This window comes from Eurypyga helias, unplaced genomic scaffold (genome assembly GCF_000690775.1).
Source record: "Eurypyga helias isolate BGI_N326 unplaced genomic scaffold, ASM69077v1 scaffold27309, whole genome shotgun sequence".
In the NCBI taxonomy this organism is placed as follows: domain Eukaryota; kingdom Metazoa; phylum Chordata; class Aves; order Eurypygiformes; family Eurypygidae; genus Eurypyga; species Eurypyga helias.
Window position 1 is genome coordinate 1 of NW_010271923.1, and position 57,389 is coordinate 57,389.

The window sequence follows — 57,389 nt, forward strand, 5'->3', positions numbered from 1 at the left end:
CGGGAGCTGCCGCCAGCGCCTGGGCAGCTCCCAGCGGCAGCACGCCAGCGAAGCGAGCTTGGAAACCCCTGCTCCAAAACGTTCTGATGGCAACATGTGCAATGGGAGCTGCAGCAGACACACGTCACTCCGTACCGCTCCAAAGAAAGTGGAATCTATGTAAAAAGCATGACTGCAGCTCTGCTGATTTCATGATCTGGAGCATGCCATACGCCAACAAAACTGAAGTCGAGGGACACAGTCCCGAAGCATAAATCATACTGTAAAAGCAGCAGAGAAAGAAAGCCCACCCTGCCATTCCCAGGTCTTCAGTTAATTTCCTCCCCTCTTTTCCCCCTTTCACACCCAGTAGGTATTTTTGACCTCTCTCTGTGTTAAAAGACCTTGTAACAATGTGCTTCATATTAACGGATGAAGCAGAATTTTGTGCTGCCATCTGGTCGCAAACAGCACGTTTGTTAACCAGCTGGGTACCCAGCCCGCAGCTTCTTCCCCAGGAGAAACACGGGCATGCAGACAGGAAGTATTTTAGCCGATAACGACGACTTGGACAAAATTTCAAGGGAGTAATTTCCAATGTTCTTACTCCACCGCTGCCTTACCAAATGGATTATTATTCCCAATGTAGAAAGCATTTTGAGAAACAGCACTAATTATTTTAAAGTCATTCCACAGCCAACTCTTTCTGTTCTTGTCCCGGGTGCTTGAGCTGCCACCCAGCACTGGGGAAAGGTGCTGTTCTCACTCTGACAGTCTATAAACTGTCACTACTCAGAGAGGAGTCAAAACAAGCATTTTTAATTTAACTGTGTGATCCCCAGAGCATCACATCGGTACTAAGGGCTAGAGCATGGCAGGGGTAAGACCTCACACGACTTTTAGCCCAAAACAGACACTGTAGGATGACAAAAAGTAGAGGAAGCTAGGAGAATGAAAGCAAGAGCTGAAAGCAACTTCACATTTCATTTCACTGGAACATTCCATTAATCTCTTTTCCCTTTCCACATCAAGAATTCGACAGCTAACAGACTTCAAATTGAAAAGGGCTAACATAGACAAAATGCATTGTATATTAAACAATGTGTCCTGTTAAGAATGTGCTGCCTTTTTTTAAAATACAGGCTTTCTGCTTTGAAAACCGAGTCGATACTTTCTGGAAGTGGCCAGTTTAAGAATGCAAACTACAATGCCTGTTCATCAGAGAGCATCAAAATAAAAAGTTATGCACTGTGCTAAGCACACCAAAAATGCAGAAACATGGCAGGAGAGCAGGTATACTGGAATATGAGCATATGAAGGAATGCTTTACTACTAAGAAAGCAGCTACAGATTTGTGTACAGCGGCTGCCATACAAATTCAATATTAAGCAGTCACCACCCTTTTTGTCTGAATGTCACTTGCTTCTCAGTGCAAAGTGACATTCATTTCTCAGGGACTGTGAGGTGTTTACTTCTGGCAAACAGCAGCTTTGGGAATGAGCACAGTATGTAACCACAGTAGAAAATTTTAGAGATACACACAGACACACACAAAGTATACTACATTTTCCACTGAACCCAAAAGTAAACACCACTAAATATTTATGAACCAAAATATGATTAAATGATTGGTTAACTCCTAAAGGGGGCTTTATTATTTAAGCATATTCCTTTGAATAAGAGTTTTTATATTAAATACTTCGCAAGAAAGCAAAAACGAGGGATAAAGGACCTGACCAAAACCCCCTCCCCCACCCCAAATAAAAGCCATTTTTGAAATGCAGATCACTTAAGCACTATTCTATTTTACATCCTGATTAAAAGTCTTTAAGAAATCACTTAAACCTCGATGCGAAAGACCTAGGAGCGAAGTATTAATAGTGGCTCCTCACCTTGAGGTGTCAGTTCTGCCACTGGCTTCGCCTTCACTTGGATCCCTCAAAACAAAGTTAAGGTTGAGATTCAATGATAAAGGTGAAAAATAAAAGTTAAGAAAACCTACATCTAGAACAATGTTAAATAGATACTGAACAAAAAAGAAAAAAAAAGTCAGTATAAAAATGTCAAGCCTAATACTGTTTAATAGTATTTTTTCCACAGCTGTAATTTTAATTTCCCTTTATGATACCGTAACTTCTTTCAGCTCTGACATGTCATTGTTTACCGTTTTTTTTTTAAACTGATTGTAAAATTAACACGTTGTTCTCAACCTACTGCAGACAGAGCAACGGCCACACGTAACTCAGCAAGCACAGAGGAGCTGTCGATCAAGGTGGTCCAGGGGTCCTCTGCACCCTTCTGGGCCAGGCCTTCAGACCTCCGTCCTGAAAGCACTTAGGTACGTGCCCACGCTTAAGCACACTCCAGTCATTAAAGGTAAGACGTGCCTAAGAGTTTGAGACACCAAATATTTGGAGCCCAGTTCCCAAAGTTTCCTTCAGCATCTGCTTAACTTCCAGCAAATCAGCTGTTACACTGACTTCGGTAAAATTACCGGTGAGCTGGAGGTTAAGCATCTCTCCTTTTTATCTGGTTGAATTAGAGCTGTGCTTTACCAAGGAACTGTGTTGCATTATGCCTTTTTAGTCTGAACCAACTTGAAAAAACATCCATCGATTGTATAAGCCACCTAGGTACATTCCTAGTGCTGCTGTACAAATGTTTTAGCACCTAGTTTCAATTAGCTGATTAATACCTTCAAAACACAAATACTTTAGTAACTAACAGCAGAGAAGTAACTTTAGACATAAACCATCGACACAAAATACTTCAATGCCCTGTTCATTCTCATTATCCATTTATTTTATATACTTACCAGAAAAGGCATTTACCTTTGCCAAAAGACAGTAAAAGTCTTTCATGACACCTTCTAATCAAAGTATGCTTTACACCATTATTTCCTGAACAGTACAGAAGTTAAAAGGCATGCAGTTATGTGATCCAACTGAAAGAACAGCAACCCCCCTCACCCCAAACCTCCACCCACTAAAAAAAACTCAAACAATACAAAGTTTGAAAAAAATTAAACACACAACACCACACCAACAAAAAACCCACCAGCAACAAAATGAACAAAAACCCTACAAGGCCCTTGCTATAGGAAAATGTACTTTTAGCAGTATAAAATATCATAGGAAACTGTATAAAAACATTAATGTAATGATCATTAAAAAGTACTATTTACAGTATGTTAATTCTAAATACACAGTTTACAAGATTATGTTAATACTGTAGCTTAACATTATGAAAATATTAATTCTTTGATCAGTCTCTTAAAAAAAAAATTCAGGATGCCATTCCTTGCAAGTAACAATAAGCTGTAATAAAAAATTCCAGCCTGCCCTCCTGAAACGGGTTAGTTACTTAACAGATAATACCTTTCTTCCCATTTGGAAATCTACACTGAAAACACAGTTGACTAACTTTGCTGTAACTTTTTTTCTCTCTTTTTAAAACCAGAGGACAAACTCTGTCCCCCAACCATGTGAGTGCTGGGATACCAATAATGGAGGATCATAGTGCTGTATCTTCAGGTTTCTGAAAAAAGAGAATCTTTCGCATACTGGGGTTTTTAGGTTATCACAGGAGGTATTACTTCGACACACTGATGTACTATCAGCTCAGCAGGTTAAATCAATTTTATGAGGAACATGACTGCATTTCTAGCTTTCTCTCTTTTTTCCCCTTGTATTAATACCTTATGCAATTAATGATATTTTACTTACAAATTTGCAACTACTAGCTTAATCTAGCCTTATTTTTTTTTTTTTTTTTTTTACACACAAATTAGAGAAGTTGGTACATAATAGCATGATTTTGCAAAGAAAACAGCGGTTTCCAAGGTATAATTCTGTTGTAAATCTGACAATGACGCAGTATGGACACAGCCGTAAGTACGCTGTAGAATCAGGGGTAAACCCCTGTTAGAAAGAGGCAAACTGAAAATTAGGTCCCCTTTTGGAAAAGCTATTGTGACTGCTACGTCAACAGCCACTTGATGTTAAACAGTGTGTTTGAAAAATCTTTCCCAGCCACTCTCCTCGCAGCATTACTACTGTTAGCACCATCACAGGCATGAATCCAGGTCCAGGACGTGTGAGATTTCTTCTTTCAGAATCCTGAACTTACACCTGAAGAAGGTGGTAACATGACACGAGAGGCTGCGGGACACTGAAATATTAGTAATTCCGCACCTCTGCCCACTTCTAAGCTTCTCATTTATTCACGGATTTTAGAATTCCTTGAAAAAATTTGTAAATACCTGTTCCCTCTAAGCACAGCAGTAGCATATTTGCATAAATGCAGCCCTTGCAACAAACTGTACCCAGTTAAAGAAGTAAAATATTGTTAACATTCAATAATAACAACTCACTTTTAAGTCACTCTTTTCAGTAATTAATTTGATTTTAGCTTAACTGTAGCACCTTTGTATTTCAGCTGCAAAGCACGAGCAAACTTTTAAGTACCGTTCTCTTGCTCCGTGGAGATAAAAGAAGGAATAGCTGTCAAACATAACTGTTACAATACACACAGAGAAGTAAAACAAGGTAGGTTCTGAAGGAACACACAAAACAAGCAGCATTCTAACTACATTCACATTTACTTCAGACAAACTGGAAATTCTCGATGACTTCACAATTACGGCCCTGATTATAGGCTGGGCTGCTTTTTTTGTTTTGTTTTCTCTTAAAAATCGAGGTACTAACCTGCGAACAAACTTGGAAGTTATCTTGCTTATTATACCAGTTGATGTCCCTCTTCTAGCATGTGCAAAAGCACCGGTTTCATGTGATGGTGAGGCGGGCGGTCCATTGTAAGTGGCATTACGCCGCTCCCTGAGCTGCTCACCATGGAAAGTGCTTCGACTTGAACTCCCCCGAGGAAAGCGGGTTCGGTCTGGAGTGGTAGTGCTAATACTATGAGCAGACGGGGAAGCAGCAGGCACTCTTTGAGTTGCACTGCTGGGAAAACAGAAGCATAAATAAAGAGAAAGACTATGCTAGAAACCTCCTACATGACAACCATTTCTCAAAGATACGAAAAAATCTCCGCTCTTGACTCTTTCTTTTTTTAAAAGACCTGAATCTGCTACTGATTTGTTTTTACAATTCATACTTAGAAATATTCAAGAGAGATTTTCATTGTAAAATCAAATTATGCCAGGTATTAAGAGCAGTTAAAAGTATACACAGCTAATAGGCCAAAGGAAAAAGGTAGGAAAGTCTGTAGTACAATCTGAAAGCATTCCCAGCCCTTTTCTGGAATAACATGTTCATCAAAACCTTAACAGGTAGCAATCTTCTGGCTCAAAGAAGTTTATAATGCGATTTGGGCAGTTAATAGCAAGAGCAACTGTATGATGGTGCTTTTAGCCAGAAATGGGTCTAGCAACCTACAAAGCCAAGAGGTTCACACGTCAGTACTTCATTTGAATTTACAGTGGCCAGTGTTGTACGGTCCTGTCAAAATTAGTTACCTTTTGAACTACTTAAGTTTTCCAGAAGCCTCCAGAGGGAGGCAGTCAAGGAACTTCTTAGCCGTACGCAAACATGCGACGAACAAAATCGGGCTTAAACCATCTGTAATACCCACACTACCCGAGTAAGCTGCTGTTTCGAAACAGAATGCAACGCGGCAGCTCCGAACAGACTGCAAACACACTGAAGTCTATCAAAACCTCCACAACATCATTTTTAAAGCGCAGAGCATTAAAGAAATCATCATCAATTACCTTGGTCGGTAAGCCTCGGTGCCATCTTTGATGGTTGGCAGCGTAACTTTGATAGGGTGACCGGAGGCAGACATGGACTTCTGATGTCGAGGCCGTGTCGATATAGCAGACGCGACTGCAGAGCCTGCGGAAGTTGTGCTACTCGCAGACATCTCTGTTAGGCTTTTACCAGGGCAGCAGGGATGGAGAAATGGAAAGGGAAAAGGAAGGTTAGCATAAAAACCCCTAGAAAACAGGGAGAATAACAAGTGGGGTTTTGCTTCTCAAACATAGCAAGTGCTGTTAATAACCAGAAGAGTGAGTGACCAGGCTGCCTCAGTCAGCCGAAGAATACAGAATTCTGAGAAATTTATGTTCATCCATAAATCAGATCACCATGTATGTTAAATTAGGCCTTTTCGTTCCTCCCAAGAGTAAAGCTTACAAACACATTATTCAAAGTGATGAAGAGAGACTATAAAGATTACATGGAAACACTAAAAAACACTGGAAGAGACATTCACAAAAGACTTAATCAATAGACTCCTTCTGTGATGTGGAAAAACTCCCTTATTTTCAGTTTAACCTCAAACACCCAAAACTTGAAACACTGGGAACTGCTGTCACATCACTTGGAAGCGACTGTGTTTTGTACTTCCTCCCTGGACTATCCCAGCTCTGGCTAGGCTGGGCCCACCCTTTTAAACACAGTTCTTCCTAGCAGCACTTTTATTTCTGCTTCGCCGAGGTGGCAAGGAAGAGACAAAAGTAGCGGCCAACATATTGCACGATTAATTTTTAAAACAGAAGTCAAACGACTTAAGCCAAACTACAGCTTTGCCTCTACAAGCATAAACAAAACTGCATTAATAATGCATTAGGAACAACAGTCCCAAAGCTAAATATCTGTAGCAGAGGTAGAGATTTCAGATGAACAATCCAATGACACAAGATGTTCAGCTACACCAAACCCAAATTCAACAGCACCACAATGTTTTGTTGGAAAGGCAAATATACAGCTGAAGAAGATTCTTCCCCTTCATTTTTCAGAATATGCTCAAAGAGCTGAGCATTTTCACTGCACGCATGGAAGGAACAGAAATTGGCTGTCTTTTTAGTAGCACAGAAAAAACCCAAACTGTAAAATGAAAAAAAAAATTGAAATAAAATCCCTTCTCATTATAATGTTTCTGATATTAAATCTATTGAAAGAAAAACTTTATCAATCTTCTTGAGATCAGAAAAATAATTTTAGTCTATATTTTAACCCTAACTCTAAACCCCATATGTTGTATTTCTTCTTTAAAGAAGAACTTTTTCAAGTATTTTAAACTAGACAAAAAAAATTTGGAAATACACTTTTGAAAGGACCCACTCTAATGCTTTGAAATTCATTAAATATTGAAAATTAGTTTTCTGCTAAGTACCTCCTTCAAGCTCTTTAAACAGCTGTACTTTACAGTTGCATAGCTCATCACTTTGCTCCAGATTAACAGCTCTATACTTTTCTTATTTCCAAAGTTAAATGCATCATTACAAAATTCAAACACTGAAACAGGAAACAAAACCAAATTAGCTTACTATATAATGTAGTTCATGCTAGGGATTCTTTTGGTCATTTTACCAAATCTGTTTTACTTATATAGCTTTAAAAAAATCAGAATAAAATCTCTTCCTTTAAACAAGCAAAAAGAAGCCAAACAAAAAAATCAGTTTTCATTACTCTCCATTTAAGCCAACGTTTTATTTTTCAGTCAGGTACAGGGGTTAACTAACATGAAGGATGAACGACATATTTTAAAAACCAGTATTTGTGGCAGTGTTGAATACAACAGTATTTAACAAAACATACTAAACTGGGTGTAATTACCAACCCACAGAGAGATATAAATTGGTTACCATCACTACTAAAACATTATTTAGGCTGAAAAATGGTATCAAAAAGGACTGACAAGTCTTACCAATTTCAACTTTTTGAGTGATTACTAGGAGAAATGGAAAAGGATCAGGCTACACTGTTAGGGCAATCTGAAGGTCTCCCCAGCAGAACTGCTTACTTAGCTGTGAGCACAGTTATGCTGTGTTGGAAGACAACCCTTGGTAATAAATGTGATCCCATGAAAAGAGGCAAAGGCAGACCTACACATTTAGTTATAAATTTCGTCGCAAACAGAGAAGCAGTGGTGGAAGACGAGATGAAGAGATACAGTCAGACTTTCACACCATGCTTCATAATGGTATTGATGAATTGCACAGCCTGCTGCTTCTGTGTCTCAGTTCTTCTACCCAAATTAATAAGCAAGAAAACCTGAATACCTGTTGTCCTTCCCATTCTGTATTGCAGAATAGCGATCTGAAGAACGTTCACAAACGTAGGTGTTCCTCCTTGTCATTCCACTACCAGAAAATACATTATTCTACAAGAAAATTAAGACTAAAATTACATTAAATACTTTCTTCTGCTGTATATTATGTTCTGCAAGAATCTAAGCACTGGGAACAAATAAAAATTGAACTTCAGCCATTTATGTACTAGGTTAATCTGTTGACACAAATCATTGCTATCATGAGCTGTTTTCTTCCAGTAGCTCATTCAGCATCCCATTACTGTACCTCTGAGAGAACGCCGAAAGAAAATGTAGAGGAATTTAAATTTTGCTGACACTTGCTTTACCAAGTATTATTATCCAATTCCCACATACAGTCTTATTTGTTTCTGGGATTAAAGGAACAAACTGGAATCCCAGAGAACCCATCAGTCTGGCTGGTTGAAAGGCTTCCCTGTGCAGATTAAGTTGCCAGTGAGAGTTTCAGCCGTACAGTTTGTTGCCCCCAGCCAAGAGTTTTCAGAAGAAAAATGAAAAGACTATTGATCTGTGACAGTCACCCCAGAAATGATGATGCAGATAACATGGCAAATAGGTCTTGTAGCAACAAATTCTGGTGGGACTTTCTTTTTACTAATTTCAGTTTGCACACACTTCATAAAATAGCTACAAATATTCTCCTCCTCCCCCTGCCATGCAGAGATTAGCTGCTGAAGACTTACTACTGGTAAATGACAAAATTCTCAGTTTTTAATACAGTACACACTGAATTTCGGGTAGGAGGGGTTTGCAAAATGCTCACGTTACACACCGATGCACGCTGGCAAAAGATTTCAAATACACTAAACTTGGGTGCTGCAGGACACCGTGAATGCTGCAAGAGTTACTGTGCGTGGAAGTCTCCCTCACCTACAGCTTTCTGGCAGTAGTATCGCCCCGCTGAGACGGCCAGATTAATGGCTTCAAAGTCAAGTTGTAAGGAAGATTAACAACTGCAGTAACTGGTTTGGAAATCACACTCTTGTAAGTTAGACTAAGAGGACTGAGGGTGATAAATGTGTTTTGGTTTGTTTGTTTGTTTTTTAAATCCCGCCTTCCCTAACATCATGTTACCCTCGGAGTTACACAGAAGCATTCTAAAATTATCCACATGAAGTGAGCCTTGTTTATTTTAGCAGTTTGAGTTTTAAAAAACAAATTCACTTTTTCCCCCTGTGCAAGCTGCTCAGCATTAACTACTGCTGGAGTATCAGACACCACTACTCCTTAATCGTGCCCATCACAAAGCCTTTCACAACGCCCCCAAAATAGCAACAGAGCTAAAAATGTACAAATACTGAAGTTGCCATTAGCAAGTAAATCAATTTCTCATTCTTCATAGCAGAGATACTCCATTTAATTAGTTCTCACGAAGCAGAGAAATGCTTTTGACATATCAGCTTGTACCACACGACTGTAATCTGCTTTGGGGCAACAGTCTGGGGCAAACTCAGATATGAAATCTAATCTTGGAAGACTCAAAAAACCTGTGATCCACAAAGCCATAATTTCAGCGTCTCGTTGGGGGAGTAAAAACCCCTTCTATTTAAAAATTGAAAAAAATGGTCAAAGCACCCTGAGCTGTATTGCAGACACAGCCTGCAGAACACGGAGAGTTAAACGAACTTCAGCATTTATTCTGTTTGACCGGAATTCTAGCAGAAATGCGTATCATCTTCCCAGAATATCCAAGATGGGAGCCAGCATAGAGAATCCCTAAGGACAATGAGAATTCCTAATACTAAAAGATGGCCAGAACTTCTGCATTCAATACACGTCTCTAAATAGTGAAAAGTATACTTGAACCTTAAGTTATGATTCATGTGGGGGTTTTTTCCCCACATGAACTCTTGCTCCCAAGTAGTCCTTTAAACTCTATGCAAATGCATAAGATGCTAGCAGTTTACAAGATCAGGAATGATATCATAACAGAAGAACTAGCAAATTAATCAGGTCTTAATACAAAACCCAGGTTTTAACTCATCAACAAGCACAGACCCACCAGGGAAGAATTGGGTTGCTCCCCCTCACCTCACCCCATTTCAAAATGAAATGGCTGCAGAAAGCTAAACAGACAAATTTACAGAGAAAATGTTCATGAGGGGCTTTACGTAGGATTATTCAGATGAAGTCTCTGCTTCAGGAAGGCCCTTGACTTCCTTGTAAATACGCAAGCATCAGAAACCAGAAAAAGAGCACTCCATATTGGCTCTGTTCTTACGTTCCTTCCCGAAATAGCCACTATTTGTCTTGACAGATCTTCAGTTTGCCCAAGTGCAGACATTCTCATGCTTACTGTTATGTTAGTGTTAGAAAAAGTGAAGTTGGGGCGGGGAAGGGAAAGGTTTATTTTAAAAGACATCCACTGTAGCCTATTTCTGTCTGCCAGTAGAAGTTACCAGAAATAGCCTCAGTGGCTTGTTCAGTAATCATTATGTATACAGTAACCTTATGCTGCAGATTTTGTTTAAATTGGGAAAAATAAATATAACAAGCCAAAAAGCACTCACACTGGGAACTGTAGTTGATTTCTTTCTCTCTGGACCCACAAGTGGACTCGCAGCCATCTCTGCTTTGGATCCCACTGTAGTGCTGCTAAGTTTGCGTGAGACATCCTTGTCCCAGTCTTCTTTCTGTTCGCTTTCCACACTATTTGCCTGAGCCCTTTTCGTGTATGACACAGCAGGAGGAATTGAGGGACCAACTGCCAAATAAAAACAGTATTAATGAACACCTAAAAATAATCTCTGCATTTTTCTTGGCCAAAATAGTCTAAATATAATCTCCCGGGTCCAAAAAAAGCACCTGAAAAACTATGACTGCCAACTCAGCACGTAGAGCGACCTATTAAATTGAGCTTTGACAGCCTACGCTCTTCTTACCCGCTCTCTCTCTTCGTTACCAATTTGCAGTTCAGAATTAGTTCCCTTTTCACATCAACATGTAAAACCTAGAAAAGTATTTTCATTCTCATTTTAAACCCACACAATTTGTGCAATATTATGAAAAAAGGAATTAGAAGATACTATTTCAAATTATTTTCTGAAGTACTTTTTGCCATGTATCTTTTCCTCTGAACACTATGAAAGATCCTTTTCCCCTGAAACCCCTAGAACTCCCTTGTTTAAAAGCATATTCATACTTCAAAAAATTACAGTTCTTTCCCCTCATCATTCTTTAAAATGCTTTGGGGCTAATCCCCCATCAGCATAATTTTACATTCCCTTGAAATAAAATCATATCAGGGGATGATCTTCACTATATTGGTTATGTTTTTTTGGAAAAAACAGCACCACACGAACACAGAGGGAGGGTAGTAAAAAACAAACCAAAAAGGGGGAGTGAAATAGAAACAGCAATGTAAATTAGGTGGAGAAAAGGGCCAAACATTTTAGAAATATTTCTGATAATTTGATAGTTCTCTGAGAACACCACCAACAAAAAAAATCACCTTCCATTTAATGTTTTCAATATGCACTTTTTGATGTAAACATTTTCACCCGAAAATGTTTCCTGAATACTTGGTAAAGATCACTGTTTCATGGAAACAATTTGGCCCCAACTCTAAATGTACTGATAAGCCTAATGGTTTGCTGCCTTTGAGTTTTCCCAGACCAATATTTTGCCATTTCTTCCTAAACAGGAAACATCCTCAAGCTCTTACTTTGCGAGTCAATCAAATAACAGGTCTAAAAATTTCAATCTGTAAATTACACCGACCCAGATTTACCACGGAAGCGTTCATACAAATAAAAGCATCACAGTGGAGCATGATGAGATACACAACAAATGCACAGAGTGGTGGACCTGCCAGGTTCACAAAACACTGCACATTCAGACTCAAATTGTGTATGTTACTTTACTTGTTGGAATGTCATCCCCACCATGATCACTGAACCGCCGCTGTTTCTGGTTAGTTGATATACTCCGTTGGACCTTCAGGTGAGCGGGAGACTGCACAGAACTGTTGTTGAGGTCACTGCTAGGACGAGACCTTTGACCCAAGTTGCTGCTGGACAAGGACTCACCTCCTTCAAACTACAAGAAAAAAAGAGTTTTTCAGAGCATAACCAAAATTCAACATTTCTGGTATTTTCATGGCATAATAAAGCGAAGAGTTCCAATCAAAGGCATTTTTTTAATGTTTAAGATTGTATCTAGAGTTTAGTTTTTTTCAAGATAAATTTTATCACTTCATCTGTGTTTAATGTTCTTTAAAATCATCCAGCTAAAGCTAAGAAGTTAATGAATGCTCAAAATAGAATTAGAAGAATCGTGACAGTAACAAAGCCTGTACTGTTTTAAAATCTAAAGCCAAAGAATGGCTCTCCCTGCCTTTTTTTTTTTTTTTTTTAAAGTGCTTAAAGAGCATTTACAGTTTCCCAACAATTTTAAAATGCATTGGATGGAGTAAGAAGGGCTAAAAAAGCATGTACTACTGATTCAAGGGTTCTTTATGGCCTTCAACGCACCTTTATAAAGGTATGTACTCAGCCACTGGTTTGTTGATACCTGAGAAGCATAAGAACAGTGGGAAAGACAAATGCCCTCTTCCAGGCAGTTTGAGTCAAAAATCATTTTAGATTCCCTCCATGCTCTGCCATCACAAGGGAATTCTGGTTCAGAGATGCTGTGGGAAAATGCACTCAAGGATGCACGTATCAGATCTACGTTATCGTAGAAATGAAGGAAGGCCAACCAAGCATCAGGAAAAATAGGCCTTCAAAAAGAAAGCCTTGGTCTTTGCGTGATTTCTTGAAAATCCCTGTGTTTACAATCCTAGTTGTAAAACAGCCAAAAGGTTTTCTATTACACATTTACTAATGACTGTGATGCAATTATTTATTAAATAATAACATATACTAAAATATAGCATGCAAGTGAGAAAGAATTACATTTCCGCATACGCAGGATGTCACATCTCAGTAGTTAGAAGAATAACTGCTCTAGTCAAATTAACTATTTCAGATTTTAACTGTAAACACGTGACAGGGAGAAGACTAAGCACTCAGAAGTCATTCCACTTCAGATTAACAGGTAACTTTTTAAAAAAAGCAACTCATCGTATTTACAAGCAAATGTGAAGATACTGTATTCAATCTATTTCTTCATATGGGAGCTAACAAGATATCCAAGATGACATGAAAAGGGAGAGACGTTAATAAGCTACCAATTAATAAATTATAAAAAAAACCCCAAACAAAACAGATGTTACAAAAAGGTTCATAAAAACACTGAAAACCAGAACATTCAACCCAACCAGATACAAAGGCCAAAATAGAAGAGGTAGATTAGGTCAAACTTACTTCAGGTGGTTTTCTACCTAGAAGCAGGTAAGTAGCCATGACTTCATCATACTTTTGGTTTACTAAAGATTCATGGATTTCTTCTCTTGAAAAGCCCATCGTGACCATGATGTCTAAAAGCAAAAAAGAGCTGGACACATTAGCAGAATACAGCCTTGGGTTTACTGACAACTTAAGGATAATAAAACAGAAACCCAACGTTCTAACAGCCAACCAGGATTCAACCCAACCATAATCCTCGCTGCTGTGCGAAATCAAGGCTACAGCTCCCCTCTTCCATTATTTTCTTCTTGAGAACTCACAACGATGTTATTCATCATAGTTCAACATAATTCAACGTTAAATGTTATTCAACAAACCAATAAAACACTGGCAAATAGAAACTGCAAAGAGCTACAGGGCCAACAGAGTATCTTTCTCTGACCACAGTGGATAAAAATTGTTACTCTCATAACCAAATCTGTTTCCTTCTGCCTGTTGAATTCTGTAATCGTATTTGTCTTCTGCTGCGCTTGTAGATTCATGTCAGCTCAGTGAAGTCACAACAGTAGTTACAAGGAGGGCATTGTGATAAAACCTCATTTAAATAAAAAGAAAACAGTTTAATTGTACCATGAGATTGTATCTCTAGTTCGATGCAAGAGTTTACTTTGACTTAGAAGATAAAATTGCCTGTGTACATCAGGTGCAGCATCCTTGTTACGGTCTTACCTATTCTCTTGGTGTCATTAAAGTCAGGTTCAGGCTCAGTGTACGGCTTCAGTTCTTCTTCTTCATGGCCAACATTCATCCACCGATCCTTCATAATTTGCTATGGAAAGAGGTGAGCTTTAGGTCACTATGCCATTTCCCATACCTGATTAAGCCTATGCTAGCTAGGCTGGGGAAAAAACAACTTAAAATTCATAATATGAATGCTGCTTTTCCCCTCCCACCTTTTCCTCTCGCATTTTAGGGTTTCTTTTTTTGTCTTTCACATCCTTTTGTTTGTTAGTTCATTCCCTCCTACTATTTCCCCCTTACAATACAACAACCCCCTCCCCAGCTAAAATATCAGAAAAACTATGGAAAGAAAAAACCCTGCACTTTCAACATACAAAAATCTTCATTTTGTACCCTTCACTTCCACTGCCTCTTAATCTCATCTTGCTGAGTGCGTGACACTCATGCCCTAATCTCAGTTAAGATCCCTAGATGTTACTACAGTACCAACTCTATCCCAGTGAATAACTCCTTCAAATCATAACAAAGGAAGTGCTCAGAAACCAAGTGATATTTTGAGAGCGTGCTGATGTTTCCGACAGTCATACGTCTCAAGACTGTGATGCCAACTGGTCATTTCTTCCTATGGACCTTCTCACTGCACTTGACCTAAATACCTTCACGGTCTGGCTGGAGGGAGAAATGCTGCTTAACTCCCTCCGTGCCGTGCAGGTATGTACTTTAAAAAGTTCTCCTGCATGCTTTGGAAAATTTCCTGCTGTGTGGCCTGGATCTTGCATATGCCTAGAAGACTGATCAGCTGGAATCCATAACCACCACCGCAATTTCTCCTTAAGGACACACTCATCTTTTTTAAAAACAGCTAAAACCATTTTCCCTCCTACAGCAACAGGCACACGTGCCTCTTTAGGGACAGATGCTAATACTGCTCACGGGATTGACAGAAGAGTGAAACACATGCCAGCATGTCAAGTTTCCCACAGGCTCCAAATATGCCTCGCAAACACCGAATGAAGTTATGTCTCACAAAGAGCAAAAGACTCAATTTTCCACCGATCTAACCGAACTCTTTGTACGCAGTGCAGCTGCCAAGTCACAGACCCAAATAGCTGCACCCTTACAGGAACAATACAGAACTTTGTACTTGGGCCAGTTAACATTTCGCTGACAATAAGACTTAAAAGATTTCTTCGAAGTTCTGCCACAGAACTGATTTTTTGGCTTGTAAGTGGGATAAAGGGGAAGGGATTGTAAACACGTATCACTGTATTGCATTTCTGGCACACAGAGCACGAGCCTGTTTGACAGCAGACTTTGGTTATGTATTTCTAGCCTTGCAGTAAACATGACAGGCTCCCCAAAGAGTACTATGCACTACCTGCAATTACAGTTTTTTCAAGATACTGTTAATTAAATCTAAAGTTCAAGCATGATGAGGTGTTTGGATAACAAGAATAACATTGCTTAAATCCCACCTCCATTTTTTGATCCTTCTTGAATTAATAGGCAAACCCAACAATTCTCACTTCAGTTTTTCATGTCTCTTCAGCAGATGCATCTATAGTTCAATACGATCTGCTCTGGGTTTCTATCTGTTAAACACCTAAACTTTTGCTAGCTTCTGACCTCATAGGAGTAGCGAGTTAGTGTACAACTCTTAAAACAGGCTCTTACAATCAAGCCTTTTGAAGTGACACAAATGATCCAATTCGAGGATATTACATCTGTGCAAGGTCAGCTGGGCTTCCAGCTGGTCAGACGGCAGCAGCCATGGTCAGGGTATTTAAATATCAGAGCCAGACTGAATTTCAGCCAACGACATATTATTGGTGAGGTTTCCTTCAATTTTCAGGAAAACTATCTAATAAAAATCTGGCCTGGCTCAAGAGCTGTCTGTCTCAAAATTATTTGCTTTACTGCTCTTTGCAAGCATAAATCTGGTCTGTGGGAATGTCATGTACTGTTGCTTTGCAAAGAAGTGAAGACTAGGGAGGGGAGGAGGAATTTGTTGAAATTCTGAGAGTTAAAAGAGAACCACATATTTTCCGACAATGCATTTTCCCCATCTCTTTCTGCCGAGATCTGCAAGATTCTCTTGCTTCTAAAACGTTTTCTCCCTGCTTCAACCACGAAAAAGTCTAGACAAACCATTTTAGTAAAAATGTGCTTGGTCCTTACCAGAAGAAGAGTGCTAGGCCTAACCCATACGCTGCTGATCCTGTGTCAGCTTTGATGCTACTGTCACTGACAAACATCCTATTAGGTCTGGGAGAAACAGGCATGGGAACCGAGCAGGCGTATGGCTGAGACTGAGCAAGTAATTAAAAGACAAAGCACAAACAAAAATCTGCCCCACCTAAGAGGACACTGTCTCTTTTTAGAAACTTTTAATGTATACATACTTTCATTTTAAATATGTATCTTTAGAAGTGCTCAGACAGTAGAAATAGTCATTTCTTTCTAAACCACGTACCACAGCTTTCTAATTCAACAAATGTACCATTTCAGGAACATTCCATTTTTAAAAAGTTTGCGATGTCTCTCCCCCTCATATTAGCTGTGATGTCTCTCCCCCTCAGATTAGCATATCAATGCCCATTATCATCAGTATTATGGTGCTGGCTCAAGACCCCCAGGCACACGTAACATTTATTCTCTCTCTTCCATACAATCTGACAACTGCGCCTATCCAGTTGGATAGTCTACTATCCAACACCTCTCTCCAGGGACAGGGAGGGATTTTAGAAGAACTGGATAACTACAATATCTAGAATGAAAGTGAAATTGGATCTGAAGAGAAACTGCGGAAAATCCAGAGGAAAGTTCAATAAAAGGAAAATCTGTTTTCCTAAGACTTAAACATGACAGGAAAAAAGCCACCTTTCACCACCTTCGAGCGACTACGTTCTTATCGCCACATCCTCTACACAGGAATAAATACAACATAATTAATGAGTATTAGTGAAGTAGAAGCACCTTTCACTATTCTCTTCAGCACAGATTTTATTCAAGTTAAAACTACTGGTAACAAGTCACAAACCAGCACCAGCTTGAAATAAGTTGCATGCAGCCAGAGCTTGGTAAATGCGTGCTTCCTTGGGCAGGTAGCATTCCCGCCAGGAAGTCATGCCACTACAAATAAAAAGCTGCTTAAATGGGATTTATTCTCTGGAACACCATCCACTACTGTACAAGTATGCACAGAAAGATGAAACAAAGGTCACTAGTGATTAACTCATGCAAATACTATTTTAAAACCAATTATCTTCTGCTCTACTTTCATCTCTATGGTAAGTACATGTTATTTTAAAAAGTCTCTCTTTGTTAAAGAATTTGCAAAATAGAACAGAGCAGCATTCAGAGTGAACTCTACACAAAATATTTGTTAAATATCAGCGCCAGAGCTATCCAGCAAGTACACGCCACTGCAGCAGAGTTGAACAAAAGAGTCCCTTAAAAACACTGAACCTTTCAGACGCCTCACAAATTATGCACAGATATTCTCTGCATCCCATGAAGATAAAACATAACTCAGTAGAAATCCTCAAAACAGATCTGAGCTGTGGGACACAGCAGGCGTTACTATATGTTAATTTTACAGCTATTCAGAAACTAAGCTACCAGAAGGGGAAAAAAGAAAGGGATGAACACAAACAACTACCAATGATTAACTTATCATTCGAAGAGTTCTTAGTGTTTGTCTGTGTTATGGCACTAAAACAAACAAAAAACCCCATGTAGTTTTCTAATACAGCTGTTCTTATATCTAAGGAGTCACGTTGGAAATAGTAAGTTAAGTCAAAAACGCTTATGGTAATGTCTGCTGCTGGTTTTGGTTTTTTTCTGAAAAAACTCCAAGCAGAAGACATTTACAATCTTGTCCTGCTCTCCCCACATTTTGAACTAGCTCCATGATGTGGCTGAAAGAAGTGGGAGCAGTTTGCACTTTGCAATGCTCTGAAAGTGTCAGTCTACATCGTAGTCAGCTGCGATTAAGGTTAGACTTCCATTCATGAACACTTTCTATTTTCAAGCTGCACTGTTTCTGGGACAATTCCTTTAAAAAAAAAAAAAAGAGCTTTTGGCCCTTAAAACAGGAAGAAAGTACCTACCATGAAAAATAAAGAAGTCTTAAGCAGTTACTGTATTTTATGCTTTCTTAGGGTAAAACCCCTTTTTTTCCAAGATGAATGAATAGTAGTACCTGAAGGGGGCCAACAAGGAAGCTGGAGGGGGCTTTTTACAGTGGAATTGAAGGTGGGAAGGTTTAGATCAGATATCAGGAAGAAACTCTTCCTGATATCCCACCTGGCAGGTGGGTTGAAACTAGATGGTTTCTAAGGACCCTTCCAACCTAAACCATTTTATGATTATAGGAAATTACTTACTTCCAAGCTGCCTCGTTTTATTGGATTCAGTACTAGCAGCTTCTTCAGTAGGTTTTCACAGTCTGTGGACATATAGAATGGAATGCGGTACTTCCCCCGCAGTACTCGCTCCCTCAGTTCCTTTAAAATAAAGTTTTAAAAGGTAAGGCTACTCATGACACAGAAGATTTAAGGAGAGTACAAGCCAAGCTTTCATATTGTAGCTGTACCTTTAGATTCTGACCATCAAATGGCAACGATCCGCTTACTAGCGTGTACAAAATGACCCCGAGGCTCCACACATCCACTTCAGGACCATCGTATTTCTTTCCTTGGAAAAGTTCAGGAGCGGCATAAGGTGGGCTTCCACAAAACGTGTCCAGTTTATTACCGACGGTAAATTCGTTACTGAAACCAAAGTCTGCAATTTTAATGTTCATGTCTGCATCAAGTAGAAGGTTTTCTGCCTAAGAGAAAAATAAAAGAGGAAAAGGGAAATTTATGTATCAGAATAAGATCAATATATTACAATGTAGCAGTCATCAATAAATGCAAAAAATTTTTTTTTTTCCCAAAATTTTTCACCATCTCTATCTTTCTTGCAGAACAGAAGGAACTAATATTCCTCCTGAATACATTACAAAGATTGAAAATTGACTATGTTTACTTAGGAAAATACAACTGTTAAAAGCAAGCAAACAGACCTGAAAGTCAGCTAGTGAGCTGTAAAGATTTTCTTTTCTGGAAGAAATAACTTAGCTTTACACTGTAGTATGTAGACATCTCAGAATAGCAGCTTCAGCTTTTGACAGGTCCATGCCAGCTTCTGATGTCAAGGAGTCTAGGTCTAATCTGGACACCATCTACCATTTTGGCATGGCAGGTGTTAGAAGGGATTTAAGAATTTAAAAGAAGATCCCTTCTGCTTACAAGACAAAACACTTCAAGCTATGTGCTGTATCTTAGCATTCTGTACCAAAAAAATACTCTCCCCTTTATTTATTAGTGTTTGCTTGAGGAGTAATACCACCAAGGTGTTTATCACTCAAATATTGTGTATGAAAAAATGCATGTATTACAGATCTATGAATATTATTCCCCTGCAGCAATCATCACATCAATGCAAGGCATCACATACACATAAATGCAAGTATTCAGGAACCTGGAGAGCCAGTAAACAGTACCTTATACTTCGTATCACAGGTAGGTCGGAAGATTTCAAGAGCAAAGTTAGAGACATACTAACACATTACTGGGAAAAAAATAAAGTGTGTTTCTCAAGACGCAAGGATGCTGTACAAAGAGTGCAGCAGCACTGGGCGGTGTTTACTCATCTAACTGGGACCCAGCTCCTGAGCTGCATATCACCAACACAGGAGCAGCACTGAGCAGTGCAGGAATCCTTTTGCAACAGCAGGACAGACATCAGTCAGAACAGAGGATTCACCTAATTGCCAAACATCAGTTTTATAGCAGACAGAGTTATCTCTCACTGTGCTCTAAGTGAGCCCAGAAAATAAAAAGTCTTAGTTCAAGATCAGAGGTACAGCAGTCAATTTGTTAGTTGCTTTGAATAAAAAGGTAAACATAATCTTTTTTGGGCTGGTTTGTTTGTTTTGTTTTATTTTTAATAATTTCACTTGCCCTAAATGAACAGGACAGGAGGCAATTAACTACCAGTATATCAAGCCAATAGCTGCACAACAGAATTTAACCTTTATCAGGAATATAATACAGCCCATTTTTACAAGCTAACTACCCTGGGAAATAAACTTTGTTTTCCCAATTCATGGCCTGTACTCTCAGCTGGTTCCAGCTGATGTGCCTGCAGACAGACTCAGAGATATTTTCCAGATTTGACAGCCTTCTCCATTACCACACAAAGACTTCATTTTCCTTGTGCTGAAAACATTACTGTCAGTGCAGCTGCTCTACGATTACAATAGTCCTCCTAGTTCAACAGTACTCTGCTACCCAAGTACCCCATGCTTTTAGGTTCTTATTTCAAACAAAACCACCAAAAAAACCTTTTTAATATGCCAAATAGAAAGACTGTGCTCTTGTTGGTTACGTGTTCAGAGCAAAAACTGTTAACAGTCACAGAAAAGATAAGATGTGTTTTGCACATCATAGGATGAGCAAAGTTGGAATTGGTTATAGCTCTTTCTACACAAGCTGTTTATAATCACAGAAAATAAGAGGAGACAGTTTAAGTATCCACAAGGCCTTGCACTCCCTTCTCTTGTGCCAGAATAGCCTCAACAAACCTGCATGTTTTCTTGCAAGTCTTCCTAGATTAGTCTGAAGTAACTTCCATTTGATGAAGTTTACCCTTTCTGTTATTAAAGCCAGAGAGGCTTATCAAAAATCTCCAGCGTGGTGCTAGACCTCTGCCTTGCGGTGCTCAGTGTCAGTTGGTCAGCATGCCAATACCAGGGGGAAAGTCAACAGAAGCAGATGTGAATGCAGACACAATGGTAAAGTTGCTTATTCCTTCTCTGCAGCTCCATGCTAAGAGTTTTAAGTGAGACAGAGATGACATATAACATTTGGAAAGGAAAGACAAATGGAGAACACCTCCTCAAAGCCATACGTTCAGCCCTTTTTTTCTCTGGGGAATGTATTTTTCATTGGCTAGGCTGACTGACTCTCAATCACACCTCACACTGAACTTTTCGAATGAGCCTAGCACACCTCCCTCCAAGAGAAGATGGAGAGAGGAAAGCAACCTAAGAAATTATTTTGGAGCTTGCCTGCCTGTCTTGCACATAAAAAGGCGATCAGCAGCAGAGTACTTGTGACAGATGGTAAAAGGGAACCTGCATGAACGCTGCAAAGCGGTTTTGGATAGTCCTGTGAACAATGCAGGAAGCTGTATGTGTGCTATGGAACCAAGAAATGAATGAGGGGTGGATGCTGTAATGGGTGTGGGAGAAAGAATGAGATGCAGGATGCTAAATCACTGCAGGGGTTACTGCAGCAAGACTCAGTAATACAGCTGGGCTGAGCTAGCCAGTGCCAGATATGCATGAGGAGATGGCTAGCTCCCTACTCCCAGCCAAGTACGGGTGCGAGAACCAGCGAAAGCATCCTGACCAGCCAAGGCCCTAGGTGCAGCCTTCTAGAAAGGCCAACAGTGGCTGCAGTAAGCTCCAGGGAGCTTGACAAAACTTTCACAGGCTCCAAACTGCCACACAAGATGGGGAGGAATCTTTTTAAATTAAGATTTCATGAGATCCAGCCCTTTCCTTCCTTGCATTCTGACTTCATAGTGCTGGCCAGGCACCTCCCTCATCAGATGACAATGGTCCTGGGGCAGGGAGGACTCAGGAGAAAAGGATGTGGTGTTCAGCACCATATGCATACACAGGAGCTGGCAGATTGACAGGTACAACGGAACAGATTTGTAAAAAAAGTTAAGAGCGTGCTACAGTGTATTGTGAGAGAGTTAAGACAAAGGATACTCGTGAAAAAAACCTTAGGAATTATTCAACCCCAGCTTTTCACAAGTGTTTAGATACATTAGTTAAAAAACCCTACAATGGTGTTTTCTTTGTAAACTTACAAAGACATCAAAGCCAGAGCACAAACAGGTGAAGGTCTTGCCTCCAAGTCCCATGACATCTAAACTTGGCACAAAGCCAACTTCAGACTGAAGGCTTAGGTTGTACCTGCAGCTGCTGGACTCTTTAACGTGGCGTGGTATGTTTACACAGAGAGATTACTAGAAAGCATCAAAATAAGGAAGTTCAACTCATTTCTGTTTACCTTTGCTTTATTTTTCTGCCTGAATCAAACAGATTACAAACCCTAACAGATTTCTTATGAATCACTAGGAAAAGACCATTTTATATATCTTGCAATATATTTTAACTGAAAATATCTTAATGAAGCAGAGCTGACTGGTATCATTGAACTTCTGCAGCTTCAGTGTGCAGATATCTGCATGCCAGCAGGTATTATTCTCCACAGAACACTCTTAAAGCCAAAACTGGCATGAAAGTAACACATGTTCTATTCTTGTCTCTCCCCTGTTCCAACAGGCAAGCCACACTATTTTTGTGCTTCAGAAAATTGAGAATAAAATACTCCCTCATCCACGTTTGAGACATTCAGAGGCAGCAGCAAGGACAAGTATACAGAATGAAATTAAGTCTATGCTGTCAACAAGCAAAATGAAAAGTAACAGCCTACCTTCAGATCACGATGAACTATGCATTTCTGATGACAGTACTGAACAGCAGATACAATCTGAAACAGCAAAATGATCACTGACATTTTCTTTCAATCTCAGTGTAAGTTTTCGCTTATAGTTTAGTAATTTTGGCTCCTGATACGATTCAGTAGAACAAAAATAAATAATTAAGCTTTCATTTTAGAAAATATTAATGGAATTTTCATTAAAGCTCAAATACCAAAACTAAAATGTTCCTAAAAGCAGCTCATTCTTATTTAAAAAAGTTTAAACACATACTCTTTAAGGTAATAGGAGAAACATCTATTTTAAATGCAGATTGCCCAATAGCAATAACTATAACAGAAAATTATTCCCCTCCCCAACCTAACAGCCGGAGGTACCATCTCAGATTTTATCTTCTGAAAGATTTGCAGCATCTCTCCGCAATTCATCCCCAATGGAATAGTTCATTCAACGTTTTCATATACATCTTTTACATATATGTAACAAAAAAACCAAGCCTGAAACAGCAAGTTAAAGGCAGTTCTTTTACATGTTAACTATAGACTTCAACTCTGAAAAATACCAGATTTTGTTTATCTAATTAAAGTTTTTCACAAAATAATCACTAAAAACAGGCTAAGAAAAAGATTCAGACGAGGAAGTTTTTAATATGAATATAAAAACCTGTTACAGAATGCCCTCTGTATAAAACAATGTGACATGACACAGCAATACATGTCACATCAACATCTCCAGATAGAACATCTGTTAAATTCTAAAATATTCAAAAAGAGATTAAACCCTCAAGTGAGTCACAATAAAAAATGTGGCTAAAAAAGAATGTAAAACAGTCTTACTATTTTTAGATAGTACGTAGGAAGCAGATATTTTTCTCTTTAGGGAATTTTTTCCACTCCAGCCTTTATAAACATTATCACAATAATATTTTTTTAAGGAAAAGTATGCTCACACTCATGTCTACCTGAAAACACCATAAATAGAAACAAAAGGAAGAGTGAATGTTAATTTCATACCTGCCTGAATTTTGCACGAGCTTCTTTCTCTTTCATTCTTCCATGTGCAACTAGGTAGTCAAACACTTCTCCTGACCGTGACAAGGACAAAACATCAGTCCTATTGCCCAGGTTTCATTTTCGACGGTCATGCACAATCAAGTCATGCCTGAAAACAATCCTCCCCCCCAACCCCTTCTCGAAGGGAATGGAAATAGAAGCAGCAAGAAAAAAAATTCCTTTTTACTGTTTGCATTGGATGTCATTTTTCAGACATGTAATAGTCAAGAATTGTAAAAATGGAACCCTTCATACTGAGGTTTCTTCATTTGTTTGAAATAAATGTTTCGCAGTGGGTTTTAAATAAAAGTCCCTGAACTTTAATAATGAAAAATATTTATATTGCATGTAAGACACACCGGGACACAGGCCACGTCTTATGCATCAGATTTGTTTTGCATATCTCTAGCTGTTTCACTTAACAGGACCTGTATTGCTTCCATTTTTCCATTTTGTTCTCTTTTTTTAGATAAAGCTCCTCAAATGCCTTTCAGATCCTTATCTTTGCACTGTCTCACAAGCCGCCTTTCCGAGCTGGGCTAGCCCTGTGCTGTATTCCCTTCCCACATTCACACGTTTCCCATTCAGATTCTAAGCAGCTTCTCAAGCAGGCACCCACTATCCCCCTCACTCTTCATGATCCTGCTGGTCCCCTTTCCCATGTTCTGTATTTTCATCCCCCAGACCTGCCTCTCCAATTGCACTGGTACACTTTTCCACGATAAAATGAGGCACCAGTGCTTGCCTAAATATAGCAGATAGACACAGAGTGAAGTTTTTGCCACAAGTGGCACCAGATTATCTCCTGATATTCCAGCAGAAACCTCTGAACGGTAATTAAGCACAAACCTAATAGGTTACTTTACAGAACACGATGCAAGCAACAAAGTCTGCCCTGGGAGGTCTGCTGGGACTGTGGTGAAGGCCAGACGGGAACAACCCATTAACCGCAACCCCCTTACATCGTTCCTACGCATGCAGCCAGCATGGGTTTCTGTATTTCAGTTTATCCTTACAGCACAATTAAGAATCCACTTACCCCCACTGGCATATTCCATTACCAAATACAATGTCTTTTCAGTTTCAATAACTTCAAATAATTTTACTGCAAGAAAAATGAACGAGAGAGAGATTGCAGCAGGGAGCAAAAGCATAGCACAAACAAAAAAGCCTTACTCATGAAGTGAGTATAATTCATGGCCAGCGGTAACACTAAACCACATGAAGACTTTATGTCCTTTAGGTTAGCATTCTTTTGAGGGGGGAAAAAGGCAAAATTAATCTCTAAATCACGGTTGATAATAAAGCATATTAATTCACGATTTTCTCAGTTTATGCACGCTGTCAAACAAGTTCATGCTGAAATTAGTGTTTAATTTGGCACAGACATCTTTAAGATCATACAAACCTTCCCTGTTTCACTAGTAAACTGCTCCCAGTTAGAAATCTGAGATTCTGACCAATTAAAAACCAAGTGGACACCAGAAATGTTAAGTCTGGAAGACTTTCCCTGGATTGTAACAGTAGCAACCCGTTTAAAACAAAACACACCCGCCCCAGCACCCCGCAACCCCCAAGAAAACTAACAGCAGAAGCTCAGAATGCTGGAAAAGCAACAAACAATTCAAGGGATGAGAAGGGAGTGCCTAGCATGTAGTAACTTGTACACCTCGTCCATACCTTGTATGCAACAAGCCCTCTGGCCGATTCAGGACCATTAACTGTCTCTGGAACAAGACTGTCCAGCCCTCCTCAGCCAGAAGAATTGTCATCACAAAGTAGGGCCCTGAAGCTGTGGGGTAGGTGAAAGAACTAAAGCAGAAAGGGAAAATTACATACTTCGCAATTCTAATTTTCTGGAAATATCAGTCCGCAGGAGTCTTTCCTAGACTGAAGTGATGGAGTTTTGCTACTTTCACCTAAGAAACTCATGCTTTTTGGTCTCAGGAGTAATTTCAATGACCACAGGGGAGTGGGCCCCTCAGACCAGAGCGCTCAGCATCTCCTACTCCACGTTAAAGCTTTCCTGGACTGAGCGGTTTATCTCCTCAGAGCAAAATTCTTGTTTCAAGCAGAGGGGCGAGACAACAAAGCATTTACTGAATGCTGGCTGTCCTACTGTTTCAAAAAAGTTTAACGAACAAAAGCACAGCTGTAAAGTACATTCAAATAAAGCCAGAGAGAGTAAAATGTAAACAGCATAATAAAAAAAAAGTTTGCAGAAATGCAGGGCTCCTACCAATATTGGGATGATTCAGTATCTTCATTATTCGTACTTCTCGAAACAGCTGTCAAGGAAGCAAGACAATTTGCTTAAGAGCGTGTTTATTAGGGAAAAGTTACACAAGACAATGCAATTTTAGATGACCAAGGGGAGAGCAGAGCAGCATAAGCCACAGAAAACAGCATTAACATAAAATACAGACAAATATAGTACTGTGAACTCCAAAGATGTAGATCTGCATCTTATACATTATGTAACAATAACCACTACCAACTACCTATCGAAACCGGACTAGTTTTTAAACCTTATACAACAGAGACTGCTAAGTTTTATAGCCCCTTCTGGAGTATCACATTGACCAAAACTGACAGTACTCACACAAGTTTTTGTTATCTCTTTGCTCGATTTCTTTGGTGACTGGCCAGCTCAGCTAACTACCCTGAATACACAGAACTGCAGGTGCAGATACCAGTTGTACTACTACAGGAACGTCAAACACACAGGAGTTAAAATGGGATTAGATAGCAGGCATCCTGATGTCCCCGGTCCTGCTGCTCCACAGAGGCGAAGCAGACGAGTTCACTTTTCTCACAACTACCGAATTTTACAGTGGGTGGCAAACAGCCGTGTCGCCTCTCCCTGTGGCAAGGCCTGAAGGTTTAGGATCGAGGAGAGTCCGCTACGTGTTCCTAAGTCACATCATTGAAAACAACCGGACAATCTTAGAGTCCTAAGTGTGTATACTTAAGACAATGGTGGGTTTACTTTTTTAAACTGGAAATAAGAGGTTTTGCTCTTAATCAGTAAACCCATGAATGCTAGAAATTTAAGAGGTGAAGCAGGACTAACCTAGGGGGAAAAGGGAAGAAGGCAAACAAAAGGAATCCAAAATGACTACACAGTTCAGTTACTCTGTACTCGACGTTGTCAATATTGATAAAGTCTGCACTGCTTTACTGGAAGTGAACAGCATGTCCTTGTTGTCAAACCTATTTACCGTGCTGTGCACTCTTTAGGTCCTTATTGGACTGAAGGAGGATGCTTGAAATGAAGGAAGAAAAGCTCACTGGCTTCAGCGTAATGCTTAGCCACACTGGAAACATCACTACAGTCGCCTTCCAAAGAAACTTGGCTCCACACTACAGTGTGTTGTTGCTGTTGTACTTGTCCTCTGAGACATCAGACATCTCTCCCTCCATTTTCAAAATTAGTCCCATTTCTGCAGACGCTCCCTTTGCAAAAGAGTACAATGATGCAAGCCAGAGACTGAACACCTCCTCAAAGACTAGTGCTTTAGCTTCTGTTTTATGGTGGCTGAGACTACAAGCTGAGAAATACAAATTCTTTTGCTTAGACAACACTAACGGGGCTTGTTTGGTTTTTTTTTAAACTCTGTTTGTGCAATTTAGCCATAACATTTCTGCCATTCTGCATTTATTCTACAAGTTAAGACTACAGAGCAACATCTTTTTGGAATGCAGTTTTCGATTAAGTAATATTATTGCAGTTCTATATTAACACTAACTATACCAAGCTAGTTACTATCCATTTGCATTATAATTGCCATTGAAACAATTTCAGAAGGAAACAAAGACTATAAAAGCACTTCTCTGAAAAAACACGAACAATATGATACAGTTTGCTTGTGTTCAAAATGTATCACATGGGTACACAATACTATGTACTAGAATTAACTTCAGCAAATATTGTTTCCTCATAAAGCCAGTTATTCCTATGAAAAAAACATCCTACCAGGCTGCTCTTCGCGCATTTTTTTGTTTTTCTAAGTATTGAATTCGTCACATAAGAAAGTTTCTCAGGTAAATCAACAGTGATTAGTCAGAAGTTAACAAAATGTAAACCAACAGATGGTACAGCTTCAGAACAGCTTCCACACAGGTATGTAAAAAACTGCAATTCCTGCCAGAAGACTGGAAAGGTATTTCATAACTTAACAGTATGAATGCTGGTATGAAAGTTACAGCAATGAACACATCTTCATAAGCAGGATTAAAATATTAGACTTCTATAAATAAATTAATTCCAAGTCTAGAAAAAAAGACCATAAAGAAACACAATTTTCCATGTAAGGTAAAGCACACTGTAATGGGGGGGGGGAGGTAAATGGTGTGCATTATTCTATTTGATATTCTCAAAAGACTTGGAAGTTTACTAACTGGTTTATGATTCAAATTGATTTCACAGTGACATAAAGTTTTGTTCCACATAATATGTCATTTTTCCTTCCAGAAAGGAAGAAGTCTAGTAGGAAACTGACACAAAAGTCTATTTTCCTCAAGACAGAACATTGCTGGCCTCTAGCCTGACAGAGACACTTTGTCATGTGAAATAAACATTTACTCGCTCTGGTTCTGAAGAGTAGACATCACCAACACCCCAGGTATGGGCTTCAGTTTTTTTCCATCCAAACGCCAATAAAATTTTATACATCTTGTCTTATCCTGTTGAATAGATATTTTGTCTGAAAACTGAGGCATGTGCTCTCATATAAAAGCAGGTACACAGTCCTGGTAGTCACTATGAGTATCTCAAGAGGAAGTAGGTAGCCCTTTGAAAGAAAGCAGCTGTTCTAAGAAAAATTCTGAATGAACTGAACGAACTTACACAGTGAATTTGGGTATTTTCTTGCTGGTTAGTGGCTCTGAGGTGGGGTTTTTTTTGTTTGCTTGGGGTTTTTGACTCAAAGGCACTTTTCATGCTGGTTGAAGTGAGTGTGCCTGCTTAGAGCACGAACTGGACAAGGATGAAGCAGTCTGCTGCTGAAACTACAACACACAATGCTGCCTTCTTCACAGGGAGAGCTGCGTTCCTCTGACAGCTCACGTTGTGCAGTCGTTGGTATCGGTTTCTGAAGAGTTTCCATCAGTTGTTTACCTGGTGCAGTTCTTAAACAAGCAACCCAACTTTTTAGACCTTTTTCGGAAGTAACTGAGGCATAGGCATCTTCTGAATGAGGCAGACATAACTTATGTATTCCATAATCCTAACTAAATCAAGCAGCTTTGCTAAAGCTGCTTGGCGTGACAGACACCTGTCAACACAGGAAGGCTGGAAGAAATTGTTTAAAAGGCTGAAAGAACCAAAATAATGGAACAGCACTGTGTAAAGAATACAATCACACTACACCTTGTGTAGTTCCTGGCCCAAAAGGTATGTGTATGGGTCTTCCAAGTGTGGAGTGGGAAGAAAGAGTAGGGAACCTTACTTGAATACAGATGTTCAAAACAGCAGATGGAAATTGGACAAATGAACTATTTTGTGGAGTGCCGGTGTATATTGAGGATTCCATTTGGTCCAGTATAAATGCACTTTTATACCAATTAAGAAAATGCCAACGTTTACTCGTCCATCCTTCAGTTTTCTCTCCCAAGAAACAAACCATCTAGGTAACTCCTGAACAATGGGTGACACTTGAATAAAGGTGTTAACAGCATTCAAGTATTAGAGTAAATTAATTTATATTACAACTCTGCATTCCAAGGAGCACTACTTTGGAATAAACCTTATTTTTCCTCCCACCTTGTCTTGACAGAAGTAAGCTGGTCATTACCACTTGTTCTGTCAACACCTATGTATTTACAAATAGAGGTATCTTTAAACAACAGTCACAACACACATCGGTAATACCCAGGATGCCTCTATAGGCAAAGGAAGAGACGTGCTAAAGCACCAAGACCATAGCTATCTCCTACAGAGCCAAGTCTGATCATCTTACAGAAATGTGGACAGCATAGTGAGATTAGCTTTCCCTTCACAAGGGGGGAAAATAGAGCTTCACTTATACCAGCACCATACTCAATTCATGTAACTTGTGCCTATGGAAAAGGCACAAGGCTTGAAAATTCGATTTCCTGCTTTTCCAGTTCGACTTTTCAGTGTGCAGACTGTAAAAAATGAAAAGATCTTCTGTCGCACCACTGCTAACACTTCTACTTGCCATCAGGTTGACGTCTACATTTAAGGTTTACTATTTTAAGTCACTACAATCAAACTGAAAAATCTTCAGTTAACCAAGGCTTTTTCTTGCTTTTAAAGACGTGGTTGAATACTCCCCTACTTTCTGTTTCACTACTGAGAGGGATGTTGCAGAAAAATCACAGCTTTCAGTAGGTAACATTGAGATTGTTTCAAATCTTCCATCATTTACTTCTATCCTGCTTTTCTTAACAGAAAGAACCTGTTTGAGGCTTTAGATATGTTTAAGAATAAAATGAAGCCCGCTGAGCCCTAAAAAGGGAAAATCTGGAAATGCTACTTGCTAATCAAGCCTATTAAGAAAAAAGCACCTTCTGCTCCACTAGCAGTTTGCAGAAGAGTAACAGAATGCTATTTCAGAAAACATCCCTAGTGCAGCCAGTACAAGACAACACTTCTAATATAGCAGACATGCAGAAAATAGAACTAGAATTTACATCAAAATAGCTGTTATGATAAAACCCAAATACATTTGGGAAAAAGTTACAATCATGACAGTGGAAAAAACTATGTCAGTACAATATGTTACTATCAAGACAGCAGGTTCACAAAAAAGCCAATTCTGTCTTCTAAACAGGTGCTCGCTGAGTAAGACAGGAACCAGCTAGTGAGCAAACTGAGAACAAAATAAAATAATGTTGGATTAAGGGCACTACCTTTATCTATTTAAAAAGGTAGAGGTCCTGAAGCAAGAAATATAATGGTAGCAAGACTAGCATACTGCACGCACAAAGTTGCAAAATTAAAAATTCACAAGCTCAGCTTACTTGTGTCCCCTCCTCCCATTTGATGGTTTAAGTTAAAATAACTATGCCTGCGAAGCACCCTGTCCATACCACCTCACGTAAGAACCTGCTAAACACCTTCTTTGCTTTCAGACCCGTGACCAGCTACAGACCCAGCTTGTATGACACTTTCAGCAACTGAAGTATGTCATCAAACAGTTCTGTTTACAAAACAGAGTGCATGAGAAGCTGTGATGGCTCAACTCATTTTATTTAATTAGGTCAGTAACAAGTACTAAGGCAAAATCTACTTGCCCATGATCTCTTTTCCATTATACTGAATGGAAAGGGGATGGTTTTGTGACTGACCCTTTGCCTAATATCACTACATATTTGTCTCATTTGATTAATAATAATCAACAGTGATTGAAAGCTGAGAGGTTTTGCTGACCTGGGTACAATTTACCAGCTTTGTAGTTCTAGAGACTGTCCTCTCAACTGCGTTAATTTAGACAGTTCAAACTCAGGAGTGTCATTTTTGTAGCAGTAACATACTCCACTACTCCTCTAAACATTCATTAGAAAAGTGTCTGTTCCTATTAAAACACTGTTACTATCAGTGCTTCCCATTGCCACCATTACCTCTTGAAGAAAAAATTGACGACTAAGTCCTATGCACATATGATACAACCTATGTGCATCCAATATGTACATATTACACAACCATGATGACAAAGTTACAAAAATTCACATTACAGTGGCACTGTACAGTACATAAAGCAGCAGTAACCTGACGTAATAGTTCGGTGCAGAAAGAAAAATAAGGATGACTGATTTCACAGACCAAGTGTTTTTATTGTTTTATTTACAATACACAAACAACCTATCAAAATACTAACAGAACAAGTAATTCTAAGCATGCTGATGAACCACCCTCCCGCCCTTACTTGCTTTAAAAGAAAACTACATTTACTTGAGTGACTGGGCAAAAACTGTGCTTAAGCCCACTTGAAAGCTTTTAAGAAATCAATATTCAGTTTCATTCAAAATTCTCAGAAAACTGTAGGAAGCTGAAAACCTTCAGAGCTTCAAAACAAAGATTATTTTTTCCTGAAAATTACGATCAAGAAGTTACAAAGGAAAACTTTATATCGAAAAATTATCACACTTTCCAGTGGAAGCAGAAGACACATGGGATAAGTATTTCTAGAGGTTATTGAAGAATGCAATTACGGTAACACCCCTAAATTTAACTTCTGTCCTTAGTTCTGCTATAAGCTGCTTCTAACTGCACCTGAAAAATGTTTCTCACTATCAGCTTCCCACTCAAAAACCAAACAACAGCAATGTCCTATTACAGGAGTATTGTGTACTACTCATGCAAGGCGACAGCATCTTTTGTAGGCTATGAAAGTTTGATTTATACTCTGAATGATTTTTTTTAACCAAGTGTTCAACATTTTTGTGTGAAATATAACTTATTTATCATTAAAGCAATTATCCCAGACATAAGTTTTTTCTGCTTAATCTTCCAGAAAGTTTTAACATATTTCACTCTCTCACTGCTCGACAAAAAGACAAACTCACCTGGCTCTCCAAGTGTAGATACTAAGCCAGGTAGGAGACAAGCTGCGTGAGCAGCACAGGATTTCCCCAATATGCTTTGTCACATACTGCCTCTGTGGGTCCCTCTTCACTACCTCAAATGCTAGCTAATATAAGTTACAGGACTTAAGGATAGCAAAGCTTTTGCATGGACTCTGCACAGCAGATTGAATTAAAAAAAATCCTGAAGAACCCATACTCAAAGATACTACATAAGAGAAATTAAAGCAAATAAATCAAAGAATTAAAAGAAATCAAAGTTGTTTACAACTCCCCATAACCAACATTAGACAATAAAATAAGTGTAATAGCAGCCAGAGATAATACATCCTAGCCTTTCTGTCATTCTACAGCTACAGACAGCAGCAGTCTAGTATATGTAAACAAAAAAATCCCAAATTTTTAGAATGGGCAAACTCCATCAGGACAATACAACATTTCTGTGCTTCAGCCACAAATAGTAAAAAACAAACTAAACAAAAAACCCCAGGGTTTTGGTTAAACCCTTATCACAATGGTTATGAAGGACTTCTAAATTTCTATCCGCAGGCACAGACAGTGCAAAAAACAGTGCAAAACCAAACAAGAATATTCTGATTATGTTCAGTCATTTTGTCAATTCTACACACAAAAAGTAATTGCCAAAAGGTCCCTTGAGTTTAACAAATGTTTTATTAAAGTTGAAAGAATATAAAACCAGAGGTTAAAAACTAACACTAAATCCATAAAAATCGGCACACTCGTAACGCCACAAAAACCAATTACTACATTAAAGAAAGATACTATCCTTTACAGCATTACACCTTTAATATGTGGACAAACTACTTGTGTACCTAATTTGCTGAAAATAAAATTAGTATCCAAGAGTAAAGCTGGAGGAAGAAGGAAGAGCAAAGAAGCAACACTTAGATAGGAACCACACAGAGAAACCACCCTCAGACAACCTGCACAGGCACATCACAGTAAAGACAGTAGGATGCCACTGTCTCCCAAGGTCACACATACACGAAGATGTTTGTTCAGCAAGATAAAGGGGCCAAATATTTTTGTCAAGTAAATAGAAGATCACAGTTCAACTGCTTATAAAATTGCAGGTGTTACGGTGTATTCTTACCTTTTGCAGACTAGTAGGATTTAGCTGGGTTTTATCTATTATTTTCACAGCAACCTTGGGGAAAAAGAAACAAAGAACTATGGATTATTAAACTCAGAAAAATATTTGAACAAAAATACATCACACCTCTGTAAGCAGAATGATGGATGTGCCTAAAGACATGTTTACGTGTCTGCTTTTATGCAATTCATCAGGCAAAATTTCTCACTTATTGGGATCTACCAGCAGTAGCTCAGAACTCCACTACCGATGGTATCACCAAGGAATCAGTTTTATACTTCTGTTGGTGTTCGGGCAGAACAACGTTATCCTGTCCACTGCAAAACCAACCAGGCCCTCCAAACACAAGATCGATCAATCGATTGATCTATCTATCGACACATTATCAATATCAATGAAATCTATTTATCCCTTTTCCCATTGGTTTTGGAAATGCTTGGAGATAAATAAACCTTCTTCCAGCCCCAAAATACACCTTGATGTACAAGAGACTTTTTGATCTCTTCACCAAGAAGTTACATGTTAAAAAAAGGGTGAGTGGTTTGGGGAAAAAGAACTCTGGCACCTCAAGTAACTTTTCCTATATGCGGAAACAGCCTCTTTGCATCTTCCTTTATCATGACAAAAAAACATGCTTTTTCTATTCAGAAGAGAAAGGTAAAAGAACAGCAGAAATACTTATTTTAAAGACAGCCAAAGATCATATAAAGTCACCTTTTTCAGTAAAGGCTTACCTCTCTTCCAGTAAGCACATGCCTTGCCAGTTTCACTTTGGCAAAATTTCCTTTTCCTATAGTTTTCAGTAAGCGATAATTTCCAATGTGAGGATGCTCTTCATTGGTGGATGTAATGGAGTTCCTGCATCGGGGGATGTTTTGTCTGCTGCTTGACTTGATAGGCTGGACGTGTGGTTCAGGGTATCCATCCACAGAGGTATGCTGGAGGGCAGATAAACAGTTGGGTATTTACCTACTTGGATTTGAGACCCTTGCAGCAGAATAGACTAAAAGCATAAAAAGGTGTAGGGGGGAGTAATTAATTTGCTTTTACATGTATAACTGATACCTTCAGATTGTAGCTTAAGCAGAAAATGCTGGTTTTGGGCAGACTTTGATGCATGGCTCAAGGATAAAGTCTGCAGAAAGATTCTACCAGCTCCAAAAGCAAAACTAGAGACACCTAAGCAGTAATCAACGAACCATTACAGGTTTTTTGAATATGAAACTATGCCAAACTACACACTGCACCACTATGTTGCAAATAAACTTGTCTAATAACCAAATTTAGTCTTTTAAAAATAAATAGTACAAAAAATATTTGTATTTTGGCATATTTGGAAACAAGGTTTCACTTTATTTTTTTCTTAGCTTTCTTCAGCTCAAACCTTATGAGAAAAGTATTTTTTTTTCAAGTAAGCTTTGTTCCCCAAATCTGTTTGCATTTTTTTGCAAGTCACAGAAGTTCTCATTCAAGTAACAGACAATCTACATCTTTATTTTTAAATAACCTGTTCTTAAAAAGAAACCCCCATGATATCTCATAAATATATTTTACATCTTTAAAATTCGGAGGAACTAGAATGATGTTATTTTTAATGCATGCCAACACATCATCCCACATTAAGTGTTAGTCACCGAAATCTGCAGTGCTTATGTACGCTTTAACTTCCAAGTATGCAAGGGGCAAGCTACAGATGGGGCCTGGAAATGTTCCAAGGAGAAACCAAAATAACAGAAGATGTCAAAGGGGCGTTAAGTGTTTCAGTATTTCAAGCGCTTTCTAACATGAGTGGCAGGTGGGTACAAATGTTTAACAGGTAAAATTTAGCCTCTGATCTTTTAGGTTACGGATTTTAAGGCAGGCAAATACTGTAGGTAGAACCAGTGTCTTCTCAGACCAGTTTTAGATATTCTAACAGAAAGGCATGCTTACTCCCAGCTTGCTCAGTTCCTGGTAAACAGAAAGCACCAACAAAACTCAAGACATCAAATATCTTCCCTGTTATTCACTGCTGCAATCAGAAAGTGGATTTCTCAACATCTTTTGTACACACAGAGCACTAACTGAGCATGTTCCTTTACATACCAAAGGTTTCTAGATCTCTGACCTTAAGCTGAAAGCAGAATCAGAAGGCAGTGGGAGGTTTCACTGTTTGTGCCAATACCCAGCCTAAGGCTGGTCGATGCTCATCTCGCCCATTATTCCTCATGCAAGTAATTATTTTCTTATACAAAACAGAATTTAAAGCAGTGCTTCCAACTTCAGTGTGTGTTTATTATAGACTGAGGTCAATCCCCTCCTGTGAACACCCAGACTTACAGACAGTCCCACTGAGCCGAGATGAGTTATTTCAGGACATAAGCACTAGTAGAATTGGGAAAACTAGCAACAGCTGCAACACAACCGGAAAAAACAAGGAGTATACCACAACCAGAATGTTCTTCCCAAATGTAGCACAACTCTGCTTACATCACCTCCAGCATGATTAATTATTCACTGTGGCCAGGAGAACGCTCCTAAATATAATTTTCTGTTTGTCTTTTCATTACCTGAGTCTCTCTGCAAAATACTTTATCCCCACTGCTAAACTGTTCTCCAAATCACTGCAGAACAACCAAGCAAGCCGTGTTTAGATTCCCTGTACCAGACAGGTTTGTTGAACCATGACATGACACCCTAGCAATAGTATTTATCCTTTAGAAGCCCATAATTAAAACACTGTGGACTCGGGAAGAGAGGATCAGGACAGCTCCAGGCGAAGAGGTTTCAAAACATCCCTTCAACATCAGATGCTTTACCTACATGCGATGAACCAGCGCCCAAGTAAAAGTCTCACTTAAGAAAATACCCCAAAACCCCAGCATTTGTATGGTGCTAATAATTTATATTATAGCCAACCTAAAATGCTGCCCAGAACTACGGCACTACGGTATACAAGCAAGTTTTGAAAGTCATGCAATTAGGTCTTCACTACTTGAAATGCAATGCCTACCAGAAGCATTAGCAACCCGACTATCAATTGCCAATTTCCTAGGCTTCACAGGATTAGCCTACTTCCAGTAGGTACTTGAAGGGATCTTTTAGATAAGCACTTGGATAGGCAAGCAAAACCAATGCCACAGGCAAAGCGAAAGATAGATCATTTTAATCCTCACAGGATAGATCATCTTAATGTAGAATGTAGATTTAACAGGGAAATCAGTTATTTAATCATAATGACAATATAACACAAACCAAATCTGAAGAGAGGGGAAAAAAGAAGTAACAAGGTTCACGGTCACGATTCTGGATTTTGGTGTTTCTGTAACAGAAAAACTAAATCCATCCAAATAGTTTCTTAATTATTCCCTCTTAGACAGATTATGTTCAAAGTCAAGCACTCTCCCCAGCTGTGCCCAAGGATGACAGAAAACATGCATAAAGATGGTCAAGTTTCTTAGTTTGTGAGCCATATATATATATTAAAAAAAAAAGATTTTTGAATTTGAACAGTACTGAACGGAATAAAAATTATTCTTCTTAAGTCTTGCAATAGGTCTCTCTTGCACATAAACAGCTTACTGTAGTTGGAAAGTCCAGAGAAATTTAGACTAGAAACCTCATCAAGCTCTAGAAATCAGCATTCAACAAAATCAAAACAGAGCAAGGTTAAGACATTGGAAGAAGAAAAAAGGGAAGTTAGGTCAAATAACCTTATCTCAGATATTATTTCCAAACAATGGTAACGCTGAATTCCACAGAAGCATGCAATATCCACACTGTCTAGAAAGATAGGCCACGTAGTTTTACGATCTTTCTGGTGCATTGCAATACGTTCATTATGCATCAGCTCTTGTGTGGCTACTTAAAAATGCCATTTCAGAAGAAAAATCGCTAAATTCTGACAAATTTTCAGGGTGCTGGAAACAAGCAGGCTGTAAAAACCACCACACACCTTGAAGTTCACTGCCATCTAAAAACAATTCCAGCTAATGACCTGCACTTCCTACACAGGATTTTAATTAGGGATTCTGATATTTCTCTAGATACTTTCAGAGAGAATCATAGAATCATAGAATGGTTAGGGTTGGAAGGGACCTTAAAGATCATCTAGTCCCAACCCCCCTGCCATGGGCAGGGACACCTTCCACTAGACCAGGGTGCTCAAAGCCACATCCAGCCTGGGCTTGAAGACATCCAGGGATGGGGCATCCACAACATCTCTGGGCAACCTGTTCCAGTGCCTCACCACCCTCTCTGTGAAGAATTTCTTCCTGACATCTAATCTAAACCCCCCTGATTTCAATTTATCCCCATTCCCCCTTGTCCTGTCACTACAGGCTCTTGTAAAAAGTCCTCTCCCAGTACCCTTGTAGGCCCCCTTCAGATACTGGAAAGCTGCAATGAGGTCTCCTCAGAGCCTCCTCTTCTCCAGGCTGAACAAGCCCAGTTCTCGCAGCCTTTCGTCAGAGAGAGATATATAGAGGGAGATACTTATATGGATATATCAACAGAGGGAAATGCTACCTTACATCATAAACATGACCCCCCACATGTTCAGTTTATGTCAGTGTTAAATAAAATAAAATGTCTAGAAATCAACATAAAATTAGATGTTTCTTAAAACAAAATGCAAGTTTAAATGAAAAAGGTGCAGCAGTTTCAAATGTTTAGAGCTGAAACAGTATATCAGAGCAGCCGTTAAGGTATTTTGAGCATTAGTCAAGTATTAAAAAAGCAAACACCCAAGAAAAAAACACATACAAAACAAAATCCACCACCTCTCCGTAATTCTAGCGTTCCATTTTAGACTGCAGCTGAAGAGAGCTCAATTAACACTTACTACTCCTAACGAGGTTTGTTCTGACATGTGCCATTAGAAATATTGCAGAAAGCCAATGGCACTACAATCACAAGAGTTAACCTGACCCATTGCTTCCTCAAGACTCAAAGCTTGTGTGTTCCTTGTTTACTCAAGGCAGCTTTGCAAAAGCAAGATGACCCGATGCCCAGGCACGTTATCTTTGAGAAAGTGCAGAAGAACTAACCCCACCAAGTTGATACAAAGTGCATGCTCCACTACTTTACTTATTCAGCACCCTTTAGCCATTTAGCTAGCCACTGGTGTGGTATTCCCATGGCTTATACACTGTAATTAAGCTTACATCATCACGTATATTAACTGCTCTTACAGCTTAAGTCTTAAGAAGTCCCCAAAACTATTCTGGCCACCAAACCACACGGTCTTTCTCAATCAAACAACAGTAAAGACTCTGTAGTCCTTCTGAGTAAAGGGTGAACTTCCACACATCGATCTGCCTACAAATACACCACGCTTGATTAAGCAAATACCTTAGTCCTGAATTTTCCCCTTCTGGAGTTACTGCAGGGCAAATTCCTTAGTAGAGTCATCCTATGGAAGCAGAGTATGCACACGTGGTGCTAGAAAAGGCACACAGTCACACTTCCTCTCTCATATTATCTCCTGCTCTGAACTTAGGTTTCTTGTAGCCACTTTTATATTCATAACTCCAAACATTTTCCAGCATGTGCCACACACATGAGCATTTGTAACAGCTGTCATATTTTGCAAGGTAATCAAAACAGCTAGCCCAGTCAGAGGGACTCCGAAGGGTTTATAAGAGCATCTTCTAAATGGTTCTGATCTGCAACAGCTTTGGTTCACAATGCAGGGGAGGGAAAGGGAAAAAAGATGAGAAGTATTGCCCTGGATGTCCAGCTGTTTCCAAGATTTTAACTCCTTGCTGTTCATAACTATTCCTTTAGGTCCTAGAAGATTCTAGCAAACCACCTCAAGCAAGGCACTTCTTTTCCCTGAAGTAACAATCAAACTAAACCAGAAGAGTCAAATTTTTTGAAAGATCTTGGCAAACCTCAGTGTAAAAACCAACAGAAATGTTCAGATCAGCTTGTTCTGCATCACATACCAAGAGCACCCAGAGGCCCAGGTATACAAGTATGAAGTATGCTGCAACTCTGAACTGCGTAAGATGATAGTATCTGATCTGTCTGCTGGTGTTAGAAGGGGATTCCCTCCTCCTCCAGGTAAACCTCATCTGCACAAAACCACAGCGTACTCTTGCCACACGTACCCATCGCACCACACTACAATTACTAAAGCACCCCTGATCTCAATCTAAACATTAACCGAGCACTATCTCCTCTAATTTTTCATACCTCTCAGACACCTGAAAAAGTGCTTTGGAGGAGGCAATTAAAAAGACAATGTTTATGCACACGATTATTTTCATAATTTCTTACCAGCAATTAAGTGCATACAAGATTGGGAATGCACCATAGAAATTTTGTTATTAAAAAACCCCAAAACTCAAAGCAATCAACCTACTCCACTGAAACAGGACAGTATGCAGGACTTGGCACAGAAAAACCCAAGAAACAAACACACACAGCAATGGAAAAGTATATGCAGATTTTAAATCAGACATCCAGGTCAATGTGTGGCAAGAGACCGAGAACAGAATCACACAAAATTGTGATATGTCTTTAACTTGTACCCACATCTTGAACCTGCTCACAGAGGCTTTACAGAAGTACACAAATAACACACATGCATGTGCATCTTTCTGCTTATATCTGATTTACATAATATGTAGGAATCCCAGGCATGAACTTTTGCAAGAGCTTGAAGCTACCAGCGATAAAAAATAATGATTTTTGAATAAAGCTGACCTTAGTCAAGCATATGGAAACGTTTCATTAACTGATGCTGTAGCTCTGAAAAGCACTTTATATAAAAAGATCTTTTAAAAATCCAAACAGTAAGCATGTAGTTCAAGATACAGTATCAAGTGAGAGACTAAACAAAATAACTTCTCCCTACTCTTCTGTTGGACCTCTTTCCTTTTCTTCCCAATTGCAATATTCTGTATTCCAAAAAACCAACTTCAAAGCTAACAGTAAAACACTTCTATTGCAAGGTGAAATACAATCCCTTAACATCAATACACAATAAAGATTCCTTTCTAAAAGCCTACATATATGCTGGTGATAGATAAACCTACACTGTGCACTGAGTACCCCTTACCCTGTGCTTGTTACTACGGTACCAAAGCCCCTTAGAAGTTTTGGTTTTTAGAAGTGGGTTTTTTTTGTTTTGTTTGGATTTTTTGTTTGTTTGTTTTTCAAGTGCTCAATATAGCTTTGTGACACATATCAGAAATAAGTTTGCCAACTTCGAGACAGAATTGTTTTTCTAATCAGGAACTACACAGGCTGCAACGTTTACAGCTCTGTACTCAAGCAATCTAGGATAGAAAACAGAGCCCACGATCCATCAGTGCAGTGCCACACACAGCTAATCCGAGTTTCAAAAGCTCGTATGGAAGGTTCTTCAGAATACTTGTAATTTTCATATGGTGACACTAAACCTGTCATAAGTCCTGTCCATGTTATAGTTAGTTTGCTCCCAATTATTTTACTGTCTTTAACACGGCAGTAATGTCATGGAAGGGTGGAGTTCATTACCACATGGAATCACTGATACTTTTTATTTAAAGGGTAAAAATAAATAATGCATGGGTCCTCCCCTGAGAAGTCAGTCAAAACATTTCAGAAAAACAAATACCTTCAGAGCATTAAATCAGGTCTTGTAACCTCAACTCAGCTAAACACGCTTCCTCCTCTTGCTGGGCCCACGGCCCTCAGCCCGGCCAAGCGTGCAGGTGCAGGAGAACAGGACCTTCCTGCCTTTGTTCCATTTCGCTCAGAATTGGCACAGTTATTTCAACCTGGCACTTTCCTACCTGACTCATCCCGAACACACAAACAAGATTTTCCAGGGCTAATTCTGGACAGTCAGCCTGTATCATCTCCATTAATTGCTACGACTAACCCGAACCCTCTGCATAGACCCAGTGAAAACTGAGACAAGCCAGCTAAAAGCTGCTGTAGGAAACCAGAGGTGGAATGGGGGAAAAAAACCCCATAAAACAAGAGGTTTTCCCTAAAATCCTCTTACATTTACTTATTTTTATTTGCCACTTGGAACAGTACTAGAAGCTACAGTCAGCCCTTCCAAGCAAAAGAGCAAAACATTCCCTGTCTTGTCAAAATAACGCAGTTAACATCCCTCACCCATGAAACCTAACATGAACCCATTTTTGAGGAAAGGCACTTGTAGGAGGGGGAAGGAAGGAAAAAGGCTATTCCTGCACCCAGGGATATTTAAAACCCTGCCCTTCTCACAGCAAGAGCTCTTTCACCATTTCTTGCCAGCCATTGCTCTTTCCTCAGGAGGTCATGCGTTCAACCTCGCCAGTCCTTGACTTATTTCATGAGATCCTCAAACTTGCCAGCACAGAGCTCCCAGCGTGAGCGTTCCCAGCTCACCCAGGACACCCTGGCACTGCTGCCGAATGCCACAGCACTCTCAGTTTGTTTCCTCAACAGCCCTCAGCAAAACGAAATGTAACGCTACTGCTGATCCTTAACTGAACCAACCAAGAGTAAGAACACACCTGGAAAGAGAAACTTCTGGCCAAGAAAACTGGCAGGAGGTTTTACTGCACCTGCAAACGATGCAGCCAGGTCGTTTTTCAACCATCCTGATGAAAAGCAGGAGAAGAGAGACACAAAACTACTCATGGTTCAGGATCACCTCAAGCACATGGAGCTTCTCAAGCGTTTGCAAGAGTACAAGAAATGGAAAATGCTTTAATGTCAAAACTTCAAAACTATGGGGAAAGGGCTGTTTCTACAATCTGGAAACCTGAGGCTTGCTTCCAGATGAGAACAGCAGCAAGAGGCAAGGTTTACTCACAAGAGAGACCAGATTAGAGTTAAGTGTATCTGACACTCATGATCAAACAACCAGTCCTCTGGGCCAGCTGAGGCTTTTTTCCAACAGAAGGAAAACATACACACAGCTAATTGGGACCAGGCTCTGAATCCCAACGCATCCTTTCTCTCAAATCTGATGAAATGGGATTTTTTTTACTTGCCCATTGCATATCTAAAACAACTCTGGAGGAGTCTATATGTGGCCCGATGGCTGCTGAAGCCAACCCTATACTGCTCACATGCCTGCATGCCCTTACAACCACCCCCCCACCGGTGCAGCAGGTCGGACAGCCAACACAGGGAAGCAAGCCAGCCCAAACCTAGCAACTCCCTCCCAGAGCGTGTGCACCCTTGGACAGTTTCCCAAGCCTCAGCGCAGGCCCAAGGAGGAAGGGGAACAGCCAGCACCAGGAAGATGGGGCCACAGCAGCTCCACGTTAAGCTCTTGTGGAACCATGCTGTCAGGACAGCAACAACGTGGAAAAGAAAATTGATCAACCCCTTTTCTTGATAATCTGGAGCAAATTGACGCCTGTAGTGAAAATTTAGCCAGTAGATACTTAACTCCCATTCTACAACGAGGTAAAGACCCAGACTGGGGAGGGGGGAACAAAACACAAAAAACCCCCAGACCACAAACAAATAAGCAGACTTGCTTATTTATGCTGTTTACCTGCACTGGCTGTGCGAGACAGAAAAGCACACAAGGCAAGCTTAAGAAGCTACCCTTAAGGGCTGACATGCATGGGCAAAGCACCCTTAAACTTTTCTCTTTTATGTAGCAGAAATGTAAGTCACGCCTTTAGCAAGCTGGGCAGCATTTCTTAAGCCCTTAGACCACCATTACTGGATTCACCCAATGGATTCAATGATGAATCCATCAAGACAGATAGCTCAGCATCTTCTTTTGAAAAGACTATTTTACCTCAAGGTCTTGTTAACTTTCTGAAGTAAATCCTGCTTCTAAAAAGTGATGAGATGACCAATTAAAATATCCAAGCTGATAGCAATACATACTAATTGATGCACACATGTCCTAGAAAAGAAATTGTAGGGCAATGCAGGACTCTGCAATGTTTCAGGATCATGTCAAGCTATGTTTCAAATGAAGTTACACAATACTCAGAAGGATTTTACAATATTCTCTTGAGATTTACGTTTTAGGGATCTTGAAAGTCTAATTTAAAGGGTACAGACTCATCTTAATGTTTCGCTTCGTATAATATAGTACACAACACAAACATATCTAAAAAACAGTTGGGTAACCAGTTCATACTGAGAATTAGAAGAGGAAAAAAATTGCATGGACCTACAGCAGATTATCAGGGCCTGTTTCACGCCCTTGCGCAGGAGCTGCAGCCTTCAGGGGAGCAGCAGGGAATCCTTCCTGCCCTGCAGAGCACTTTCATGGCCTCTTGCTCTCGACTATACCCGCTTAGCTTCTTCAGCTTCATGGCTTGGTAATATTTTCTGGTCTCTCTCTCTCTGCCTTCTGATGTCATTAACAAGTCTTGCCTCAGAGGACTGAGCGCAGAGTGCCTACTGGACCCCATCTGCCAAGGAGATGCAGTTTTAATATTTAAGACAGGATTTAATCAGACTCAGCATTCTGCAGATATTTTTTTTTTTCATAAGCATTGATAGAAAGGTTGACTTTCTGAGGAGTAATGCATATTTTGGCACAGGAAAATCAAGTGTCTTCCTAAGAGGAGAAAGCACCTTAGATGGCATAGGACACTTACACAGAATCACAGCAGGGTTTGGGTTGGAAGGGCCCTTACAGACCATCTAGTTCCAACCCTCCTGCCACCATGGGCAGGGACACCTTCCACTGGACCAGGTTGCCCAAGGCCTCATCCAGCCTGGCCTTGAACACTTCCAGGGATGGGGCATCCACAGCTTCTCTGGGCAACCTGTTCCAGTGCCTCACCACCCTCTCCGGGAAGATTTTCTTCTGGATATCTAATCTAAACCTCCCTGTTTTCAATTTGTACCCGTTACCCCTTGTCCTGTCACTACAGGTTCTTGTAAAAAGCTTCTTCTCCCCGCTTCCTCGTAGGCCCCTTCAGGTACTAGAAGGTGCAGTAAGGTCTCCCCGGAACCTCCTTTTCTCCAGGCTGAACAAGCCCAACTCTCTCAGCCTGTCCCCATAGCAGAGGTGCTCCAGCCCTTCGAGCATCTTTGTGGCCTCCTCTGGTCTCGTTCCAACCACTCTATGTTGAGGGCTACTGGATGTTCTTCTAGTAGCAGAACATCACTTCTGATGTTGAGGGCTCCACAGCTGGACGCAGCACTACAGGTGGGGCCTCACAAGAGCAGAGTAGAGTGGGAGAATCCTCTCCCTCGACCTGCTGGCCACGCTACTCCATGATATTGCCAGACATAGAAGTGAGACTGGCTGGCCTGTAGTTCCCCAGATCTTCCTTTCTTCCCTTTTTAAAGATGGGGGTTATGTTTCCTCTATTCCAGTCAGTGGGAACTTCACATCTCCAATGAGCCTGCACTCAAGCATGGTTTTGTCTACCAAGAACAGTTTGTGGAATCTGATGCAATGGTAGGAGCTGCAGATAAAGTTAAAGACACCACTAAACTTAGTCTGTCTTCTGAAAGTGTAAACTGTGTTTTACATATCAAGCAAGATTAAAATGATGTATCCAAGCCAGGAAAAAAAACCAAAAGCAAACTGAAGACCATCTTCTACAGAGTGCTCTCTGCCCTGTTTTTCTTCTAAGTGTTAATTAACAGATCAAATAAAATGTCCTCAGTTGGGCTGTAGTAACTATTTACATGGATAATGCTACACTGCATTTCAGCTTAGCAAATATATTCCCAACCTTGCACAGACTTATGCTTAACTTTAAGCTGTCCAAACACTCTATGCCCCTTGGACCAGCTCATACCTTATGATCAAAGAGTGTGCTCCAGAGAGAGCTCAGACTACAATCTCCTCACAGCCCCTCGTTTCTGAACTCATGCAACCAACTATTTTAACCTTTGGGCTTCAATTATTTATGATCACAAACCACCATAATTTAGCACTTCAGAAATACATGCAACTAGGAAGCTAGATTGAAAAAAGGGAAGGAAAAAAAAAAAAGCCGAACAGCAGCAATATTCCTCAAAGATTCTGCAAAGTATGTAACACAGCTATAAAACAACCTTTATATGCTGAAAACAGGCAGATACAGTAATGCAGCAGATTATGAATACTGACAGTCACACATTACTGCAGATATCTGTCAATGCACTGAATTCAAGCCATAAACAGAAATCACGTGCATGTGTAGCCAAGGCGTAACAGCCAACTACAAAAAAAGGAATGAACATAACAAATGAAATAGTCCATGTTACATAAGTCAGCAAAGGAAGGAAAAGAAAAATCATCACAGGATGCAAAGAGAGTATTAGAAACAATAGATGCTGGATTCACCCAGCCCATTAAAGTAAAAAGATAAGAAAATGTGGAACACGTAATGTACACACACACACACATATATGGATAGAGCTTAAGAATACAAGCCAAAGAATCTGTGATTAAAGGGTTAATCAAAAACTAATATGAATTCAAGATGAATACAGTCATTAAAGCAAGCAGCCAATCCAAGAAGAAGACAACAAAAAAAAAGCCAAGCATGACATTCTCTCGAGTCCCTGACAATCAGTGGGTGATGAACCCCAGCTCCCCAGCTATGGTCTTCAGACACTACCCCCACCTGCAAGCTGTCAAAGTGGGGCACTGCCAGACCTCCTTAACTAGATGGTGACACAGCAAACAACCAGTAGCAGCAGCAGTGGCCTCCAGCCACTCTTGGTTCTGTCCTGAACTGGGCAGCGAAACAGTGTGGGTAACACCAGAGCAACGTGTCTTACTGTCCAGAAATCCTCGGCTGAGGTGGCTTAGCTAATGAGATGCTGTCTCATTAAAACAGGAATTAATTTGATTCAGTCTTAAGGAAGGGAAAGTCAGGAACGCAGAGAAGTCATGGGAACCCGAGGACAATGTCTGCAGGTGGCAGGAACTATCAACCTCCCTACCAGCAACTGGGAATCTGTCCTCAAAACCTTAAAGAAGAGTCATCCTTATGCAGATTTCAAATGGACATCACGGAATTATACCACGCCTCAGGACGGGTCAGGCAGCAATGTTCCATCCTCTCTTCCACTATCAGGCTGCCAAGAGTCCCTCTCCCACCCACACTCCTCAGATGCTCCTTTCCTCCTAAGAGATGAGGAAAGCCACAGCACTGCAAAAGAGATGATCACATATGCAGTGCTGCAATCCTTAAATTATCACAGGGTCAACCAGGACCTCCGTCTGTAATTCTTCCTCCTTAATTTACCAAACTAACTAGAAACCTTTCAATCCCAGAGGATGAGAGCTATTGCGTTTAGTATCTTTCATGTTTTCCCAAGCAGCTAGCAAAGAATCTAAGAATCTATTCATTTTCTACCATCTTCCTACCACCCAAAGCTGACCCAAAATCAGGTACAGCTTTCTACCCTTCCTCAAAAATTATTTGGAGGTAAACTAAACTCCAATATACTACCTACCAATACACTTCACAGTCTCACCGTTTGTGCCCTTCTTTTTCGTTTGTCTCCCACTGAGCTAGTCATCAAAATATCTTCAATTAAATCAAGACAATATTAGGAAAATGGCTTGTGCATCATTAATATTTCACTTCATAACAACTTTAGTCTAATACTCAAGCGCTGTATTTAGTTCAACTTCTTCAGGTTAGTAATTATTATGTAAAGGGAATGAAAACAAACAGATGGATACAGGAGTCCGGTTTGTCTTTTACGATACTCCAGAGGGCTTGACACCTTTCACTTTGAAAATAATTCTATTTAAACAAAATATTACACACCACTAGGAAATGGATTTAACGAGTAATAGTGAAAAAGCTTGTACATAGTACCAAACCCCGAAGTTTTACAAAAGGTCACACTAACAAAAATAATAACAATAATAATCAATATTTTTTGTAGCATTTAGAAAACATCAAATTTGATTTTGACATAAGAGCTATACTTCTGCAATCACTGGACAAGCAAGAATAGCTTTCTTAAAAAGGACCTTTAAATGCAGTTTTTTATTTTATCAGACTGCTTTGCACAGTTTGAGGGATTAGATTTCCCTTGGCCTGTCTACAAACACTGCTGTAGGCATACAGTCTCTAATAATAGTTTAGTCTTCCGCTGACTAATTCCAGCATTTAGATTAGATCGACCCTCATGGCTTATACCAACTTTCTGTACATAAGATTTCTCTGGACTATGCAGTAGATGGAGCAAGAGTTTCACTGTGAAGTGATTTCATAAATTTTCTTTGTTCCTGTGAATCTTACGTCCATTATTGGAAGAAAAAAAATTCCATAAAGAAACCAGCCTTGTTCATTTAATATCAAATTAACAAAAGCAAATTTGAAAAGATTATATATATAGGTATGCCAGGTAGACTACTCAGAGACAGTATTATTAATATTTTCTGTATGCATCTCATTGCAATGAATGATTAAAATTGTTATTTCTTCTGGAGGCTGATCTTAAGGAGAAAATACTATTTTAGCCCTTCACCAAGTAATGACATTTTCCTGATCTTTTTTAGCCACTGGTAGACAGTCCTTACTGTAATAATTGCAGAGGAAAGAAAAACTGATTGCTGTTGGAAAAAAAAAGCCCAAATGCTTTAAAGAATTCTATTATCTTCAATCAATAATATTATCTGGAATAGAGATATGAGTAAATACATTACACATGTAATCCATTATGGAAAACAACCATATCCTCTGTAAGAGCTCAATGTAGCATTTAACAGGCTAAGGTAATTTCTATGGCAAAAATCAGACTCTCGACGTGCAAGATTCTCTGGATTTTTTAGCTATGCCTCTGCTTATTTTAAGTAATGCAGAAACATCTAAGAATTAGAAAGATACTTACATACAACTGAAGCCAAGCATGCACTCTGAAAGGAATTTCAGATATTTACCATTTAAGCACAAGTAATTTACACTGCTACTACATGCACTGCAGCACGCCCTACACGTCCCTAACTCTGCAATTCTCGCCCATTAAATTCCTCATGTATCTACCGAGTTTATGAAGAAAATCCCTCTCTGCAAAGGGCATTATAAAACTGTTACGTCCTTTCTAAGTAATCATTACAAAGCTTTGGTTACTCTGCTGTTATCTGGAGGAAGAAAGCACAGTAACTTTACTAGCGTGGAGAGAAGGAAACGCAGAGTGAAGGAAATACTCGTCTTACTGGAGAGTATTAAAGTTATAACAATCCTTTTTTTACTAATAACTTCAAGACAACCCCCCAAAACAGAAACAGCTCTCCCCAACCCACCCACAGCAAAGCACTTCTTCACTCCCTTTACAATTTAGATTATTCCCATACTAAAACACTCCTTGGGATTGTACAGAAGTATATTACTTCAAGGATAAACAGGAGCTACAACTACACAGCCTTAGTAAAGCTTTGTATTGGTTTTGCTTATGTCATTAAATGAGCAGAACTGGAAAAGGTCCCAGAAAGAGTGAGAAACATAAGGAAGTTGGCAACAAGTACGCAAGTTCAAGCACAAAAGCACATTAGTAAGCAAAATGTGGGGAAAAACAACGGGGGGGAGCTGGCCTGATAAGATAGGAAATTGCAGGTATCAAATGGCCAGCAACTTAGTGAGCAGGGGTAACTGGAATCTCAGAAAGATAGATATGGGGAAGCACGTTGTGATGGCAGCTCACAGACTATCACCAGGTTTAAAATGAAACTGGTCAAATATTTGAGGGATTAACTAAGAAAAAATGGTCTGTGTAATAACCTACACATTAAGGTTATAAATAAATGGACTCTTTATCTCTGCAGAAGGAGGCTGCTTGGAAACAAGTGGAAAATGTTTTACTTTCTTTTACTTTCTTCCTAAATATTGGGTTGAGATGGAAAAGAAAAACCAAAACCAACAGTGGGGAAATGAGGAAGCTGTGAGGAAAGCTTCCAATAGAGCTGAAAATAGCACTCTATTGCAGTGACTAAGGCTGCGCCTCCACTTACAAGGAGGTGCATCATGAGTAAGGCATGGGATGGGTCCTCCTACAGAAGCACGGCAGGGCAGAGGCCCTACAGGGTTTACCAGGTTAGCCTTGAGCAGGAGCTTTTACAGCACGCCCTGCCAGAGCCTAATCTATCCAAATGTAATCCATTTTCCCCAACCACATCTGTCTGATGAAAGATATCAATTCTCCTTAACAACCTTGCCTTATTCTGTCTCTGCTTGAAATTTTAAAAGTTATCATGCACTACCATTACTTTGTAATACTGATGACAAAGTCTAATTGTTTTTGTAATATTATCATTATCTGCTCTTGCAAAAGACTGCATGGGCTGTCCAGTAACCCTGGATGTTCAGCTATGTGAACATCGATGCGCTGCACAAGTGTCTTCAATGGGGTGAGACAAAGTTCTCTCTTATTATTCAAGCTATCCATATCACAGCTATATATGTTTACAGTACGGTTCTGCAACACAACTGGGCAAAGCTCCTCATGTTGAATCAATTAAAATGTAAGTTTGGATATCATTCTCTGATTAAGATTTTGTTACTTTTGTGAATTCTACAGGCCACATGTTTAAATGTAAAACAGGACTGTTATTCTACTTACAGCCAACAGACCATTCGGGTCAAGGTGAACAAGGCAGACGCTGATCTGAAGTTGTGAACGTGTTCCACTCTCTCCTCAGTATAACTCAGCTGTATTTATAAATCCTTACCTGAGAAATCGTTAGGACTACAAACACACGTATTAGGGTATTATACACACTGGTCATTCAAAATGACTGAACAATTTAAAGAATGTTTTACTGCCTTTTTTTTTTTTTTGCAAGTGCTTCTTTAGATTTGGTATACAGCTTGGAAATTAAAACAATGAAACCAGTTTACTGTAAAGCTTACTGTAACCAAGAGTCGTCTTCCTGACATACTGCCAGGCTTTTGACAAATGCAAACATGAAGAAAAATAATCTTCTTCTTTTTCCAAAACACGTTGCATTACTGTATTATGAATGTAGGTTTCCAAAACGTGTGTTACCTTTTTATAAAACACGGCAAACTTGAAACAGTTCGCACACAAATGGCCAGGAGTCATCGGTGCTGAGCACTTAAAAGAGACACGCTGAGCTGTTCAAGATTTACAAAGGTCATCTCGATTGTAAGGCACCGAGTATGTGGAGTGCAGACCACTTCTCCCTGTGACACCCACAGCCCACTCCTAAGGTGTCCCACAAGCACAGGGAGAGCAAGATAAAAGATGGAAAGTCACTTTTTTCTGGACCCATATATAACAAACAACAGAATACAAGAACCTGAAAACACACAGACAGCGCCTTAAGCCCAGCGGAAGAGACAGCTTGCTTTCTGTGATGAGTTAAGTGATGTAAAGCGACTGTCCATCAGCTGTCCTGCTAAGATCCAGAATAACATAATGATCTTCCGTTCTACAGACATGCAACTGAAAACCTGCGCTTTTGGGTTTTGCGTAAACACGCTATTGATCAATCATCACAGCCTAAGCCGTGGCACTGCTCCATGAGCACGTCCGGTTCACTGCTTTGAAGGTTAATTGCAGCCCAGCTGAATTTAACTGTGTGTACGCCTCACCGTGAGTATGAACATAGCTCTTTCAGGCTCAGTTGGTGTTTTCTTTGAAAGCACACATAAAGAAATCCCTGAGAAAACGCACTTCTGAAAAAAAACCCCACATCAACTAATCAAGCTATTTTTTTCAACTGCCAGGATTATGACAACCAAAGAAAGTACTTTCCAACTATTTTACCATGATAACTGTAGCATGTTTGGTCACTACTTAGAAAAAATAAGATGAAACAAGCACAGGGAAACCTGCTGTAAGAAAAAGGACTGTCTTAAACTCTTGGAATTTTGAAACTGGAGCTTTGAAACTTTGGAATTTTGAAGCTTGATTGGCTAGGATGCTGACCAAAACTGCCTACTGCAACATCACATAGAGCTGTGAAGTCTTAAAGTGACCTTGAGATCTTGGCAATCCTTTGATTTTACTATTTTACTAAGTTATTTGGGGAGAAGACATTTTCTTAGATGAAATACAATGAGCAGAGAGAACACAGAAAAAATGTGAATTTACAAACTGAAAAAAAGAAGAAGAAACATTAACAATTAAACAGACTTGCTAGTGGATGTGGAAGCAGAGCTTATTAAAACTCAGGTTCCGTTGCATTACATTCATCACACAATGTTTCGATGGAAATTCTCTGCTTTCATCGTTGTTTTCAGAAACATTCAACTGTGGAGAACATTTCTTCTTAATTTACCACTACCTAGAGGGGAGTAAACTTTTGAGAACGAAGACCCAGGAAAAAATGAGAAGTCATTAAAAAGATTTTTGGTTGATTCTTAAATTCCAGAAAGATTTTAAAGACAGAAAGAAAAGCAAACATAAAAAAGCAAGCATCGTGTGTTGAAGAACAAAGGTTAATAGATCATGTCATGACCACAACACAAATAAGCTAAGTTTGAAACAGGTCACTGTCTGCATTTAACCTGGAGAGCGGCACAGAGCATAAACGTATATTTAAAAAAACCCAACCAACCAAGCAACAAGTTGAAATTACTAAAAGGTAATATCTAAACAGTAGTGATAAAACGCTTTCTCTCCGATATCACATTTGAAAGGTTTGCTTGAACTCTCAAGTTGTTAGTAGGTCAACTTGTAAGAAATCCATCTTGGGGCTTTACCTGCACCACAGATTTCTAGCTCCCCAGCAATCAGTCTCTCCCCTTTTCACAGGATGGTTTCTCAATGAATCTGCACTACTGGAGAACAGTGTGTGAAGTTCTCTTTCAAAGATCAGTACAATATTAAGGCTAGGTCTATACTAAATTCTGAGAACAAGAAAAAAATTTTCTGCAAGTGCAACACAAATCACTGGTCGAGAACATAATTTTAAAGAAAACCCTGTATCTGCACTTAAAAGAAAAATGAAAGTACTACTTTTTCTGTGTTTAAGCTACTGATATCAATTACAAGTTAGCAGGAGCTCCCTCTGGTAAACAACAGCAATTGTGATGGTAGAAAATTACCACATTTATAGTAGAAACATTAATTTCCAAATATAATTGAGTGACACAGCGTGGGGGGAAACCAACAAGATCTGCCTTGACTGATGATTAGAACATATGAAGTGCTAGAAAAGAGTTTAAGAGTTCAAAAATTTAAAAAAGCTATATTAATATAAACGGTAAGTCTGTGTGTGCAGAAAAACAAGGTGGTAGAGACCCCACCATCACAAGCCTCCATGGAACATGATCTCCTTGTTCTAGCTCGGTGTTTAACTCCACTGAGCACATAACTACGGTTTGCAGAACGCCAGCCACAAACAATCTAACTTTATGTTTACCTATGAATCTCAAAAACCCCATCAAGTATGAAATGAAACAAGAAGTACAATCAAGCTGCATTAACTCTTTCTGAACTTTATATTCTGTTATGATGCCTAGAAAGAACACTGAAGCATGACACTATTTTCACTTATTTGTTCCAAAATTTTTCTCTTTACAGAAGGAAAATGAAATTGAACATCTCTATCACCTGTCCCATGACTCTCTAGGACTCACACGGAAGGTTAACATCAAGATGGGTAACATACTTCCGAAGAAAATGAACCTTGCTCTCTCTGTGCATAATGCTCCAGCTAAACACATGTTTACCCCCACGACACAGGAGTTTGCCCAAGACTTGGGCCAAAAAACCCAACAAAACCCAAAAAGTCTCCATGGAGAAAACACAAACTTTCAAAACACTATTAGGAGAACATGCCCTGTCTTCACCATGCAAACAAACATAGGACCTAATGGTGTATTTATGACCAAGCAAGATAATCTTACAAGGAAAAGACAGAGGCATTCTCCACTTCGCTAAGGCCCATCTCCTGTGGATAAGAGAGATACAGCTGTACTCTTGAACCCGTAAGGCTTGGAAACTAGGCCATTCTCCTGCTTAAGGCACTGAACGAAAGAATTCTTGTCAGATACTTTCTCCCACGCCCCCTGTTCAAATCAAAACCATGTGTTCTTATTGTGCAAAAGCAAATCCAGAAGGAAAAAAAAAAAGCAGAAAGAAATGAAACAGGGTATAATTATTATTATTACCCCAACCCCACCACTCCTTTCCATACTCTTCTCTCTTTAAAACGCAGCTGCCTACTTGCCTCCACCACCAGAAAGCCACCCTTAACCACACCCACTGTAGCCAGCTTCCCTCCCTAGCCTGCAATTGGGTGTGCGTGTGTCAAAGTTATAATTATTTGTATGATAATGAAGCAAATCACATGATCACAGGTCACTGTACTACCCTTCCTTAAAACTCCCTCTGCCATGACATCCCTTAAGCATTCTCATATGGCACCGGCTAGGTACCACAAGCCACACGTCCCGCATTCCTCATCGACTCCGGCCAGTGTTGTCACCCGGCACTCCTGCCTCGTTTGTTCCTTCTGCTGTAAACACGCAAGATCTCTGCAGCAGAATGAACCAACTTTTATATGTCTGAAAAGTACAGCACAAAATAATACCTTAAGACTTAGCTGGATGTGTGACTCCGCAACACAAACAAATAGCAGTACCTTCAAAAGATTAGGTTACACTTAGTTTAGGGAAAAAAATGTGTTCTTGTCTCCAACTAAGAGGTCCTTATGTCAGAAAATGCAAACTACAGCATTCTCACTTTTATCAATTTTACTAACGCAGGTAGCATGCAGCCGACTGTTGAATCCGAGTCTTTTCTTATACAGAGCTCCCCAAAAACATTTCAGAGAATAAGTTACTGACATCTTTCTTTTCTTTTGCTTTAATTCATGAAAACCACTCCCCAGCTTAATGACATGATACAATACAGTATGAAGGGAAAAGCATAAACACCCCCCCACACCCCTTTCCTCAATTAATACCAACTCAGTGAAAACACAAGACCTACTCTCACTCAAAGCTTTGGATTCCTGTCCCTCTCCTCCTCAGGAGAGATGGGGAGCTCAGTTCACCCAAACTAACCCCAGCAGCAAGAGCCTGAATGCACTGAAGCATTACCTACCGCAGCCTACGTAAAATGTATCAGAGGAAGCTGTAAGGAGTTACACTAGCAAAATCAAAATACAGGAAAATTATTATTTTGAATACTACTTTTACCCATCACTTGAAAATACTAAACCCAGTAATAGGCATGAAAATAGTCTTCACTGTACTGCCTCCACCCATTAATTTCCCCAAGTTTCCCAATAAACCATTCAATAGGAGTAAGTTGTTTGACAATCATATTCTATTTTGTTTCCTTAAACACAGCTTTCAGGAAGAAGAAATAACATTTCCAATGAAAAATATTTATGGACACACTTTAGAGAAGTTAAACATAGCACTGGGTGGCATAAAGAACAGCAAAAAGAAAAGGAAAAAAAAAAAAAGGGTGTGAATTTCTAGAGGACAGACCTATCAGTTACACACATACTGACAATTCCACAACCACCGTTTCCCTCCACCTGTTGTTTGTCCGTTGTAGGCAGCCCCTGTACCTTTCCCTCCAGCCTTACTTGATAAGGTCTTATCAGAACCTGCTACGAGATCTTATCCCTCCTAGATTATTTTCAAAGGGTGCTGAGGGATAAAAGGCACAAAGAATTACGGAAACGCGCACGCTTTTCACCCATCCCACCACGAACTCGTGTAATTCCACAAGGAATGTATGTTCTTACGACAGGTGCTTTATCCAATTATTACAGTATTTTTTTCAAACGACAGCACACACGGTTACAGACTCAACTGAGGAAAGCACATGCTGAAATTCTATTTATTTTCCATTTCAAAGAGCACCGAGAGCAGCTGCCAAGAGACAGGGGGCAGTGGTAGGGCAGCTCCCCACGATTTCATGCGGCGACCTCACGCCATGTGCGAAGCACAGCTGGACGCGTACGTAGGTTTGTAGTCAGAACCATCAATCAAATCAGCTCTCTCCGGGATACAGAGCAACAGTCTGTCCCTTGAGTCACACAATGGAGCAGCCTTGCCGAGATGGCCACGCGGGTGAGATGGAAGGAGAGAGCGCTCTCCTGAAGATCACCATTAGCTGCAGAACTTGGGAAGGCTCCGCTAATACGTGTACTCGGAACTGGAAATACGCACTACAAAGATGGAATTATTTACCAGGTCAAGGCCACTCTTACTTGCGCTGCTCTTTAACTCCTCGGTCTTTCCAACAACTTCTCACCACCTCAGTTACCCAGAGCTTACTAGCTGAACTCTGCACACCAAGACCCATCAGCATTAACACTTGCCCAGTCCATTAGCGTTTATTAGCTGGAGGAAGCACATTAGAAGTAAATTAAGAGTCTCACCTCACCCTGCCAGAGTCCATTTTGAATCAAGGAACGCTGCTGTTCGGGAAGTCAGCAGCAGACCACCTCCCCCTCCTCCATCCCACGTCTGCCACGTTAGGAAAAAGGTCTGACATAAGGGAGACCACCAGTACCAGAGAGGGCTTCCTGAGGCTCCCCAGAGGGCAAAAGCGACAACCTCCTTGAGATCCCGGCTCCAAAACCCAGCAGACACCCTACTAATAGCAGCACTAGAATTACCTTGTGCAGATTTGGGAACATTCTATCGCACAGCTCTTTACTGTTTATCTGACTGGAGGATTATATTCATCAGTATTAGGTTACAGACTCATACCAAGACTTTCAGGAGCAAATGTACGATTTTGAGTATTTTGATATCCTGTATAAACCTGGGGTTTTGAGATACCAAATGTACTCTCTGAAATAATAACAATAAAATAATCTTTATCGAACTCTAAGTGTCAAATTAGAGCATTAAAAAGTAGCATAATATTTTTGAAATGAATTACCAACACCTGAAATCTTCACTCTACCGCAGTTGATGTTTCAGAATATTTCATTTGTCTTGCGTAAATGAACTTTGCAAGTCTTATGTACAATATTACTGGATATATGCATAAATATTTCTTATCTCTCCCTGTCATCTCTCTCTCACCACCATGCCTATATACATTTGAAATGGAGACTCATAAGTAATACGTATCACTCAAACTTGGACTTTGTCATTTAATTAAATCTAAACTTTCATTTTCATCTCAAGGACTTGCTTTTGTTCTGACATTAATACAGGGCTCATCAGCCCGTGAAGAGTAAAGACAGACCAAATGTACCTAACTTGCTTTAAGCTTTAACTAGTAACCACACTGATATTGCTGTGTCAATTAAATTTTCACTGAGCGACCGATACGAAGAGCTCATTATAGTGAGACACCAAGCTAGGTTTTTCACTTTTTTTTACTACATCACTTCTGTTACCTTTGTTTTCCAAATCCTCTTCTCATATTCACTTTTCATTTCATGTAATTCAGTAACCTATTCAGCTGACACTACTGCTTTGGCTTGTACAGTAACAAGCATTATGGGTTCCTACTGTTGGCCAGAGCCTCTGTGGATTGATACAATACAAACAAGCATCTTCTGCAACCCATTTCAACCCACCAGGCCACCCCTCCTTCCTTTTTTACCGATCACTTTTCACCCAACTAGAAGTCGGGTGTGATTGCATGAGTTAAATTTCGTATGACTCTTTTTTCCCTCCTGCGCCTTCCACCACCCTCCCAAAGGCAAATAACAATCTCTCGCATGCATTCCAAACATACCCCTTTTAATACTCGTCCCCTCACCTAAGACTAAAATTTCACACCTCCCATACTACCGCCTATTTAAATAATCACCACCGATGGACAGGTCCAGACATGGTCCAGGATTTTAAGATTCCTCAGGTAGACTATCCACCGCAATTGAGACGGGTTGTTTCCTGCGGGGAGACCGCCACAAGGGAGAACAACCCTACGCTCCTACTCTGTCAAGTCCGGGCGGAGCAGAGGAAGAGCGCAAAGATGTTTAAACAGAGCAACAAAGGACGACACAAACAATCGACTCGGGAGGTACCAAGGACACGACGACAGCCCCTCTCAGACGCAACACAAAGCAAAAGAGAGGAAGGCATACAGCAACAGCAACGCCGGGGACCACCTTCGAGGGGCAAACCAAACAAAGAGCAAGTAGGGCCGAACCCCAGCAGGCGAGCCGGGGCCGAGTGCCGGGCTGTCAGCCCACGCGCGGGTGCCCCGAGCCTGGCA

The 57,389-nt window shown here is 39.9% G+C and overlaps 1 protein-coding gene across 1 annotated transcript; it reads right to left on the reverse strand.

Moving 5' to 3' along the window:
- Positions 1-1,871: 1,871 nt before the first annotated feature.
- Positions 1,872-34,300, reverse strand: MARK1 (MAP/microtubule affinity-regulating kinase 1; the record flags this gene model as incomplete). Its single annotated transcript, XM_010158970.1, has 16 exons — positions 34,103-34,300; positions 33,369-33,422; positions 25,944-25,992; positions 24,744-24,809; positions 23,666-23,736; positions 22,646-22,702; positions 18,682-18,918; positions 18,473-18,592; positions 14,073-14,172; positions 13,362-13,474; positions 11,940-12,093; positions 10,566-10,759; positions 8,006-8,106; positions 5,711-5,872; positions 4,686-4,940; positions 1,872-1,916 (listed from the first exon to the last, which is right to left on the reverse strand). Coding segments are annotated over exons 3-16 (1,703 nt in total), but the record flags the coding sequence as incomplete, so codon positions are not given.
- Positions 34,301-57,389: the final 23,089 nt, after the last annotated feature.